The 72,089-nt window shown below is 37.3% G+C and overlaps 1 protein-coding gene across 1 annotated transcript; it reads left to right on the forward strand.

Moving 5' to 3' along the window:
- The first annotated feature begins 6,751 nt into the window (after positions 1-6,751).
- LOC147634784 (dirigent protein 20-like) lies at positions 6,752-7,350 on the forward strand. Its single transcript, XM_086803295.1, has one exon. The coding sequence runs from the start codon at positions 6,841-6,843 to the stop codon at positions 7,348-7,350; it is 510 nt and encodes a 169-aa protein (XP_086659421.1). The 5' UTR covers positions 6,752-6,840.
- The last annotated feature ends 64,739 nt before the right edge of the window (positions 7,351-72,089 follow it).

Here is a 72,089-nt window from a genome sequence, read left to right on the forward strand (position 1 = left end):
TGCAGGTCTCTTTTCATCCCTCTCTCCCTCTCTCTACCTTGCTGCTCTACAATCCCTATCACTCTCTCTCTCTCCTGGCAATCGCCCAGTACACATGCACGTCTCTCTCTTGTTTTCACATACATCAAGCCGCTAGATGCTATGAGTGTATTGGCTAGAGGTGTTGTAGCATGGCATGGTTGGTAATAGACAAATCTGCACCCTGATAGAGTAATATGAAAAATGATTACGCTCGATAAACCATTCTGCAACAACAGCATGTGTGATTCTCTCTTTGTTGTGCTCCGGCAAGGGACAAAGCGAATCAAAGAGGGAGGGATGGGAAAGGGGGCGCCAGCTGCCAAACTGCATGGCAGCGGCATCTTTCAAGCTGCAGATAAGAGGGTAGTGGTTGGTTAGAGCAGTGTGACCCACTCTTGTAAAATTCCCAAGGAAGGAGGAGGAGGAGTAAGGCACCAGAATGTGCAAGAAGGAGCCACCATTGAAGCCATACCAACCGAACCAGAGAATAAAGGTGCCCAACACTACGAGATTAATTGGAGAGGAGGGGCACATCAATAGTGGGGGTGTCGTCAACGTTGCTCGATTATTTAAGGATGATAATCTGCACCATTTTCATGTACAGTACAATTGTTGGTCTTTTCCCACTTTTTCATGATGATGGCACTCAGGTCAGGAGGAGCTCGCATGCTTATTCTCTTTCTTGTGTGCCTTGTGAGTGCACACGCTTAAGCTTGTGGGGCAACATGGCGGCTACAAGCGTTGTGTCTAGTGACATTGACCAAGGAGGAGGACACTCTATCGCTGAGAATGGTGCATTTTCTGGGGGTAATATCACACATTGTAATCTTTTTGATGGTTGGGACCATGGCTAGGGCCACCACAAGAAGCATCACCACAGCAAAAATCGCCATGGCCATAAGAAGCATCACCACAAGAAACATCACCATGGCCACAAGAGAAGACACCACATGAAACATGACTAGAAGAAACACAGTGATTAAGATGCCATCTAAATAAAGCCCCTTAAGTAATTAAGAATCAAGTGGCCTCATCTAGCCATCTAAATAAAGCCCCATCAGTACTCTGTTAAGTAATTAAGAATCAAGTGGCCTCATCTAGCTTGAAGCTAGCCATGCCATGGCGTTGTGGTGGGTGTGAATGCCCTTGCTTGGCCGCCCATTCATGTCAAAGTGGCCATCTAAATAAAGCCCCATTAGTACTCTGTTAAGTAATTAAGAATCAAGCGGCCTCATCTAGCTTGTTGATGCTAGCCATGCCATGGCGTTGTGGTGGGTGTGAATGCCCTTGCTTGGCCGCCCATTCACATCAAAGTGGCCTATCCACGGGCCTTCAATATGAGAAGTCCCCATAAGCTTACTATGACACCCATCATGTGCACCACGTCGTTGTTGGTGAAGTCCCCAGGGCTTCAGAGCCTAGCAGCAAGTGGCCGACTTTGGCGCTTGCGCTGAGCTAGCCGTCCACCACCGACCAAAGGGAATGTTTTTTAGATGCAGTTCCATGTGCATTAAGCTTGAATATGGGCTTGCTATGGTGCTCATACCCCTCTATCCCCTGATCCAGCGTGACACCACTGGGTACATGAAGCCGGTTTGGAAGGAGAAAAGGAGGTAGGCCACGAACTGCGTGCACTCTCAGCGATAGAGCCTTAATAGAAAGCGAGTTGTTCTAGTGATCTTCCTTCAAGAACTATCCTTGTGTGGCTTGAAGTGTTTAATTATACAACAAGACTTGGTGGCTTTGGAATCACGAGTATATATGACACAGAATGTCATATTTGTTGTTGAATGTCACATTCTTATTGGTCCAAAGCTTAATCCAAATCTGATACAAGCAATTAAAATGCACCCCCTTTTTTAAGATTTTTGGCCCTAATGAGAGAAGCTAATGCTAATGCATTGTGCCACCAATCTTCCTAAGCTAAGAGAGTTAGTCATGCTAGCATAGAGGTGGATTTTTGCATCTGTCAAGATTGCATGACGTGACTCCTGATTCTGTTTCCAGATAAGAGTCACGTCCAGATAGGAATGACTCTGAGTGAAAATCCCATTGATAAGGCATATCGTAACAAGAAATTTCTCAACACAAAGGAGGTATCAAATAGACGTATACAATACAGAAAATGGAGAATTGCAAGGACAAGTCACTTGTATCACTAGTTGAGAGGCTTATCCCAAAGCATAGTGTCGTATCACCCTCTCAATTGTCTTCTCTACTCTCTTCTCTATCTTGTATCTCTCATCCCTAGATAGTTCCCCTTTACATCTTCTCTCAGGTGCTACCCGTTGGGACAAGATTCAGTTTACAAGGTTGTTAGAAGAAAGAAAATTCATGTCCTGAGAGTTTGTTGCCCAACAGATATATTGGGTGGCGATGCTGGTGGCAAGGCTGGGCGCCGCAGATGGTGGATGACCCCCAACACTAAGTGCCATCAATACTCTCCTAGCATATATCTCCAACTACGCTAAATTTACAATGAAGGTGGTAACTTATCCTCGAAGAGGAGCCTCTTTTGCCTCTTTAATGATGCAAAAGGCTCTCCACATCATAATGGTTGTGGTCACTTTCACCTCTAGCATGTTCTTGTCTCCAAGGTCTACCCACCACTTAATCATCTCCTACATCCAAAATAATATTAGTCAGCACACAAATCTAATTAAACACATTAATCCTAGAAGATGATATGAATAAAAGGCACATCTTTTAAAAACAATCCCCAAAATATCCTTGATAAAATAATGGGCGTCCCCATAGAGGTTGGGACTAACAAAAGTAGAGCTATTTTCACATAAAATAATGGGTGTCTCCATAGAGTTTATGACTAATAGGAGTAGAGCTATTTCCACATAAAATGGATGAAAATAGACCTTTTATTACTTGAACTAAACTAAAATTTTCATAGATTCAGCATGATTAGGACTACTTTCTCACATAATTTTATTGCATAATCACATAAATGAATTTCTATAATTAATTTACTAATTATGTTCAACTACTTAGAGACTTTGAAGTTAGTTTTTCAAATAGAGATCTTGGAAAATCTAACTGTTAAAAATGAAATCTGTACTCTTTTTATATATCTTCAAAAACTATAATAATTATTTTTTAAAAAACTACATGCAAAAATTACTCAATAAAACAAGTTAACATCATCATTACATGCCTTTCTTGAGAGCAAAGTGGGGATGGAATTGGAGTTAAAAAACAAGGAAGTTATTATCATTTTATGATCATGATGTCAACATGTTCAAGTTTGGGGGGACATGCCATGCATGAAATTTGGTTTTTGAAAATTTTTATTTTCAATTGGACCATATGTTTAAGTGCAGGCTAACAATGTGATGCTTTATTAGAAGAGTTAAATGTCAAATTTCTTTGTCAAGTGGGTGAGATTAGCCATTTTTAGTGAAAATGACTATTTTTTTTAACTACCAAAACATATTTAAAGGTGAACCAAAGTGATTGCAATAATTACAAGTATTAGAGATTTTCAAGGTCACAAATGTTGTTATAGGTATATATTTTATCACATTTTGATAAATTCATAATCCTACAAGAATATGTTTAATTTAATTTGTGCAAGATTTAGCTTAATGGAATGTGCAAGTGAGTACAAGATTAATATATGTGCAAATGTGCAAAAAATTATTTTATGTAACAAGGCCCATTAGCAATTATATTTGGGCAAAGGTTTTTATATGCACAAACCTTAGGGATTTTGATATGCTTAGAAATATGTAAAGCAATGCCCTAAAAGTGGAAAAAGCAAGCCCAATTTGTATGCTCATCTATTCTTAGCTCCTTGGGCTATTTTTATGAATAAAATTCTCTAAATACTCACGTTGTGGAAGTGGAGCTACACATCATGGCAGGGGAGATTGCACCCAATCCTTTCTTGATGGTGATGTTATTCTATTTTCCTTGCCTTCTGTTATGCTACGTTATTGGATTTCAATTTAATTCAAGTCTTTTTTTAATTTTTGTTATATTTTATGAAGTTTTAATTATTTCTTCAAGAAGTACAAAAAGGGTCCCATGACAAATGTAGCACCATGTTAAAAAATTAGACACATTATGAAAGCACTCTTAAACTTAGTGAGACAAGAAAGCTTTCAGTCATGAATATGAAGAAAATCAAGGATTAATATGAATCATTGATACAACTTTCTACACCACAAATGACTATAGAGAAATTACATATATGATATTCACAAACATAAATATAGCTGTATGATAAAGTAGATGACAAATTAGATAAACCAAGAATATTATCTCTATCCTAGAGTGTAGGACTTCTAAACACTCTAATCAACAAGGTAACAATCCATTTATAATTGTTTTCTCACTTCTTGATTATAATGGTTACTTATAATAAAACTTTGTTATAGTGGACTACACAATAGAGGTAACTTGTATATGTAACATCACACCAACACTAGCTAAATCTACATGAGACTTTTGGATAAAAGTATTACAATTTTGAAAGCTCCATGAATTTTTAATTGATTACCATGCTACCTAGCAATTAAAGATTCACATGGAAGTGATTCACCAATTGTTTTTTTCTACATAAAAAGTTCTTAAAGATTATTTTTACTAATGATGATGCTCAAACCATAACCATAACCATAACCAATCTCAAACTTTCACATCAATATATAGCTAGTATTTTTCAATATGTTTATATGAATGGTCATTTAATCTTATTAAGTTTTAACATTTGAAATAGCAACTTTTGAGCCTTTATGGTTATAATTATCTCATTTTACGACATGTACGTCCCTTGATTAAAAGACCCCCTCCCTCTTTGTGTACTAACTTGCTATGTTATGTGCATATAAAGTGATCCCCTCTCTGATAATCCACCTCATTAGTATCATCAGGTACCTAAACAATGAAAGGTATGAATTGATTATATTATTCAACATGTTTGTAAACCCTTATGATATATTCAATGTATTTACAATGGATTTGATGTGAACATTCCACATTTATTCTATCATTAGAGCACACAATAGTTCTTAAAATCTTGAATAATCACAAGTACATGTGATTCTCATAATCACAAATATTAATCAAATTAAGTGCATAATGATTGCTGCCTTCTTACCCTATTTGAAGCCCCACCAACGACTCTCTACCCTACCAATGTGCTGCACAAGCACATTGGTCAAGCCTTTATACCATCATCTTCTCTCAAAGGTCTTTATGAGCACCTTTCTCCATCTCCTCTTGGAGGCTTCTTTTAGAGGTGCTCAAAGACTGAGGCAAGAAAGATGGAAAATCATGTGAAGGTAGATGTGCAATCAACAACTCATTTTATGAATATGTTTTTCATAGTGCTTCAAATCATAATGCTCCTATTTACTTTTTCTCCTTAAAAGTGTACTTATGGTGGTCATGGGACGAGTGTGGGTCTAATAATAGCATAGGCTTCATTCATGGGAGAGCAAAGAAACAAAAAAAGATCACTTTGCTTATAGGAGTAGATAAGGATCCTTCTACGAGAAATGAAGATGGGCCAAAAAAAATTGATGTGCAAGATTGTATGGTTTTTTTGGCTAAGTTAAAGTGGGTTGAAAAAGTAACACTATGGCCTCGCTAAATTAAAGTGGGTATGCTTATCTTCTCTATATACATTACATGAAAGAAGACTTTCATGAAATTGGCAAGAATTTGGAGGTTCGATGCAGGTTACAGGAGCACGGTAGAAATTTAAAAATGTCAATCCACGAGTTATTATTATGATTTACTAAGGGGCATTGACAAATGACAAACATATAATCATCAAGCGAGGGAGAAACTTGCAAAGCAAAGAAGCTTTTGTCTTCACTAATGTGTGAAATTGGGAATTGCTAAGACATATCGACAAACGGCAAACATGTTATCAGAGATAATTGGTTTGTGCATTTTACTCGTGAGTGGTAACTCCTAGTCTCCGAGTAGGTAGGTAAAATCATGATTCATGATTCATCCTATATTCATAATATTGCTCAATGCTACATGAGATCAGTGATTGACCAAGCATGAAAAGTAAACGACGTTGAAAAGTTAAACTCACGCATGGTTAGAAAAGTCAACACCAGCAGGTAGCAGTTTAGAAAAGTTAACACCAGCAGGGAGCCAGGGACCACCAGTGGTCCACGACAGGTCAGAGGTTTTAGCGTTTACATAAGGAAAAAAGCAATGGCGCGAGCCTACGTGAGCCTACGTGGCTGTTGGCTGCCAACCTTAACGTGACGAAGTGAAGCCCGTCATAATATTCGTCCTATATTCATAATATTACTACATGAGATCAGTGATTGACCAAACATGAAAAGTAAACGACGTTGAAAAGTTAAATTCACGCATGGTTGGAAAAGGCAACACCAGCAGGTTAGAAAAGTTAACACCACAGGTCAGACGTTTTAGCGTTTACATGAAGGGAAAAAGCAATGGCGTGAGCGAATCATAACGTAGATAGCTGACTGGGGCTGCCAACCTTAACGTGACGACGAGAAGTCCGGCCGCCGCCCGTCCCCGGCCGGTTACTGCCGGCGAATGTTCAAGGTATCAATTTTCAAAGCTCTTGAAGGACCACCCACTGAGTGGCTGGTGGGTGGTCCTTCAAGAGCTTTGAAAATTGATACCTTGAACATTCGCCAGGCTTGCTCAAACCGAACGCCTAGGAATCTGCGTCTCTTATAAAAGGCTGCCAGCGACGGAACTATGGAATCCAGCAGAAGCTCCTAGCTGCCTACCTAGGACGTAGAGAAGCCACTCTTTTTCATCTTTCATCTATCAGAAGCCAGCACCTTACAAGTGTCTGAATCGAACATGGCCACAGTATTGATTCTCAAGCGTCACCAGATGCTCACGATCGGGCTTGCGCTGATGGTGGCCTGCTGCTGCTCTAGCCTTCATCCAGTTGCCGCCGCCACTGCAACCAGGCCACCCACGCCCTCCTCGTTAGACTTCTACATGTACATCGCCGTGCAGAACAACAGCAACATGAACAACCCGCCGACCGCCGCCAACTACACGGCCGTGCAGTCGGCACAGCCCGCCCAGGCGCAGCCCAACTCTTTCGGCATCATCCACACCTTCGACAACCCGCTAACGTCCGCGGCCTCGCTGAGCTCGACTCGGCTGGGCCACGTGCAGGGATGGTACGGCGACGTGGGCCAGGACAGTCTCACGCTCTTCCTGGTGCAGACCTTCACCTTCTCCACTCATAACCTCAACGGCACCTTCAGCCTTATCGGCGTCGACGTCGCTACTGACGCCGTCAAGTACGCCCCTATCGTCGGTGGCACTGGCGACTTCGCTTACGCCCGCGGGACTTAAAAAGTGAACTAATGAGAAGCGAGCTTTGTCCGAGAAAGGAAAGAAGAATATGTGGCCGTCGTCTCCAAGGTTCACGTGATGTTCATGAAGGAAGAGGAGGAAAAATGTGCATATTGAGAAAAACAAGATGAAGGTGGAGCTCAAACATCGACACGACTCCTTGTAATACCCATGGTGGGCTGACCAAAAGCTTCACTGTGGCCCTCCACTTGCTTGAATGTAGAATCAAAAGAAGAAGATGATATGATGGTGACAATGGGCCTGAGCATTCGCCCTTGCCATCCTCCAAACAGAGCCTTCGTCATGCCCCTACTTTCTTCATGCCACCACACGGGAGATACGCTTCTCCAATGATGCATATCATTGACGATGTGATGGTCCTAAGTGATAGCTTATATAACACCACCAGCAACCACACAAGAAGAAAATAAAATAAAATAAATATTAGGGAACACAAAAAGTAAAACTATCACTTTGTTGATTCTTACAATTATCCTCCCAAGATAGATCTATCCTCCTACACCTTTAATACATCATTCTAACCCTTCAACTAATCTCCGTTTAATACACAACTGACCTATGAACCTTCAATTGATACTGACTTCCCAAACTTTAGATTAACACTCTTACATGCTCCATCTCCAAAAACTCAATCAAAACACCAAAATATAACACTATATCATAAACACTCATCAAATCACATGAGACTCAAGCCGAAACACTTCTTTATACAGATGAATTATACTAAACCTCAACAACCCTAAGACATGGAGAATTCAAACAAAAGAAAAGAAACATATATAAATTGGGGAAACCATCACAAGTAAACCCTAGCATGAGGTTTTTAAGTTTGTATCCTCATCTTCATAGCTTCAATCTTCACTGAAACTACTGCCACCATTTGCAACCTTCTTCAAACACACACACTGCTTCAAGCAACCAATCACCGTTGAACTAGAATTGAGTTGAACCATGTCTCTAAAAGAGATGCATACATACAAATTCTAGGGAAATCATGTCTCTAAAAGAGATGCCTACATAGAGATTCTAGGGAAACCACATCCTACATAGAGATTCTAGGGTAACCACATGTCTAAAAGAGATGCTACACAAATATTCTAGGGAAACCACATCCTAGATGATCTCGTGTCTCCTAGCACACCCTTTGGTCTAGCCAAACCAAACCCACTCACATTGTACTGATATTCTCTCTGTAATCAAATAATGTTGGATCTCCATCATGCATAATTCTTTTCAAAATAAATAAATCTTTCTCCATAAGTTTTGATATTCTCCCTGTAATCAAATTATGTTGGATCTCCATCATGCATACTTCTTTTCAAAATAAATAAATCTTTCTCCATAAGTTTTTGCCATCCCCCATCCCTCTCGTGAGGAGACTTTTGCCGCCTGGTTCTTTCAAATTTCCCATGCTCCTCCTTTTTCCTTCATCACTTCTCGTTTTCTTCTAGATTCCACGTGTCTCTCACAATAAACATCTCCTTTCTAGCAAAAAAAGCACTCCCCAAATGTCCTAGCCATTTGGTTTCACGGAAAATGAACATACCTTTGCCACCAAAAAAGAATTTCACACTATTACACATACCTATACATCATGTTTAGATTGGTGGTCCACTTAGAATTTTTGATGGTTGTTCATACACATGAGGATATTAATGTAATGTTTAGTAATTTTATAAGAAATTGAGGCCTATCTAAACATTCGCCTTCCCACATTTAATGAAAATATTCAAGGATAGTGAAGTATCTCCTTTTTAGCAAAAAAAAAGCACTCCCCAAATATCCTAGTCATTTGGATTCACGCAAAGGGACACACCTTTGCCACCGAAAAAGCATTTCACACTATCACACATACTTATACATCATGTTTGGATTGGTCCATTTAGGCTTTTTTATGGTTGGTCATACGCATAAGGATATTAGTGTAATTATTATTAATTTTCTAAGAAATTCAGGCCTAGTCAAACACTCACCTTCCCACATTTAATGAAAATATTCAAGGATATCCACCAAGTATCTACTCTAACCCATTTTTGATTGATAAATGCGCCAGACTTCAAGGCATTCATTGTTATGGGTACTTGTCTAATGTAGAAGATAAGCTAGTGGGGCACTCTAGACCATTACAGTTTAGATTTTTCATCCAAGAAGGGTTCTAGTAATGCAATATAAAATCCATTAAATGGTTGCAAAGGATGGTGGTATTGAATTATGGAAGAAGGATAGTGATTACTACTATCGATAGGAGGTTCCATTTGTTGTTCCAATGTTTGAGTACATGAAAGATCACTTAGAGGTGGTAAAAGGAATTAAGGATTACATAAAATATTGGAAAAGATGGGCTGATGAGCTTTCACCTTGTACATCCGCCTAGTGTCCAAGATGGAGGCTACTAACACAAATTCGAGCCGAGAACTTTGCACACATGTGGATGATATAATTGTTGATATTGATGAATGAATTCTTAGGATTGGAGGAATTTGATCACTATTGTAGACTAAAAAGTAAAAGGCTAAAGCAAGGCTTTTAGCCCACGGTTGATGCTAGAAAGGGAGACTTTGCTCTTACTTAACTACATCAAAATGAATATATCATATATGGTTGGGTGTAGCTTAGAGTAACATAGATGTGGATAGATTATCTAAAATACACCCTTGCAATGGAAGACCTAGAGGTGTCAAATACAAAAGAGAAGAATGAGCTTGCAATGGAAGACCTAGAGGTGTCAAATACAAAAGAGAAGAATGAGCTTGCAAAATTTTTGGAGGGCATCAAGAAATTTAGAACAAGCACTAGACTTAGCACTTCATTTTTCCTATTATGTGGAGATAAGGAAGAAGAAAAGGATGGGTTGAAGAGCCATGACTGGCATAGATGATATGATGGTGACAATGGGCCCGAGCATTCGCCCTTGCTATCCTCCAACATAGCCTTCACCATGCCCCTACTTTCGTCATGCCACCACATGGGTGTTACGCTTCTCCAATGGTATGATGGTCCTGAGTGATAGCCTATATAACACCACCATCAACCACACAAGAAGAAAATATCATGACATTAGTATTAGGAAACACCAAAAGTAAAACTTCAAGACACCTAATCACTCTATTGATTCTTCTAATTTTTCTCCCAGGATAGATCTAACCTCACACTTTTAATACACCACTCTAACCCCTTAACTGACCTTTGTTTGATACACAACTGATAGCCAGCTGACCTATGAACCTTCAATTGATACTGATTGAGTCAGCTTTGACTCAACACTCACTTCCCAAACTTCAACTTAACACTCACAAACTCTCCATCTCCACAAACTCAATCAAAACAACATAAATATAACACTATAGCATGTAAAAACGTATCAAACCACATGAGACTCAAGCCTACACACTTCTGCATATAGATGAATTAGACATGTCTCAACAATCTGAGACATGGATAGTTCAAAAAAAAGAGAAGAAATACCTATAAATTGGGTAAACCTTCACAAGTAAAGCCCAGCATCAAGTTTTCAAGTTTGCATCCTCATCTTCATAGCTTCAATCTTTGCTGAAACTGCAACCACCATCAGTAACCTTCTTCAAATACACAAACTTCTTCAAGCAACAATCACAATTGAACTAGAATTGAGTTCAATCACGTCTCTAAAAAGAGATTCCTACACAGAGATTCTAGGGAAACGATGTCTCTAAAAGAGATACCTACACAGAGATTCTAAGGAAACCACATCCTAGTTGATCTCTTGTCTCATGGCACACCCTCTGGTCTAGCCAAATCAAACCCAATCACAATGTATTGCTCTTCTCTCTATAATCAAATAATGTTGGATCTCCATTATGTATACTTCTTTTCAAAACAAATAAATATTTCTCCAGACGTTTTTGTCATCCCCCTTCCCTCTTCGAGGAGACTGTTGCTGCCTGGTTATTTCAAAGTGCCCATGCTCCTTGTTTTTCCTTCATCACTACATGTTTTCTTCTAGATTCCACATGTCTCTCATAATAAATATCTCCTTTTTAGAAAAAAAAGCACTTCCTAAATTTTCGAGCCATTTGGCTTCAAGGAAAGGGACACACCTTTGCCACCAAAAAATAACATTTCGCACTATCACACATACCTGTACATCATGTTGGGATTGGGTGTGAGATTTCTCTCACATATTGTCCATATCCATTGGGTGAAAGAATTTTAAGTGTTTCACATTCTCCTTTGTGCTCTAAATAACATTTCTTTCAAAAACACGCTCATGCAACTGCAATAACAACACAACCACCACCATCCAGCATCCACCTAGATCAAATGGGTAAAATAGCATTCTACAAATCCTTTTAGCTGATTGATCCACCGACCTAGGTCAACATACCTCTAAACAACCTAAAAAACATGCCACAATTCTTTTATCCTATCAAAGGGTTGCACACTCTAAACATACTTTCTATTATCCCTCTTGTCAATCCCTCTGTTTTTTGCAGACATCCTCGACTCACCATAGGACGTAGAATTCCCTTCAACTTTGTGTGCCACCATTTGACCTTCATCCCACTTCCCTAAAGTCCATAATCCCTTAGAATTAACAACTGCAAGCTACAACCATGAAATATCTCCACCTATATCCTACTTTATACTACATAAAGCATTATCCTCTTTCCCAAAAAACACTACTACCATAAGAGTAGATTTGTCCATATAGATCATCTTGAGGATCCTTGTGCACATACATACCATTAAAAAAATCCTTATGGAAAAAATGATCATCTCCTAGCATAAAGCTATAGGTCTTCTCAAACCATTCATCTTCCTACAAAACATAATCTTCATAGACACCATCATCATGCCCACTTCTCACACCAAATGTTATCCACATATTCCTTATGAAAATCATTAGCACTCTTCATATCATCTAAGTCTTGAATCTCTTTCAAACATTTTACGTCATATAGGCCACAATCCTCTTCAACCACATCTTCTCAGTCATCTGACTTGATATCCTCATCACCTATCTCCAAAGGCTCAACATTAAATGGATCAACATCCTAATCATCCACTTCTAGGCAAGTAATATCAATAGCATCAAGGAAAGTACCAACAAAGTATATAGAAGAATCTTCCAACTCAGCCTAATCAAACACATCATCCACTTCCACTAAATTTCATGTCACCTGTAGCACACATTTAGATTTTTCTACAATTCCAACTTGCTCTGGACAAATCATTATCCAAACCTTTGTTGGCTTTCTTAATATGCATCTCAACATTCAGCTCCAAAGTTCCATTAGTATCATCACATAGGTCCTCTACCTCTGCTTCCAATAGACTCTAATCTAGATCTACTTCCTCATGTGATCCATCAAAGGACTCTTTATCTCCCATTATAGCTCAAATCATATTGAGATTGCCAAACTGACCCTAGAGTTACTCTCTTGATTCCAATTAAATTTAAGAGTCCCCATCGCAGCAAGATTCAAACTCTCAACCCCCTCCACAAATCCTGAGGACTATCTGTTGGAATTAGGGTTGCAGGAAAGCACACAAAGCTTGGAGAAGAAGAAGCAAGAATGCACACAACACAAAGTGTATTAGATTGTGTCAATGTACAAAAGATAAGTTAGCCCTAGAATGAAGGGCGTATATACAAGCCGGGGGAAAAAACCTCCTAAAGAGGGAAAAAGTGCCCCGGCGGTCCTAAGTGTGTTCACACACATCACTGCCTATGTATATGGCAACAAATCCCCCCTGGGAGTGATGGTGTGAACGAGAGCTGGCACTCATGTATAGGGGAGTGCCATGCCCGAAGTAGATCAATCCACAAAGGGAAGCAAGCCCAAAGCTTTGCGGAAAGCTTCGAACTTCTCACGAGGAAGTGCCTTTGTGAAAAGATCGGCGAGGTTGTCCTGTGTTGGCACATAGGCCAAGCTGATCTCTCTTGCTGAGAGTCTCTCCCTGACATAGTGATAATGCACCTCAATGTGCTTTGTGCGAGCATGAAAAACTGGGTTTTTCGCAATTGCCAATGCGCTCTGACTGTCAATGAAGATAGAGGTGGCAGACTCCTGTCCAACACCCAAGTCAGCCATAAGCCGTCTGAGCCACACACACTCAACCGTAGCTGTGAAAGCTGCCCTGTACTCAGCTTCACAACTAGAAGTGGCCACAGTAGGTTGCTTCTTGCTCAACCAAGATATGCATGAGCTACCAAGCATGAAACAAAAACCACTTGTGGACACTCTTGTGTCATAGCAACCAGCCCAATCTGAGTCCGAAAAAGCATGTAAATCTGGCGGCAACGATCCCCCCTTGGGATAAAACAACCCAAGATGTATGGTGCCACTCAAGTAGCGAAAGATACGTTTAACTGCCTTCCAATGCTGAGACCCTGGGCTATGCATAAACCTGCTCACCTGTGAGACTGCAAACTGAATGTCCGGCCTCGTAATGCATACATAAATGAGGCAACCAACAGCTGTCTGATAGAGTGTGACATCAAAGTGATCTCCAGCATCATGAAGACTCAACTTCAAACCTGTCTCCATTGGAGTAGCAATAGGCTTGCAGTCTTCAAGGCCAAATCTCCGCAACAATGTCTCAATATACTTTGTCTGACACAAAGCAATACCTCCATCACACTGCTTAAATTGTATCCCCAAATAATGATGCAAATGCCCCAAATCTGACATCTCAAAAGAGGCATTCAAGTCAGCCTTAAAATCAGCAATATGACTCTCATTTGGTCCTGTGAGCAGCATGTCATCGACATAGAGAGCAATGATTAGATGTACACCATCCACACGTTTAACATACAAAGTGCTTTCTGTTGGACTATTTTGAAAACTATGTGCAGTCAAATATGCATGTATCTTTTCATACCATGCTCGTGGAGCTTGCTTTAAACCATATAAAGCCTTTTTCAACCTGCACACTTTGTTTTCCTGCCCTCTTTGAACAAAACCACGAGGCTGCGATACATACACCTCCTCATGCAAATCTCCATTCAAGAATGCAGTCTTGATGTCCAACTGATGTACATTCCAACCATTATGAGCTGCCAATGCACAAATGCTACGAATGGTAGTCATACGACAAGTGGGAGCAAAGGTCTCATCAAAATCAATGCCCTTTTCTTGAGCATAACCCTTTGCAACAAGTCTAGCCTTATAGCGATCAACACTGCCATCTAGCTTTCGTTTCAACTTAAAAACCCACTTACATCCCAATGGCCTTTTTACCAATAGGCAAATCACACAAAGACCATGTACCATTCTTCATTATAGCATCATATTCACTTTACATTGCAGCCAATCAATTTTCTGAATTTTGTGCCTCATCAAATGAAAGAGGTTCTTCCTCTTCACACATACTAGACACAGCCAAAGCATAACAATCTGATGCATAAGAGGCATGCTGAAAACCTGAATGAGTACGACTAGATATAGGTGCATCAATTTTACTATCACGCAAGGTTTGCACTAGCCATTTAGGCATATTTCTAGCCTGCTCATTTTCAGCCCTATCTTCATGAATTATATCCTGTATATCTGCATCAGAAATAGGCTGATCTATGATGTCGTTTGAAATCTGCATAGGCTGAATATTTGCCTCATTAGGACTTACATTTGAATTCCCACCTGTAAATAGAGGCAACAATGTATCAAATACATCCCGTGAGCTCACACCTGTCTCTTTGGTACATGATAACAAAGGCTGCACAGCATCTTCCACAAAAACAACATCTCGACTAATCAAGATACGCTTTGACTGCGGATGATACAATCTGTAACCCTTGCTCTCAGCACTGTAACCAACAAAAATGCATTTGATAGCCTTATCATCCAGTTTTTTGCGTTGTTGCACAGGCACTAAAGCATAGGCCAAGCAACCAAAGACACGCAAGTGACCAATAGAAGGCTTCCTACCATGCCAAGCTTCATATGGAGTAATAGACTACAAGGCCTTAGTGGGACACCTGTTGAGTACATATGCAGCACACATGACAGCCTCAAGCCAAAACGCATGTGGCAAAGCTTGGCTCTTGACCATACATCGTGCCATCTCCATAAGTGACCTGTTTTTCCTCTCAGCAACACCATTTTGCTGAGGGGTATATGGCATTGTACATTGGTGTTTTATCCCACGACTAGCCAGAAATGCATCAAACTCTTTAGACAAGTACTCCCCCCCTCGATCAGAACGAAGGGTGCCCACAGTACAATTGGATACATTTTCAACCATAAGAAAAAACTGTTTGAAGCACAAAAACACTTCGGACTTTACCTTCAGTGGATATATCCATGTATGCCTTGAGTAATCATCAATGAAAGTCACGAAGTACAAGTGTTTACCAAATGACGGAGTTTGCATAGGCCCACATACATCACTATGTACAAGTTGCAATTTGCGAGTGGCCCGCACAAAACCATCCTTTGGAAACGCAGAACGCTGCATTTTACCCAAAATACAGCCTTCACAAACATGTTTCAATGGTCCCTGAAGAGGGGGCAATGAAGCAACCATATCAAATTTCTGCAAACGCAGCAAACTAGCAAAGTTCAGATGACCAAAACGAGCATGCCATAGTTTTGCATCTGAAACTGCCTTTTCATCAGAAACTGCATTTGCTGAATCTTCCACACACTTGTCATAAGAATTGAGCCTATACAGCCCACGAAACAAGGTGCCAGATACAATAATCGTATCACCAGAAGTCAAATCATGAACAGTACATCTGTCATCCACAAATTTGACTACAAGTCCAAGTCTAGCAAGCGCAGAGACAGACAATAGATTCTTCTTTATCCCTGGCACATACAAAGCATCTGAAAGTGTGAAAGCGCTGCCATTTGCAGCAGTAAGCATAATTTTACCAACGCCCTTCACTGGGTAAGAAGCATTATTGGCACATGTGACAGTATTCCCATTAGGGACAGCCTCAAGAGAAGTGAACATATCACGATGCGAGGTAATGTGCTTTGTAGCACCACTGTCAAAATACCAAACATGAGAGTCAACAGAAACTGCCAAACATGCATCATGTACAGATGGGTCATACTGGCAATACACGCTAAACGCCCATTCTGTATCCTGCACAACATTTGCAGAATCTGCATTTGTAGAAGCATCCGCTATTGTGGCTGCATTTGACTCTTTCTTCTTTGCCTCTTTAGCCTTTAGCTTAGGGCAATTCTTAATGACATGATCATTTGCCTTACAATAGTTGCACCTGGTCTTTTTCTTGCCTTTATCAAGAGCCTTCTCATACTTATTGTTGCTACCTGTGGAAGGAGAAGAAGTTGCAGACCTACTAATAGGAGAAGAAACAGTGGAAGGGGCTGCCTTACCACTTCTTCTCTGCTGCTGGGCAGCAATAAATGCTTGATCAACTGCACGCTGCCTGGCCCTGTTTTGCCTGGACTGCGCTTCTTGCAAGAGCTTGTTGACTAAAGTATCATACTTGACAGCATCAGGTCTGTCCTCATTAAGAAGTCTCCATGTGGAAGCAAAAGTCTGATATGTCTCAGGTAAAGCATCAAGAACAGTCTGCACAAGAGAATGATCAGGAATAATCTCACCTGCAGAAATCAACTTTTCTTTGAGATCTTTAATCTCAGCAAGAAAAACATTCATGTCATCATCTTCTTGCATAATCTTCAATTCTAGCTCTTTATGCAGGTAAGCGATTTTTGCCTCGTTACGACCTGCATACAAACCAGCTAGAATATCCCAAGCCTGTTTTGCTGTTTTAGCTGAACGAATATGTGGGGTGATGTTACGTTTGACAGAAAGTGCAATCAAGGCATGAGCCTGCGCATCTTTACCATCCCAACGAGCTTGTTCAGCAGTGGGTAAAACAGCACCAACAGTAGAGCTGCTAGAACCTGCAACATCCTCAACAGATCCTACATCCACAGAACCTGGACGTACATCCATACCCTACACAATGTTCCACACTCCTTTTGCAACCAAAACATGCTGCATCATGTATGCCCAAAGTGGGTAGTTGCTGTCTCCATCCACAGCAGACAACATGCGAAATACATCATTGCTGTTATCAGCCATGGCCACTGACTGAAACTGATGCAAAAGTTGTCTGTAATGAAGCAAAGACTGAATAGAAAACAACTCGTGCTATGTAGCACGGTCCACAATAGAGTACGTATGCCTGTTTTACAGAAAACCGCACTGTCGAAATTTCTGCAGAAAATGACGAAAACACCTGTGCAGAACTTGAAATGCAAAAACGGAGCCCGAAACGACCTCAGATGCAAATTCTGAGAACCTGCAAGCGCTCGTGAAAACTGCAGAGTATAGGGACCTGCAACAAGCGCTCGTGAAAACTCACCTCAATCGGAGAACGTGAGTCGGAGGGTGCTGGCGGCGTAGCCCTGGGAGCCGATGCCTGCTCTGATACCAATTGTTGGAATTAGGGTTGTAGGAAAGCACACAAAGCTTGGAGAAGAAGAAGCAAGAATGCACACAACACAAAGTGTATTAGATTGTGTCAATGTACAAAAGATAAGTTAGCCCTAGAATAAAGGGCGTATATACAAGCCAGGGGAAAAAACCTCCTAAAGAGGGAAAAAGTGCCCCGGCGGTCCTAAGTGTGTTCACATGTTGTGACATCACTGCCTATGTATATGGCAACACTATCGAATTTCCCATACCTTCACTTCAAATCTCTTCTCAATCTGTCCTTCCTCTTTCACCATCTAAAGGCACATCCTCATACCACTGTATGTCTTCTTTTTCCAACAACAAATCCACCATCCTCAACTTATACGCATCCCCATCACTATTGTTGTTCAAAGCCATCATCTCAATCCTCCTCAGAAATTGAGTGACATCTTCTCCCTTCTCTCCTCTAAACACTTTATATCTCAATCCAACCATTGGGGTCTTGAGTTGGTCAACAAGTGGATCCCAACCTATTGGTTAAATTTCTCATTAAAAACTCTCTATTCCTCAATGGGGGCACCAAAACATGTGATAGTCCTGAGTGACGGTATTTTGAGCTTAATGGAGTCATGACATAGACAAGTCTAGAGGAGGGAAAGGTAGGTTATAGAGAGATATGATGTACATATGCGGGTCTAGAACATAGTGTGTAGTTGATGTAGTATGAAAAGGATAAATAGGAAGGCCATGCAATGACTAGAAGGGGAGACTATGGATGAAGATACAGGGAGATCCAAGAGACCTAGATGATGAAAAGGATAAATAGGAAGGCCATGCAATGACTAGCAGGGGAGACTATGGATGAAGATACAGGGAGATCCAAGAGACCTAGATGATGAAAGAAATTTGCATGGGGAGCTCAAAGGCAATGTGTGGTAGTTAGGAAGATAAGAGAAGTAGTGTGTTTGTTTTCTATAAAAGGGGCTGTTGACTAAAGGTCTAAGGTTTTTTTGGGAAGCCTTCCGAGAGCTCCTTTGGAGGGAAAGAAAAGTAGAGAGTGGAATCTTTTTGCTGAGAGTTAGAGAAACATAGAGCAACCCATTTTAGAGGTTTTTGAAGCAGTGTGAGGGAAATCTCAAGGCCAAACCAAACAGCATGTAAAGGTAGATGGAGTGTATATAAGTTGGTGTGTGATGGATTAAAAAATGATGCATGTGTAGCCAAGTGTAGAGGCATATTCATGAAAACAAAATAGAAATAGTATGGGAAATCAAGGGAAGCCAGCTGCATAACATTCTAGAGAAAAACGAAGGTAGCGGCCTTATGGGGGGAATTGGGAAAAATTTTCAATAAACCACATGGAGAGAGAGGTGGTGGGTGTGTCTTGCCAAGAAAGACTCTCCAAGAGAAGGTGGCTAGAGAAACCACCGAGAGAGAGACAAAGAGGGAGAGAGAGCGAGAGAGAGAGAGAGAGAGAGAGAGAGAGAGAGAGAGAGAGAGAGAGAGAGAGGACTATAGTAGAGAGAGAGAGAGGGACTATAGTAGAGAGAGGTCTTACATGTCTGTTTGACTTGTGGAAGGTTCCAAGCTAGAGTTCTTGCATATTTTGAAGATTATAGATAAGAGGTCAGTGCACTGTGAGAGAGATTGAATGGATCAAGCAGAGGAAGTGCTGGAGTCCATAGAATTGGCTAGAAGGTGTGTCCCCTAGGATCTTTGTGCAACAGCTCTGTTAGATACTTGGTCTAGACTAGGTCTTTCTCAACTATAGATTCTGAGTGTCAGCTTACTGATTTCTATAAATTTTTCAATCCCATGACTTCATAGAAATCAGCTACATGCTGATTTCTATGAAGGCTTAAGTCATGGATGAAGAGGTTGTTGTGAAGAGCTATTGTAAAGGTCTATGAGTGGAGGTCCGAGGACCCCAAAGTTTTATATCTTTTCTTATTTTTTCTTTGATCCCCAAGTCTTAGGGATTATGAGACTGTCGGGTTTTGTTTTAATGATGAACAATGCATGGAGTTTGAGTTGTGTGTGAATTAATAAGATTTTGTGCTATGGTGCTATATGTCTTCTATTGTGATGATTGAGATTATAGATGAGGAACACTTGTGAGTGCAAGTCTATAGACTATTGTGTCAGAATTGAGTCAATTGCCCCATTAGTTAAGAGGCTATAGAGTTATACTGAGTGAGTTAGCCATCAGATCTTATCAGGTTTGTGTATAGAAAGTGAGAACTAGTCTTATAGGTTGAGAGGAACCTATTTGGGGTTTGGTCTAATAGTCAGAGGACGGTCAGTTTTGAGTTATGGGCTGAAGGCGTCTCAGAGACAGTAGTCAGTTTTGAGCTGTGGGCTGAAGTCATCTCAGAGACAGTAGTCAGTTTTGAGCTGTGGGCTGAAGTTGTCTCAGAGTCAGCAAGTTAGTTTTGAGTTGTGAGCTGAAGGCATATCAGAGTCAATATAGCAAGATGTCGGTTGTTGTAAGATGTGGGTTTGTTATGTTGGGTCTTGGTGAGTTTTGAGGTTTCTGAGAGTATATAGGTTGCTATAAGATGTGGGTTTGTTGTGTTGGGTCTTGGTGAGTTCTGAGGTTTTTGAGAGTATACAGGTTTCGGATGACACCTAATGGCCAAAAAAAAGATAAATCCTACACAAGAGTATAAAAAAATACTAAGGAAAGCAACCTTGCTCCTCGACAATGATGCCAATGGAATGCCCAAATACACAACTTTCATTACGAAGAAGCTAACCAAGTGAAGAGTACTCACCTTTCGCGTGTCTTGGGGAACTTAATAGCTTACCTGTCATCTCATGGAAGAGGCAACCACACGAATGCAAGATAGCACTTGAGAAGACCCACGTCCTTTTTTCACCACAAAAGTTGTCTATGTAGAGCTTGCACTCCTTATCTATACTCCATCGCACAAAGACAATAGCTCACTTTCACTCTTTCACTAGCAAGACATGGCAAGACCAAGAGGGGAGAACTATCACACACACTCACTCTCACATAAGCACTACCAAGAGAATAAGAGGATAAAGTAAAGAGCTAGAGAACAAGGAGCAAGAGAACACTCTCAATCAACATATCCCTTTCTCATTTGTGAAGTCCCTTATGTACATTCCGCTTGTTGGCCATGGACGTTCATACTCAATCAAGTTGGGCACCCAACACTTAAAAAGTGAACTAACGAGAAGTGAGCTTTGTTCGAGAAAGGAAAGAAGAATATGTGGCCGTTGTCTCTAAGGTTCACAAGATGTTCATGAGGAAGAGGAGGAAAAATTAGAATATTGAGAAAAAGAAGATGAAGGTGGAGCTCAAACATCAGCACGGCTCCTTTTGTAATACCCATGGTGGGCTTACCAAAAGCTTCACTATGGCCCTCCACTTGCTTGAATGAAGAATCAAAAGAAGAAGATGATATGATGGTGACAATGGGCCTGAGCATTCGCCCTTGCCATCCTCCAACAAAGCCTTCGCGTCATGTCCCTAATTTCTTCATGGGAGATACGCTTCTCCAATGATGCATATCATTGACGATGCGATGGTCCTCCGTGATAGCTTATATAACACCACCAGTAACCACACAAGAAGAAAATATAATAAAATCAATATTAGGGAACACAAAAAGTAAAACTCTAAGACACCTATCACTTTGTTGATACTAAACCTCAACAACCCTGAGACATGGCGAGTTCAAACAAAAGAGAAGAAACACATATAAGTCGGGGAAACCTTCACACAAGTAGAGCCTAGCATCAGGTTTTCAAGTCTATATCATCATCTCCATAGCTTTAATCTTCTCACTGAAACTACTACCACCATTTGCAAACTTCTTCAAACACACAAACTTCTTCAAGCAGCCAATCACAATTGAACTAGAATTGAGTTGAGCCATGTCTCTAAAAGAGATGCATACACAGAGATTCTATGGAGACCATGTCTCTAAAAGAGATGCCTACACAGAGATTCTAGGGGAACCACATCCTACACGGAGATTCTAGGGTAACCACATCTCTAAAACAAATGCCTTCACAAATATTCTAGGGAAACCACATCCTATCTGATCTCATGTCTCTCGGCACACACTTTGGTCTGGCCAAACAAATATTCTAGGGAAACCACATCCTATCTGATCTCATGTCTCTCGGCACACACTTTGGTCTGGCCAAACAAAAACCCACTCACATTGTACTGATAGTCTCTCTGTAATCAAATAATTATGGATCTCCATCATGCATACTTCTTTTCAAAATAAATAAATCTTTCTCCAAAAGTTTTTCCATCCCCCTTCCCTCCCGAAGAGACTTTTGCTGCTTGGTTCAAATTGCACACGCTCATCCTTTTTCCTTCATCATTGCACGTTTTCTTCTAGATTCCACGTGTCTCTCACAATACATATCTCCTTTTTAGCAAAAAAAGCATTCCCCAAATGTCCCAGCCATTTTGCTTCAAGCAAAGGAACATACCTTTGCCACCAAAAAAGAATTTCACACTATTACACATACCTATACATCATGTTTGGATTGGTGGCCCACTTAGGATTTTTGATGGTTGTGCATACATAATGTAATGTTTAGTAATTTTATACGAAATTGAGGCCTATCTAAACATTCACCTTCCCACATTTAATGAAAATATTCAAGGATAGCCAAGTATCTCCTTTTTAGCAAAAAAAAGCACTCCCCAAATATCCTAGCCATTTGGATTCAGGCAAAGGGACACACCTTCGAAAAAGCATTTTACACTATCACACATACATTACACATTTATGCATCATGTTTGGATTGGTCCACTTAGGATTTTTTATGGTTGGTCATACACATGAGGATATTAATGTAATGATTATTAATTTTCTAAGAAATTGAGGCCTAGCCAAACATTCACCTTCCCACATTTAATGAAAATATTTAAGGATAGCCAAGTGTCTACTCTAACCCATTCTTGATTGATAAATATCCCAAACTTCAAGGGATTCATTGTGATGGGTACTTGTCTAATGCAAAAGATGAGCTAGTGGGGCGCTCAACACCATTACAATTTAGATTCTTCATCCAAGAAGGGTTCAAGTCATTGAATATAAAATCCATTAAATGGTTACAAAGGATGGTGGTATTCAATTATGGAAGAAGGATAATGATTACTACCGATAGGAGGTTCCATATGTTGTTCCAACATTTGAGTACATTAAAAATCACTTAGAGGTGGTAAAAGGAATTAAGGACTACATAAAATATTGGAAAAGATGGGTTGATGAGCTTTCACCTTGTACATCTGCCTAGTGATTGAGTATTGGGAGATGATGGTTCAGGCACTAGAGAGAGACCAAGTGTCCAATATAGCGGCTACTAACACAACTTTTAGCCGAGAACTTTACACACATGTGGATGATATACTGTTGATATTGATGATGAATTCTTAGGATTGGCGGAATTTGATCACTATTGCAGACTACAAAGTAAAAGGCTAGAGCAAGCTTTTTGGCCCATGGTTGATGCTAGAAGGGGATACTTTGCACTTACTTGACTACATCAAAATCAATACATCATATATGGATGGGTGTAGATTAGAGTAATATAGATTATCTAAAAACTATAAGAGGATTTTAATACAATATTGGGTGTGCAAAAAGAGATATTGGTGATGCTGAGGTTTATAGAGATTGTTGGCATAAATTCTAGCTGTGTAATAGAAGGATCCTATGCATTGAGAATTTTCAGACATGATAGTTTTTATGTGGGTCACTATGGGGAGAAAAGTGCCACAAAAGATTAAGATTCTAGAAAATGTGTGTGCTAAGGCAAAGGAGAGTTTGGCAACATCGAAGGACTGTGATGATGAAGGCAAATGAGTTTAGATTATTAGAGTACAAGTTGGATCTATGTTGGTAGCTTTTGTTTATGAGTGAGTGCATGTTGGTTCTATGTTGGTAGCGTCTGTTTATGAGTTAGTGCATGTTAGTCCCCTACTAATTAGAATTTGATTACAAAGGTTTCTGAAGAAGTGCTAAGTTGCAAGGGTATGCAAGTGAAGATTTCTCGTTAACTTCATGACCAAATCAACAAATTTATGATGTAGAATACACTACAAGGGATCGGCCTCATACCCGCGCTCCTTGCCACGAAAAATGACTTGTGGAAAAAAAGTAACGGCGGGCCCGTGTATCAGCGCGTGTGTCATCGTGGCCAGAGACATGCGTGTAAAAGCGCATGTATAGAAGCAGTCAGACGCACTGATACGAGGGCGTATACACGCGTTTTGTCAGTTTAGCTGCACTTATACACATGCTTTCATAGAATATCCGCATATATACATGCGACTTTTAAAGAGTTGACGCATCTATACACGCGAACAGAGAGCAAAAAAAAAAATCCAGAGAGTGCTATTTGGTACCTGAATGCTGTTCCAGCATGCCAGCACCTAATAGCACTCTCTGGATTTTTTTTTTGGTGCATTGCACCATCCATGAGGAAGATTTAGTGCATTGTCATTACACAATTCAAGAACAACATGAATGCATACATTGTCAATACACGATTCAAGACAGACATGAATGCAATACTATCAATTCACGATTCAATATTACTATCAAAATTTTATGTGTACACATATACAAGGGAGTCCATATGTCGAAGTAGCCCATGGCTTTAGTTACAAAAATATATATACAACCACATCCTCAATATGGGATGTGATACTATAAGTTTGAGTACTACTCAAACCCAAATGATGACTCGCTGCTCCCTCCATGATCAGATGAGCTCAAATCGGTATACATGTCCGATGAGTAGTGCTCACATCCAATAGGAGCAGTGGCGGCAGGTGGATCATCAGTGGCAGGATCATCAGCAGTGGCAGGATCATCAGCTTGTGCCTGTTCAAGTAATATATAGTATATAAGTATATATATATGTAATTCAATAAACCAAAATCATTCGTTTAGAGTTTTTGAGTACCTGTCGACCGTATGGTCTCATGGCCATCTCAAACTACGCATCCGTAATACGTCCCTCGGCTTTGAAGAGGACCCACGTGTCACGTCTGCTATGCCAGCGAGCATACCCAGTATCGTGGGCTATGGGCTTCCTCTCCATAACCCGTCGCTATATCATAATCAATACAATTTGTAAGATTAAAACAATCATAGAATCAATGAATTAAGTAAACAATCAAATAAAGTGGCAAGATATGAACTCTACCTCCCATGACTCGACGTCGCCAGATCCGAAATGCAAAGATCCAATGGTCTCTATCTGGATCCGTCGTGCCTCCACATGCTGCCTGCTCTTCACGCCACCCTCGGCTCATTTCTTTGCCTCTTTCCACTCGCGTTTGTGCGTAGTGGCAGGTTTCTCGGCAGGATAGCCACCCGCAGCTACATTTAGCCCATCATCGTACGCGAGTTTCTTAAGGTGAGATCTTTTATTACTTAACACTAGTTTGGTACCAAAACAGGACACTTGAGTGTCCTTTTTTGGGGGTTGCGAAAAAAAATCAAACTCCTAATGTAGGCTTTAAAAACCAAAATGCTTCATTGGGCATGTAGAACATAACCCTATGCTTATGTAAAAAATGCTAAACATATAAAATGCCTTTTTATTTGGAAGTACATAAGCAACAAAGTAGCATATGTCTTGAAAATGAACATTTTTCAGGATTTTTCAGGATTTTTCCAAATATGCAAGCATCATTCTCTCAAAAAAAAAATCCAATGATATCAATAGCATTTTTCCCAAGATATTTTGATAGCATACATCAGTCCAAGGAGGTAGAAGTTCACCAAAAAAATCATTTTCCTTTCCTAAAATTTTTTCCAAAAAAGTTGTAGAAAATCAGCAAAAGTAACGCGTATTATCAAAACTCAATCACGCCACTAAAAAAAATTGTAGCCCTATCAATGAGAATGTTCATTATTGGTTTTCATGCTTGAGATGAGATAAATAAACCATAATTTGATGTGTATGATACTAACTTAGCCTCCACTTAAGTAGGTTCTTATCGCCTAGTTCTAAAAAAACTATAAAAAACAAAAATACAAAATTTGATCATCTTTTTTCAAAAACTAATCATAACTATGCTTGCACAAGTAGTCTACACCTATAGTTACAACAAATAATGCACTTACATAGCTTTCCCCTTTGATGAAAATCAAAATTAGGCTCATAATTAGATATTTTACGTATTAAAAACAGGTTGCGCAAAAGGCCATGTATGAGAAGAGGCCCAAAAAGTGGCTCTAAAGTTTTGGAAAATTCAAAACAAAGTAGTATTTACCCTATATAACATGGGTGCACCTCAAGTTTTACATTATTAGCTTGCATATGGAAGGAGAAAAATTCATGCTCCACCTGTATAAAAAACATCATTTGAATATTAGCGAGTCAAAAATTTATCCAATAATTATCGTTTGATGATTCCAAGATTTAGTTTACATCATGGGCTTTCCATCAAGCCAAGTTTCATGATCAAACTATGTCCCTTCTAAAAGTTATGTACAAATTACTACTATTTTGAAAACAGCAAAAATCATGCGTTTTATCAGCATGCGTCTAAGAAAATTAAAATATTACCTTGTAAAAGCTAAGAAAAATGCAATTTAAAAAATCTCAAATTTTTTTTGGGTCTTGAGGAACATCTATGGATGTTAAGCATTTCAAAACTCTTAATAGATTGCCCACAAAAATTCAAGAAAAATGCTAACTTTCAGGACACTTTAGTGTCCTCAGGACACTTTAGTGTCCAATTACAGAACTAGTGTTAAGATCTCCCTTATTTGCGTCCTTCCCCATACATCCGAGAATGTCGCATGTGGGGGATTGGGGTACCGACTATGTACAACATCTATCACCTCCCCAACTAATCGGCTATTTTGATCTTTCAATCTAATAAAATAATTTTTGTACAAGTTTGAAACTACCCCATGCATGTACTCCATTACCTCTTTCCCCCTCGCATCCATCACTACCCCGCCCCTATCCGTCACATCATTGCAGATCACTCCCTCCACCTCTCTCACCTCCTCCTCCTCTCACTGTCTCCTCTAACTCTTCTCCCTCTATCTCCTCTCTCACCGCGTGCCCTACTACCTCCCCCACCAAAGCACGCGTCGCATCCTCCACTCCCACTCTTCCTACTGCGGCGTTTGCTCTCCTCTGTACTGCGGGTGGAGTCACGACTGGGGGATTGTCTACGTGACTGTGGCTATGAGGGAGTACGTGATGGTGGCTGTGAGCCCTGACGTGATGGTGGCTGTGAGCCCTGACGTGACGGTGCCTGGGAGGGTGTGCGTGAGTGTGTTTGGGACAGGGTATGTCTCCTTGGTGGGCGTGGAAGAGGAGAAGCTGCATGCCGTCTGGCCGGACTTGCAGGCATAGACGGCAGTGGAGTGACATGGATACTCGAGAGCGGGGTATAGATACCAGGCAATCCAGGAGGGGGATGGGCATACATGTACTCTGTAAGCTCAACTGGACTAGGATGGCGTCCAAAATGATTTAGCATCTCCATCATCCAAGTGCCGTACGCAAATGGATCGGATGAAGAACCTGGATCCATGAAGAATCTGCAAAAATAAAAGTATATACATGAAGGATCCATGAAGGGAAACACTCTATGTATCAAAGCACAGTCGCCATGAAGGGAATCACTCTATGTGTATCAAAGCACAAATGCAAGCTAGCACATATGATTTTGTGAAGGCAAGCCATATGCAGATGGGATCATCTCTCTCTTGAGTTGGATCGCAAGCATGGGTGAAACACAGTCGCGTGTAAAAACCCGTCTAAAAACGCGTGTATATGCGCGTGAATAGTCTATGCAAACAGGGTATACGCAGACATATACGCATTCCTACACGCGGCTTGCGCAAATTTTTTTCGAAAACGACCGACCATCGACAAATCTTTCTTATAAAAAAACCCCAGAATGTCACAATCGTTCACAAAAGTACTGAAGCAGGCATGACCAAAGAAGGACAAAGACAATCGCATAAGGAAAAGAGACAATCACATAAAGAAATGGAAGGAAAGAGACAGGACAAAGGACAAACTGACTCACCTCTAAAAAAGTGAGTCTTCTTTTTGGCTGGTTTCCTTCACCCGTATTTGCTCCTTGCACCCATGGCAGCTTCTTGAAAATGGTTTTTTGGAGAAGGCGGCGGGTTATTTTAGGTATAGATAGGTGGTCGCATGTAGGAGCGCGTGTATTTTCGCGTGTATAATAAAATAGTCACGTTTATACACGTGATTTTAAGGATGTAGACGCGCTATTACACGCGATTTAAAACAGTGAGATGCGCTTTTACACGTAATTAACACAAGATACATTCGCGTTTATACATGCAATTTTAAGGATATAGAAGCGCTGTTACACGCGATTAACACAAGATATAGAAACTTTTTATACTTTCATTAAAAATTGATTATGATTATGTGTTTGCTCTTTTGTACATAGAATGTCATCAACCTCCTCAAGCAGTTCTGGTGAGGATGAGACAATGTGTCATCGTAATCGCGATGTGTGGTTGGGACAAAGGATCAAGTGTATGTGTAATCAATGTCAAGGATGCATTGTACGAGCGCGTCGAATTACCTTGAATCACATCTCCATGTATGGAGAATGGAATCAAACATGTAAGATTCCTCCCCAGCCTCTCAAGATATCCAGCATCTTTCCCTGTAATTAATCCCCTCTTCAAAAATATAAAAAGATCTTGTCTCTGCCTGTTTTGACTTAGAGAGAGAATATTCAGATTTTGAATATTGTTAGGTAGAAAAATTTCTCATATTATTAAAATAAGTTCCCCTGAAACAGAAGTTCAAAAAGATTTTCAGAAGGTGCATTGGAAATTAAGTATAATCGGTTCAAGAGGCATTATCCTAGGGGTGAAGATTTTTTCAAAAATTTAAATTAAGGTTCCTATGGACCAATAAGATGCATCCAAATGTAAGGAGGAGATAAATGAAGAAATAAAAGAAAAATCTCCAAAAAATGAGTAAATACTCACATAAGATGAAGAGTTGACTAAGGACAAGGCTAATAGTTAAAAAGGGGAGATATTTAGAAGTAAATACTCACACATAAGATGAAGAGTTGACTAAGGACAAGGCTAATAGTTAAAAAGGGGAGATATTTAGAAGTAAATACTCACATAAGATGAAGAGTTGACTAAGGACAAGGCTAATAGTTAAAAAGGGGAGATATTTAGAAGTAATGATGCATTTTTGACACCTCTACATGGGGATTTTTCCCTCATGAGTGAGGCGCCTACTTCACATGTGCAATTGAGTTTTAAATCTTCAAAAATTATGATATTTTTATCCCTCCTCTCTCTTGAACCAAACCAAATCAAAATGGAACCAAATCGAATAAAAAAAGAACCAAACTAGGTCCAAATGTGGTCCAAATTCAACCAAACTGAAATCTAGAAAATTCTAGAAATCAGTTAGCTTTGGTTAGAGTCTCCCTCTCCTATAAATAGAACATGAGTCCTTTGAAAAAAAATAGGAGAATTTTACTATACTAGAATTATGCTGAAATAATGCTAATTTTTACTATTCTCTAAAATTCTCTCCAAATTGAAGAAATTGGAGCTTCCCTCTTTCTTCAATTCCCATTGGTGGCTCCATCAACGTACTAAACCAATTGATTGGTTGGGGGCCTCTACCATGAACAAAGAATTAAGCAATTCGTAAGGTAAATGGTGAATTTTGATCTTTTCTATAATTTCTCAATGCTTCTCTCTTCTCAACCCCTCTCAAGCTTGAGAAGCCTAATTGGAATGGTGTTTTAATGCTATTGAAGTTAATTGATGAATGGTAGTAAAGAATTACATAGATTGATGAATGCTATTGAAGTTAATTGATGAATGATAATAAAGAATTACATAAATTTTTATTTATGCTTAATTCTAATGGTTTTTATGTAATTTATCTCTCTCACTCAAGAAATGGTCATTCTCATGACCTATTCTCAATCCAAATGAAGCTTTTCATAAAGCTTTTCCTTAATCCAAGATTAATCTATGCTTGAGACCAAATTAATGGCTTTTTTCTATGCTTTTAGTTTATGTATTTCATGAATATTGATGATTCAATCCATGATGGGTTAATGATGCAATTAGGGATCATTCTAATAATTCCCTTAAAGATGAGCTTTATCTTTTAAAATAATTTAGATTTATCAGTCATAGCAGCGGAGCTATGGCAAAATTTTGTAAAAATTAACACATAAAATAATTTCATTCAAAGCATGAAAAGAGAACTTCCTACCATATTCTAGGAATTATCATCCTAGATTAATTGAAAGAATTTCATTATAATCATGGAGAAATTGAATTTTTATATTATGCATAATTGATGAATTAAGAAAAATAGGAATTCTAGTAATTAAATTTTTTGTTAAAAAGAGTAATCCCCATCGTATGAGTATTCTTAAAGGGTTATTTTCATTCTAGACTTAGAAAATGTATACTAGAAATATTTATTTATAAAAGTATTACTTTTTATCATATTTGATTTTCATGCATAGAGGTATGCATAAAAGATTATTATTTTATTGTAAAAGTGTTACTTTTATCATAATTGATTTTCATGCATAGAGGTATGCATAAAAGATTATTATTTTATTGTAAAAGTGTTACTTTTATCATAATTGATTTTCATGCATAGAGGTATGCATAAAAGATTATTATTTTATTGTAAAAGTGTTACTTTGATCATAATTGATTTTCATGCATAGAGTTATAAATAAAATATTATTATTTTATTGTAAAAGCGTTACTTTTATCATAATTGATTTTCATGCATAGAGGTATGCATAAAAGATTATTATTTTATTGTAAAAGTGTTACTTTTATCATAATTGATTTTCATGCATAGAGGTATGCATAAAAGATTATTATTCTACTGTAAAAGTGTTACTTTTATCATAATTGATTTTCATGCATAGAGGTATGCATAAAAGATTATTATTTTATTGTAAAAGTGTTACTTTTATCATATTTGATTTTATGCATAAATAGGATGCATAAGAGAAATACTTTTATTCTAAAAGTGTAATTCCTGCTAAATTGGATTTAAGCATGGATAGATGCATAATGAATTTATACATAGGAAGATGCATAAAAGATTGATTTTTATTTCGAAATTATTATTCTCCTTAAGATGGAATTTATGCTTAAATAGATGCGTAAAGAAATCTTATATCAAATATAAGAATTCTCTTAAAATAGATATTAGGATGTGATAAGATGCGTATGGGAAGTGATAGGATGTGATAAGAGGTGTGTGAGATGTGATAGGATGTAATAAGATGTGTATGAGATGTGATAGGATGTGATAAGAGGTATATGAGATGTGATAGGATGTGCTAAGATGAGTTAGGATGTGATAAGATGTGTATGGGATGAGGTAAGAAGTGTATCTGATGGGATAAGATGTATATGGGTTTTGATAGGGCGAGAATGGATGTGATGTGGATGTATGAATGTGGATGTGTATGTATGGATGTGAATGTGGATGTATGGATGTAGATACGGATGTGGATGTATGTATGTGGATGTGTATGTATGAATGTGAATGTGAATGTAGATGTGATGTGGATGCATGAAGGTAGATGTGGATGTGGATGTGTATGTATGGATGTGAATGTGGATGTATAGATGTAGATACGGATGTGGATGTATGTATGTGGATGTGTATGTATGAATGTGAATGTGAATGTGGATGTGGATGTGGATGTATGGATGTAGATACGGGTGTGGATGTATGTATGTGGATGCAGATGTATGAATGAGGATGTGAAAATGGATGTATGCATGTAGATGTGGATGTATGGATGTGAATGTGGATGTGGATGTACGAACATGGATGTGTATGTAGAATAATGAATGTGAATGTGTATGTGAGATAATGTGTCATCGATATGAGTGAATGGATGAGAATGAGTACACATATGAATGGAATGTGGAATAAGTAATGTGGATCGAGGAGGGATAATGTGGAAAGACAAGAGTTCGATATAGAAACTGTATTTTGTGAACTGTTTATAAATGACTGTTTTATGTCAAGAATGCTGGGGAAGCATTTTGGCCGTCTTGTGGATTAAGGTCATGGAGACCTAACTGATAAAGTTGCAACTGTTGACGGAGAGTCAATGGAGGACGTCTCGCGTAGCAAGGTCGAACGAGGTCTTGACCAGCCTCGGTTCGATTTAAATGGTGAGCTTCCGGTACAGTGGATGAGGGACCAAGGAAGCAGCCTATGAGTGAAGCGCTAGGTCACCTGCGAGCGAAGGATCCTAGAGAGTGCTGACCATACGATGCTCGGGCTCTGGGTCGCCGAAGATACTCACATGTGTGTTGTGGAAGATATTAGAACAAGGAATAAAAGTTGTTTTCTGAAACCGGTGGATCTGGTTTATTGACCTTGCTGGTCCTCAACGGAGATTCCATCTTGATTTTTATATGTGAAAATATTGTCGGGTACTATGAGCTAGGAACTATTAAAAAGCCCCCTGAGTGAACAGGTGGTGAGCGTTCTGGTTGCCAATGATGCCATAAGTGCGCCGATGAATGTATGATTGAAAATATGGATTCAACCAGAGATTTTGAGGATTGTAATCAGTGACATAATGGTTTCATTACAGGATTGTTTTAAAGATAGCTGATGTATGAGAAAAAGGCGATTTCATATTGGGTGTGTAAGTGGTGTGACTAGTTTTATGTTTGCATGAACTTTCGGCTAGGGGACCTGGGAACTCTTTTCCCTGGTACCCGGGACAAAACCTAACCAATTTCCTAATTGGATCCCATCATTAAAGTGGTTGGGCAGTTGGCTAACCCATGGGACTGGATGGGGTTAGGTTGGACTGATGGATCCATAAATCGAAACTCAATTTCTGTTATTACGATAGATGAAGTAAATCCCGGATAGAAATTGTTCTATGGATAGGAATCAACGGCTGTGCCTCTTGATGGGAAAAAAAGCATTGATCCCAATGATCCAAGTGTAAGTTTCTTCCTTGATCTGACCGAGTATCTTCATAGGTACAGTCAGATCAGTTTGATCAGTAATGGTCTTGACTACGTTAGAGTAAAAAGTTATCCTGGTGGAATTGCCCGTGCTTTCCGGATAAAGGAAGTTTTTTCGGGTTCGTTTTTAGAAAAATCGACGGATTAGTCTCTTGTCCGGATATCCGTGGACGAAGCCCCGAGTGTGGGACTCTGCCCCGCGCAAGAAGTGCTACTTCCGTTGCTAGTATCCCGAATCAGTTACGCAATGGAAACAGGGATCTCACAGTTGGTATCAGAGCGAATTGGCTAATAAAAAGATCAACTGAGAAGCCAAATATGTCAAAAATTTATCAAGAAGCACGAAAGGTTGTAATTGTGTGATATAATTCATACAATTTGATATTCAAACTCAAAAATTTTAAATTAGTAATTGGGTCTTCAGATGGAAGTACCGCAATTCTATGGAACCCTGACTTGCTTGAGGCCTAGACATGATGGTATTTACCTTATAGTTCTAAGTATCATGACTACCCGTATATCCCGAGGGTATAACTGCAGCTCTTTATCGGCAGTATATATGAGTAAATCTAAGACTTGAAATTATAAGCATTAATGCTATCCAGATAATGATTTTGAATGTGGTTGATATGATTTTTAATTCTATTTGAGAACTGATGAGTTGATTTGGATTCTGAATTGAAAAATGATCCTTGAAAATTGGTTGAAATGTAATAAGCTGAGCAAAACCACAATGAGGATGAATGGGACAAGTCCCTGTGTGATGATATTCATAACTAGAATGAGGATAATGATTTCAGCAAATCACTATGAGATTAGTGGATTGTGCTGTCAAATTGCTACTGTTAACACTTGACACGGTAGATCAAGTTAAGGGATGACTAATTAAGAACTTGCTTGACTGAAATTCCCGTGTAGGAATGTTCAGAAAAAAAAAATCGGTCTAATGGACCATTATCATGTTAAAGATATGAATGATATGATATGAATGAATTGTTATTTAATGATAAGTTCTATATCCCTTATATAGAACTTATCATGTTAAAGATATGAATGATGTGATATGAATGAATTGTTATTTAATGATAAGTTCTATATAAGGGATATTTATCCCAGTATTCTGTTCAGTTGACCAGAATATAAGGAACCCTAGAATAAATTGGATCTTAAGAAAAAGAGTTGTCCTCTACTTTGCGAGATGAGGACATCTCGCATTTTCTTTAAGTGGGGTAGAATGTAAGATTCCTCCCCCAGCCTTCGAGCTATACAGAAGTAAGAACCTCCCTTTCTGATCTTATAATTATTCCCTCTCTAAAATTAAAAGAAAGATTCTGTTTAAGAAGGAAAACCCTTTCCCCAGAATACTTTCTCAAGAGCCCCACCTGTTTTAAGGATTCAGAACGATGATGAGTTCAAAAGTGAGAACCGGTGTTTTGGATGATGCCAAGGTTTTGGTCCTTAGTTAAAAGACTGCCCGACTTCTGCGTCTCGGACAAGATTGCTTAACTCCATTAGCTAGATCCGACCCATTGATTAGGGTCGAGATGTCCAAATGCTTGACGACATGGAGCAGCAGATGCAGGCAATTCATAAAGATATAAAAGCTGCCAAGGATCGACAGAAGCAGTATGCAGATAAGAAGAGACAGTCAGAGAATTCAAAGAAGCAGATATGGTCTTCCTTCGAGTACGGCCCAAAAGAAGTTCTATATCTCTTGGGAAGTATAAGAAGTTGGGACCCCAGATATTGTGGACCATATCTGATTTCAAAGAAAGTAGGTGACTTAGCCTACGAGCTTCTTTTACCTCCTCTTCTCAAAGTTCATAATGTATTTCATGTAAGCCTTCTAAAGAAATATGTGGCAAACCCAAATCATGGAATGACGGTAAAACTTCAATGGTAAGATTTACCGTTGGCTTCTAGGTTACGCTAGTTCCTTCTTTTATATAAGTCGTAACTCTTACTTATCGCTCGCAGTAATCTTACTTTCATCGATCTCCTTTCTTTCTTAATCTCCTTTATGGCTTGGCAACATGACTTGGTTTTATCCATGATGATTTCTCACCTTCAAGATGCAAGAGAGTCTGTGAAGAAGGATTTTATAGAACTGTATGAGCGCTTACTTTTCCCTCACTTGGGAACTTCTGTAGCTCAGACCAAATGGCGGACCTATCGAGACATAACTAGGGTAACACCGTGGTCAACATTACTTTCGTAACAATGTCCGCTTGGCTATGGTTATTGAAGCCTTGGGTTTGGGTCCCCGATACTATTGCGTGATGAGATCAAGGCATGGTGGGTTTTCTAAGCGGGTCTTCTTACTTGCGTGTTTTCTGAGCGGGTCTTCTTACTTGCGTGTTTTCTTCCTCACCAGAAGATATGCCTTTATCCCATTTTCGGCTTACCTCTTAGAGGTCCTTTTATTAGGTCACCTCATACCAATGAGGTAGGTGCTACAATAACTAGCCGAATTATTTCCATAGATGAGTTACCTTATACGTGTGCTGCTTGTGAGTGCTGCTTTTATGACCATATGATGGACGGGCTTATGGAATTGTAAAAAGTTCTTCTATCTTGCTATATATGTTCCAAGAGTGAATAAAGTTGAAATCTTTGTTCTTGTCTTGAGTCTTGCTCTCTTTGAGACTTTTCTTGGTGGTTACTCTTAATTGAAATTTCTCTTAGTCTCATATTCGTGCATCTTGTGGAATTACCCCCAAATTGCGAGATGAGGGCATCTCGCATTTTTCAAGTGGGAGAGAATGTAAGATTCCTCCCCAGTCTCTCAAGATATCCAGCATCTTCCCCTGTAATCAATCCCCTCTTCAGAAATATAAAAAGATCTTGTCTCTGCCTGTTTTGACTTAGAGAGAGAATATTCAAATTTTGAATATTTTTAGATAGAAAAATTTCTCATATTATTAAAATAAGTTCCCCTGAAACAGAAGTTCAAAAAGATTTTGAGAAGGTGCATTGGAAATTAAGTATAATCGGTTCAAGAGGCATTATCCTAGGGGTGAAGATTTTTTCGAAAATTTAAATTAAGGTTCCTATAGACCAATAAGATTCATCCAAATGTAAGGAGGAGAAAAATGAAGAAATAAAAGAAAAATCTCCCAAAAATGAGTAAATACTCACATAAGATGAAGAGTTGACTAAGGACAAGGCTAATAGTTAAAAAGGGGGGATATTTAGAAGTAAATACTCATATAAGATGAAGAGTTGACTAAGGACAAGGCTAATATTTAAAAAGGAGAGATATTTAGAATTAAATACTCACATAAGATGAAGAGTTGACTAAGGACAAGGCTAATAGTTAAAAAGGGGAGATATTTAGAAGTAATGATACATTTTTGACACCTCTGCATGGGGATTTTTCCCTCATGAATGAGGTGCCTACTTCACATGTGCAATTGAGTTTTAAATGTTTAAAAATTGTGATATTTTTATCTCTCCTCTCTCTTGAACCAAACCAAATCAAAATGGAACCAAATTGAATAAAAAAGGAACCAAACTAGGTCCAAATGTGGTCCAAATTCAACCAAACTGAAATCTAAAAAATTCTAAAAATCAGTTAGCTTTGTTTAGAGCCTCCCTCTCCTATAAATAGAACATGAGTCCTTTGAAAAAAAATAGGAGAATTTTACTATACTAGAATTATGCTGAAATAATGCTAATTTTTACTATTCTCTAAAATTCTCTCCAAATTGAAGAAATTGGAGCTTCCCTCTTTCTTCAATTCCCACTCCATCAACATACTAAACCAATTGATTGGTTGGGGGCCTCTACCGTGAACAAAGAATCAAGCAATTTGTAAGGTAAATGGTGAATTTTGATCTTTTCTATAATTTCTCAATGTTTCTCTCTTCTCAACCCCTCTCAAGCTTGAGAAGCTTAATTGGAATGGTTTTTGAATGCTATTGAAGTTAATTGATGAATGGTAGTAAAGAATTACATAGATTGATGAATGCTATTGAAGTTAATTGATGAATGATAGTAAAGAATTACATAAATTTCCATTTATGCTTAATTCTAATGGTTTTTATGTAATTTCTCTCTCTCACTCAAGAAATGGTCATACTCATGACCTATTCTCAATCCAAATGAAGCTTTTCATAAAGCTTTTCTTTAATCCAAGATTAATCTATGCTTGAGGCCAAATTAATGGCTTTTTTCTATGCTTTTAGTTTATGTATTTCATGAATATTGATGATTCAATCCATTATGGGTTAATGATGCAATTAGGGATCATTCTAATAATTCCCTTAAAGATGAGCTTTATCTTTTAAAACAATTTAGATTTATCAGTCATAGCAGCGGAGCTATGGTAAAATTTGTAAAAATTAACACATAAAATAATTTCATTCAAAGCATGAAAAGAGAACTTCCTACCATATTCTAGGAATTATCATCCTAGATTAATTGAAATAATTTCATTATAATCATGGACAAATTGAATTTTTATATTATGCATAATTGATGAATTAAGAAAAAGAGAAATTCTAATAATTAAATTTTATGTTAAAAAGAGTAATCCCCATCGTATGAGTATTCCTAAAGGGTTATTTTCATTCTAGACTTAGAAAATGTATATTAGAAATATTTATTTATAAAAGTGTTACTTTTTACCATATTTGATTTTCATGCATAGAGGTATGCATAAAAGATTATTATTTTATTGTAAAAGTGTTACTTTTATCATAATTGATTTTCATGCATAGAGGTATGCATAAAAGATTATTATTTTATTGTAAAAGTGTTACTTTTATCATAATTGATTTTCATGCATAGAGGTATGCATAAAAGATTATTATTTTATTGTAAAAGTGTTACTTTGATCATAATTGATTTTCATGCAGAGGTATGCATAAAAGATTATTATTTTATTGTAAAAGTGTTACTTTTATCATAATTGATTTTCATGCATAGAGGTATGCATAAAAGATTATTATTTTATTGTAAAAGTGTTACTTTTATCATAATTGATTTTCATGCATAGAGGTATGCATAAAAGATTATTATTTTATTGTAAAAGTGTTACTTTTATCATATTTGATTTTATGCATAAATAGGATGCATAAGAGAAATTCTTTTATTCTAAAAGTGTAATTCCTACTAAATTGGATTTATGCATGGATAGATGCATAATGAATTTATGCATAGGAAGATGCATAAAAGATTGATTTTTATTTTGAAAGTTTTATTCTCCTTAAAACGGAATTTATGTATAAATAGATGCGTAAAGAAATCTTTTATCAAATATAAGAATTCTCTTAAAAAAGAAATTAGAATGTGATAAGATGTGTATGGAAAGTGATAGGATGTGATAAGAGGTGTATGAGATGTGATAGGATGTGATAAGATGTGTATGAGATGTGATAGGATGTGATAAGAGGTATATGAGATGTGATAGGATGTGCTAAGATGAGTTAGGATGTGATAAGATGTGTATGGGATGAGGTAACAAGTGTATCTGATGGGATAAGATGTATATGGGTTGTGATAGGGCGAGAATGGATGTGATGTGGATGTATGAATGTAGATGTGGATGTGGATGTATGAATGTGGATGTGTATGTATGGATATATGGATGTAGATACAGATGTGGATGTATGTATGTGGATGTGTATGTATGAATGTGAATGTGAATGTAGATGTGATGTGGATGTATGAAGGTAGATGTGGATGTGGATGTATGAATGTGGATGTGTATGTATGGATGTGAATGTGGATGTATAGATGTAGATACGGATGTGGATGTATGTATGTGGATGTGTATGTATGTATGTGGATGTATAGATGTAGATACGAATGTGGATGTGTATGTATGAATGTGAATGTGAATGTGGATGTGGATGTATGGATGTAGATATGGGTGTGGATGTATGTATGTGGATGCAGATGTATGAATGAGGATGTGAAAATGGATGTATGCATGTAGATGTGGATGTATGGATGTGAATGTGGATGTGGATTGGATGTATGATGTGGATGTACGAACATGGATGTGTATGTAGAATAATGAATGTGAATGTGTATGTGAGATAATGTGTCGTCGATATGACTGAATGGATGAGAATGAGTACACATATGAATGGAATGTGGAATAAGTAATGTGGACCGAGGAGGGATAATGTGGAAAGACGAGAGTTCGATATAGAAACTGTATTTTGTGAACTGTTTGTAAATGACTGTTTTATGTCAAGAATGCTGGGGAAGCATTTTGACCGTCTTGTGGATTAAGGTCATGGAGACCTAACTGATAAAGTTGCAACTACTGACGGAGAGTCAATGGAGGACGTCTCGCGTAGCAAGGTCGACTGAGGTCTTGACCAGCCTCGGTTTGATTTAAATGGTGAGCTTCCGGTACGGTGGATGAGGGACCAAGGAAGCGGCCTATGAGTGAAGCGCTAGGTCACCTGCGAAGGATCCTAGAGAGTGCTGACCATACGGTGCTCGGGCTCTGGGTCACCGAAGACACCCACACGTGCGTCGTGGAAGATATTGGAACAAGGAGTAAAAGTTGTTTTCTGAAACCGGACATGGATCTGGTTGATTGACCTTGCTGGTCCTCAACGGAGATTCCATCTTGATTTTTATATGTGAAAATATTGTCAGGTAGTATGAGCTAGGAACTATTAAAAAGGCCCCTGAGTGAACAGGTGGTGAGCGTTCTGGTTGCCAATGATGCCATAAGTGCACCGATGAATGTATGATTGAAAATATGGATTCAACCAGAGATTTTGAGGATTGTCATCAGTGACATAATGGTTTCATTAAAGGATTGTTTTAAAGATAGCTGATGTATGAGAAAAAGGCGATTTCATATTGGGTGTGTAAGTGGTGTGACTAGTTTTATGTTTGCATGAACTTCCGGCTAGGGGACCTGGGAACTCTTTTCCCTGGTACCCGGGACAAAACCTAACCAATTTCCTAATTGGATCCCATCATTAAAGTGGTTGGGCGGTTGGCTAACCCATGGGACTGGATGGGGTTAGGTTGGACTGATGGATCCGTAAATTGAGACTCTCAAATTGGATCCATCTCATGATAAAGATGCTCGTTGGTATATCTTATCTGCTCTTCATGATTCTCTTATGCTAGATATATTCAATCTTCCTACTTCTCATGATATATCTTATATGCTCTTCATGATTCTCTTATGCTGGATATATTCAATCTTCCTACTTCTCATGATATATGGCAATATCTTCTTACTACTTTTGAGAAGAAATCTATTACAGAAACTCTTTATCTTGGTAATCTACTGAACAATTTACAATACAAAATTGGTACTCCTATGACTTCGCATATTGAATCCTTCAAAGACATCGTCAAAATCAACTTGCTACTGCTAGTGCTCGTATTGCACGAAATCAGTTGGTTACACATCTTCTTCATAGGTCAAGGATCCTTCATATGATAATATTGTCACTATTTTTTCTAACAAGGATGGCATTGATGACATTGCTTGTATTTCTCTCGTTGAATATTCTCAATGACATGAACGTCGTAACAAAGAATTTTGACACTGTTTTGAATACACAAGAAGCTGCAGATTCCTAAACGGCTTGTATTTCTCGTAAGCATTCCTTTTTGCATTGTACTTGTGGTGGTCGCTCTTATCAAGGTGGAAATTCTTCTCCACTTTCCTCTCCCAATAAACATTGTTCCTATTGTGAGGATAAGAATGGTCATAGTGTCTTTGATTAATGGGCACATCAATATGATGAGGAACATGGCATTACCACCAAAGCAACCTTGTTTGAATTCCTCCAAAAATCATACTCCTTGTTTGAGCATTGTGGTTGTACAGATCATCGATCTCATCGTTTTTTCAAAAAATGATATGATCAAGATCGCAATCGTGCATATGATGCTCAACATACAAGTAGTGATGAACATAATCATCAGGAGAGGTAACTTGTGTTCATCATGATATTTCTCCTGGAAGAGTACTTCTTGTTCGAGATGGTTCTCTTTTTAATGTTGATTCTGGTGCTACTGATAATATGACTTACCAATCTCATTGGCTTCATAATTATCATGCTCTTCTAATTAAGAAATTCATATATCTTGCTGATGACACTACTTGTCAAGTTATGGGTGTTGGTGATCTATATCTTGGCACCCTTTCCTTTACCAGAATGAGGAGTTTTTCATGTTCTAGATCCTCAAAGGATTCTTCTTTCTGTTGCCTAGCTTGTTGATCTTGGTCCTTTTTTTTTGTTTTGATCATACAAAGGATTCTTCTTTCTGTTGCCGAGCTTGTTGATCTTGGTCTTTTTTTTGGTTTTGATCATACAAAGTGTTCAATTGAGAAGGATGGGCATACTATCGCAGTAGCTCCTCGGCGTGGTAATCTGTTTGATCCCTTTTTTTGATGATGGTGCAAATGTTGTTATTGCTTCGAGAGATCTTGATTGCAAGTTATGGCATCATCCATTTGTTATTGCTTCGAGAGATCTTGATTGCAAGTTATGGCATCATCCATTTGTCCATTCATAGCATTGTAAAGGTCCTATTCTCAGAATTGAGTTTATTTCCTTGCCCTTCCACTATACCGTGGTTTGAAACACAGGTACTGGCGTGTTATTATGTAGGTCATAGTATTCTGGCGTGACCTCAACCATGTCCTCATAGTATTCCCCGCTGAGTTCTATTTCTCGCACCATGTCAAAACATCTTCTGATGGCTCTTCAAGCACTACTTGTTGATTGATCTTCGCATGTGGTGGTTGTGTCGGTAGAATTGGTGGTGGTAAGGGCGAAGCGTCTTGTACTCGGAACATTCCCCTAGGTAAGTAAGAAGAATTGGGTTGTCCCCAGTAGTGGTAGTGATCTGCATAGGTGGTGCCGGCAAAGCCAATGGGGCTCTATTTCTTCCTAGTAGCTTTGCCACATTTTGAAACCTTGGATATCTACACATTCGTGTCATGATTTCCCAATTTTACACAGTGAGCACAATAAAGTAATGGACTTGCCCTTAACTGTGGACATTCAGTGGTGGTATGATTTAATCTACACATGGAGCACCACACCAATTCCCTGCGGGGGTAAAGGTGACTATGCCCATGACCAGATGTCTCTCTTCCCTCTTTGACCTTTAGCTTTTCTAATATGGCATTGCTCAGTTCATCTACAGTCATGTTTTCGACTTGCTTACTTCGAGCTCCAATTTCTTGGTGACTCGGGACACGTGAAGTTGTGGTTGCTATAGAGATTATAACATCTTCAGGTTGTGGCATTTCTAACATATTATCTTCATATTCAATTGCCAATTTTCAGCATGCATCAAGAGTAGCTGGCCAGGCTAGTACCAGGTAATCATGCATTTTATGTTCTCTAACCCTCCGAAAACAAGGCAACAATTGATAATCTGTCAACCTTTCCCAAAGTTTGCACCTTGAACTTAAGTGCTTCAGACGAAAGACATAATCTCTCATCGACTCATCTTCCTTTTGTTTGATGTTATTTAGTTGTGCCACAGGGCTCCATCTCTCGCGCCACTACAGGCAAAACTAGGCATAAAAACATTCTTTAACCTTGTGAAGTTAACCTTATCCTCATGCTTAAGGGTTGAGAACCTCTGATGATCTCTTCCCTCTAAGGTCAGCGAGAAGGCATGTATCATGGTCACATCACTGACCGGTCCATAGGTTTCACATGTGGATTCAAAAAGCTCTACATGTTGGATAGGATCCCCATCCCAGGAGGCGTGAAATAGCAGAGAATGTCGTGAAACTATAGGAAATGGTTCACATTGTGAATGGTTTTCCTGCACTTTCACGTGCTCAAACATTTTCCTCAAGATTAAATTCCTCCCTTTAGTCAAATTCCCTTTCCTTAGCCGACCTCTACAGCCTTGGTATTGTCAATCCGTTGGTTTGGCCTACACGTAAATCTGCAAGATTTATTTCACGTCGTGAAACAGTAAGTGTTTCACGCCGTGAATGGCTTCAAAAATGGCTCACGCCCTGAATAAAAATTGACGAGCATCGCCATAGATTGTGTCACATAGCCACGCTAATAGTGACGCGAGAATCATCTAATCAAGACATTATAAGTTCCCATTAAAAGAACAAAGCGAAAAATTTCTCTTTTGCCTGCATTTTGTTGCCTCTTCCTTTTCTGCATTACATTGCCTCCTCCTTGCGTGCTCCTTCCTTTCTCCTTTTATCTCCCTTGCGTCCTATCTCGGTTTGTTCTTGCATGCAAGCATGGAGGGGAACAAGCACCTCCTCATCATATGCGGGATGCTATGAACTAAATTGGGATTGATGCCAGTCATTGGTTAAACCTATAAAATGATTATGATTAGCAATATAGAAGCATCACACCTCTCTTTTGAAGCTTCTTATGCATCGGTAGCACCCTACGCATGCTGGTAGCTTCCTATGCATAAGAGTTTTAAGTATTTATGTTTTATCTTGGATATATGGCAAATAACTTGACGCGTGATGTCACACATGAAGGAGGAGTCAATATCTTGACAATATTTATAAGTATATAGTAGCCTCACATTGTATCTTATCTTTTAATTAAAGAAGGTTATCTTAAATAACAACTTTCTAAAATGTTCACTTGTTTGTACAACTACAGCTTGAAGCAGTGGACCACCCCCCTACCCAAGAGGAATATGATTTTGCAATACAATGGGTTTGGAAGCTCAATTTGATAGGGTGCAAGATAAAAGATAGATTGTTATTACTTGAGGAGATGCTTGGCAAGCATGGCAAGTAAGTACATTCCAAAACCCTAAACCTCTTTGTTTTTGCAGAACTGATTCCCACTTGTGTTAGTTTTATTATATTTTAGGATCATATAACTCAAAACGGTGGTGCAAACATAGCTATCGATAGCAATGGAAATGTGATAAGCGAAAGGGCTGGGGCCACAACAAGGAATAATACCAATCGCATAGTATGAGATCTAGATAGCCCCTAGCTCCATATGTTTTTATTATGCTTTATCTTGTATATGAGTTTTTTGGAAACATACGCTTATGTAATTCGCTAAGTATTGTAATTGAATTTTGACATTCCTAAAACCATGGTTTGCAAATGTCTTTTATTTTTGGTATTTGCATTACACTTGTTCATGATGATGTGAAGATATGTTAGTTTTACACTGTCTACATTAGAAAAAAAAGACCTGGGCCAAACTGGGGAGTTTTGTAAAGACTCCCCAGTTTACCCTAGCTTTTTTTTAGTCTGAGTACATTCATTGCTCACAGTAGTGAAAAAGCACTGCTAGTTTTGCTGCTGAGCAGTGAACCCGTTTGCAGCAAAAATAGTAGCATGTTTAGCAACGATATAGGCCCGACATCTCCGTACCCTTCTAGTTATAAAAGCGTTGCTATTTTCATTGCTAAACCCTCATTCTGTTAGTGTTTCAGTGTGAGTGTAGTGAGGAAGGATTAGCTTTTCTATGATGTACATCATGGCGTCCTAGAACCCTAAGTTCAAGGAGTGGCAAGTGGCCATGAACATGTACTCAAATACCAAAAATTGGGAATAGGAATCCATCCCATCCTACATCTAGCCATAGCTAGATTACTCTTACAAGAAAGCATGGCAGTCAAAGAATACAAAAACATACAATTTCCTAAACCTAAACTATACTCTAATACCATGTGTAAGGTATTTGCCCTAGGTGGGGCAAGGGGATCCTTTTGATAGGAACAGTGAAGTCCCTTGGTCTCCAATTGAAGACACCTAGATTTATTGAAAATACAAGGCTGCACTCAAATGGACAGACCTAGCTCTATCTTGTAGAGGAAACACAATTATTTTAACACAAATCTATTCCTCCGATCGAATGACACTCATGTGCATGATCAATGGAACAAGTCCGCACTTCCTTCATAGAAGCCAATGCCTTTTTTCCCTTTTTCTTTACAAGGCATGGCCACTGGTTTGATCCCCTAAAATGTAACTCGTGTGGAACCCTATTTTTACCATTGATCATAATACTTAAATCTGTTGGAAAGTTACCCAACTCATTGAGTTCACCTATCCATAGGATAGTGCCATCAAGGAATCCATCCACCCACTCATCTGATTCATTTTTGTTATCTAATTAGGTCCTACCACACTCTGAAATACATAAAAAACAACAATGTTCTTTGAAGCAACCTTTACATAGTACACAATTTGGAAGCAATAATATTTACATAAAAATAATAATTGTAACTTTAAATTGAGCCCCCTCAACAAAAGGGCGAGTGTTTCCCTAAACATTTCTCTATAACCTTTTAGTTGAGGGGAATGTTCATCAAAGACTACTTAGTGATATCTTCTTTAGACCCCCACAAATTTCATTTACTAATATCTTCTCTAAACAGCCCCCACAAGTTCGCTCTAAATAATGCATTCTAAAAAAAGTCATCTCTCAAGTTAGGAAAGTTGATGTCTCTTCTCAATAAGAAGATTTGTTGGAGATACCCTTTATAGAAGAGGAATTTATGGCAATGATAAAGCTTCTGACAAATAGAAACATTCATGGCATTGGTGCTCTTGCTACTAGAGTTTTTTAAGGTTTTTGGTTCTCAAACTCTAATATAAGATATTATGAAATTGTGGGAGTTTCTTAATCAACATGAGACCCTCTTGCACAACCCCAATTCAATGAATATAATCCATAGGAGCCATGAGCTACTGCTATCCTTTACCAATTGCAGACCACTACTCATGCCCAACATAATTTATTTAAAAAAATCAAAGCCTTAGATAAAATATTTACCTGCCACATGCACAAAGGGTTTACTAAAGATATATTTATTTTAGATGCCATTGTTTTTATGTAGGAGAGCATAAAGTATACCAAAGAATCCATTCACAAATCTTCTTCCTTAGAAAAGAATTTACAAAGACATGATAAATTTGAATGACTTTCTATTATTCAATCACTTCATGATATTGGTTTGGAGTAACCCTGCATTGAAAATCTCTTTTGGCATACCGCTAATAGAGTATTGATAATGTTGGAAAATCGATAATTTGATAGTTCATCTTATACAGATCTATTAGACATGGTCATGTCCTCTTGTGCCTCTATTATTTACAATTGGAGCACTAGATGGTTTGACATGTTGGAAATATAAAATTTAATAGTTTCATCTTATATACAAATCCATCAAACAAGGTCACGTAATTATAGCATTAGATGGTTTGACATGTTGGAAATCTATAATTTGATAGTTTCATCTTATATACAAATCTACCAAACAAGGTCACATCCCCTTATGCTCTACTATTTATAATTAGAGCACTAAATGGTTTGACATGACTTGTCTAAATGCCAGACTAACCAAAAATACTAATCTTTGTGATAATAGAGCTTAGTATAATAGTTTGCTAATGGCATGAATGTATTAATAAATAATAATGCTTAAACCATAGCCTACATTTGGAAATGCCTAAACTTCTTATAAAGGCATATGGATCATTTGTAAATCAAAATGAAATAGGTGTGATGACTTAGATTAGGGCTCTTCTAGACTTTGTCTTTAACTATTGATTCCCCCCTCTTCCCTTATGGGGAGTTCATGAAAAATATGTAAGATAATGCATTTATTTGACATTAGGGTTTTATTTTTTTAGAGTTACAAAAAGATTATGTTACATAAGGGGTTTTAAAATTTGAAAGATGAAAATTTCCATAGGATACTTTACCATCTCAAAATATATAAGTGGAATATATAATTGGGGTCTATCTAATTCATGAAAATTAGTTGTTGGTAGGGGTATTTTAACGTCTGTAACACCTTAAATGCACATACTATATGGGGTTTATGCATGAAAACATCACCCCCCCAATCAGCTGGGGATGGTGGTAAGGGCTCCAAGGAGTTTCCATCTGATTTGAAATCACTTATTAGCATTAAAGATGCTCTATGGGTTTCAAAGAGAATCAGATAGAATATGAAAGGGGATACAATAGAACATTGTGGAGGGGAGAATCTTGGTTTTGAGGCATTCGTTAATCCTATAATAATCTATTTCGTCTCATGCTAAAGGCCCTCCCATGAAGATTCAAAATCTATAACAGCTTTTTATTTCTTTTTAAATCATTTGTCTAATATGCATGTTTTTCTATAATTATGTTAGGTAAATGCTCATTCCCCTTATGCTAGGGTTGTCGGCCTTCACTTCGAGTGGATATTAGAATTACTCATCTTGTACTACCTTATTCAAATACAAGATATACAATCTCAACTCTTTTTCTTGAGTTTCCTTAATAATAATTAGCCTCATTGAAAACTGAAAGTTATCTGAATTTTTCACTGATATATTTTATAGTTAAGTAAAATGTAAATGCTAACAAATTTCTTGAAGCAACAAGAGTTCTTTTCTGTGAGATCCCTCTGCCCCCTCGGACTCCCGGTAGTAGCTGACAGCAGAGCGGAAGCAGCCCCCTCATGCGCGGGGCAGGGTTTCTCACTCGGGGCCTCGCCCACGAATGCCCGAGCACGAGACTAGGCTGGTGGTCACTCCAAAAACCAAAACCGGGAAAAATTCCCATGCCCAGAAAGCGGGGACGATTCCACCTTTTTGAATTTTTCTTAACGAGTTTTCTAACGAGATCAGATTCTAAACTATCCTCCACTTGAATAAACTAGATAGAAGGAAACTTTCACTGCTATAATTTGATCATTTGAGCAATTCAACGCTTTTTTCGTAATCAAGATTAGGCACAGCCGTTGATCCACTCAATCGAGAATTTTATCAGGGAATTAACTATCTACTCGAATCCTAGGGTAATCCTAAGATTTTTCAGTTTGATTATTAAAACTCCACTGATTCGAGCCTAACCCCATCCGGCCCATGGGTTAGCCACCACCCTGCCACCACTGGAATCGGTAGATCCAAACAAGAACTCACCCACCCATAATTGAAATGCTTTTCTTAACTTTAGCTTTAGAAAATAGATACGCACACACTCCTCTTTAAAACTTTAATATAAAAAAAATCCATTGACAAACAATTTACTGGCTACACATGTCATACTTCAAAATTTCCATTGAGTCTTTGATTCTCACAAAACAGTATCACTCTGGACCCGTTGAGACCAGCGAGTCAACAACGAGATCCAGTGATAGATTACAATAACATTGGTCTGTCATACAATATCTTCCTCGACATACGTATGGGTGTCCTCGGCACCGCGAGCCCATGCATCGCCTGGTCAGAACCCTCCAGGATCCTCCTTAGGTGTCTTGCTACTTCACTCAGAGACCGCTTCGTCGGCCCTCGCCCATCATACCGGAAGTGAACCATTTTAACCATATCGAGGCTGGTCAAGACCTCGGCAAGCTTTGCCACGTGAGCTGTCCCTGGAACCCTCCCTGCCAGCTGTTGCAACCAAACTTCCCTTAGATAAACATAAATGCCAAATGCTCCCTCCACCAGCATTCTGGCATAAGACAGTCTTTTAAGAAAACAGGGTTTCTATGCAAGTTTATAGTTTTGATTTTGTTTGAATACCATGAATAAATCTTAAATCCGTATCCCAATACTTCTAGAACCAGGTCTGAATTCCAAATAGAATTCCTCGAATTCTGTTAACTTGATCCTCAGATCAAAATCAAAAGTCTTAACTTAGTTTTAGATTCGGTGAGTGATTTGAGTACATTTTCCTTGAACTGGGCACATCGTCATTGGTTGAATTTGACGAAGGAATTAGGTCTTGGTCAATAGTCTGAATCAGAGTTTGGGTCTTGAAAGGTTCTTTCTAAACTATCTTTCTCAAAAGTACTATTTCAATTTCTCTTTTTCTAAATTTCGCGAATATTTGCTTACAGGTTTCTAAAACATGAATTTCTTATGAGGAATAAAATAATCATTTATCTCAATCTCCGACTTCGATAGTTTAATTGAATTTTCTCATTACCATCTTAGAGAATATGAAACGATAGCATTTCTTCTCACAGATTATCTACTTGTTCATTTTTCTAATTTTTGCAAAAATTAAACAGAGGATTAAGGAGAACCCTTATTTAATTATAAAGATTCTATATGCATCTAATTATGCGTAAAATCCAATTATGATGAAAGTCACACTTTTTTCATCATAAAAAAATCATTTATGGTGAAAATCACTCTTTTAATAAAAAATATCTTTTATGCACCCATTTATGCATAAAAACCATTTATGATGTAAATCACACTTTTAATATAAAAAAGTATCTTTCATGCACCCATTTATGCATAAAAACTATTTATGATGAAAATCAAACTTTTAATATAAAAACAATATCTTTAATGCACCCATTTATGCATAAAAACCCTTTATGAATCACACTTTTAATATAAAAAAATATCTTTTATGCATAGTTCTATGCATGAAAATCAAATATGATAAAAGTAACACTTTTATAATAAAAAAATAATCTTTTATGCATACTTCTATGCATGAAAATCAAATATGATAAAAGTAACACTTTTAATGATAAAAGTAACACTTTTATAATAAAAATAATCTTTTATGCATACTTCTATGCATGAAAGTCAAATATGATAAAAGTAACACTTTTATAATAAAAAATTAATCTTTTATGCATACTTTTATGCATGAAAATTAATAATGATAAAAGTAACACTTTTATAATAAAAAATAATCTTTTATGCATAAAAATCCATTTTGATGAAAGTAACACTTTCATAATAAAAGAAAATTATTTCTTTATGCATAAAATTCTATTTTGATGAAAGTAACACTTTCATAATAAAAAGAAAATTATTCCTTTATGCATAAAAATCTATTTTGATGAAAGTAACACTTTCATAATAAAAAGATTATTCTTTTTTGCATAAAAATAATAATAATCATCATGCATCTTCTATGCATGAAAATACACTTTTAGAGTATAGAATTGATAGGAATTACTCTTTTAGTATAATAAAAGATAATTCTTATTTCTAAAAATTTTGCCATAACCTCCTTTGTATGGCTGACCATTTTTCAATTTTTCTTACTTAATTTTGTTTTAAAGATTAACTCTAATTGATTTAAAGTAATCTATACTAATCAAAATTCACTTAAAAAAGAGAAAACATTATAAAAAGCTTAATTCTAATAACTATCACTTAACTAGGATAAGGAAGGATTGATTCTAAGAAGAGAGAGGGAAAAAGCCTTTCGATCAAGGCATATCATCCATTTATCACTTCAAACAATCATAAACATTAGAAAAACATAAAATCAATAAAGAAAATTACAAGAATCTCTACTTACATAATTTCTTGGAGCTTTCCTTTGGCTTGATGGTTTGAGGGTTCAACTCTTGTTTGTAACAAGAGTGGCCACCAATCTTCTAGAAGAAGGAAGGTCAAAAACTAATGAATTATGAATACAATTCACTGTTTTGGCACTTGGGAGAGACAGGGTAACAGTGCAAAACGCTATTGAGTTTCAACAAAGGGGAGGGCTTCTATTTATAGGAAAAAGTGAGCTTCTAACCAAGCCAACTGATTCTAGAATTTTCTAGATCAGTTTGGTCAAATTTTGACCATTTTTAGGTCAGTTTTGCTCACTTTTTGGATATAGTTGAAACAGGAGAGAGGAGAGATAAAAATATCTCATTATTTGGGAGTTTAAAACTCATTCAAGCATGTGAAATAGGTGCCTCCTTCATGAGGGGAATTTTCCCATGCAGAGGTATCAAAATGCATCATTTCACCTAAATATCTCTCTTTTTTAACTATTAACCTTGTCCTTAGTCAACTCTTCATCTTATGTGAGTATTTACTCATTTTTGGGAGATTTTTCTTTTATTCTTCTATTTATCTCCTCCCTACATTTGGATGAATCTTATTGGTCCATAGGAACCTTAATTTAAAATTTCAAAAAAATCTTCACCTCTCTTGTACAAATATCCCAGTGCAAGGATTTCTACAAGAGTGTGCCAAAAACTAGCTTTGCCCCTCAAAAGCCGCTTGCCATTTCGGATTCCGTCAGCCTCGGGAGCATCAATATTAGTGATGCAGACCTTGCGGATCATGATGATGCCACTGAGGTAGTACACCCAATTGCTTCCCTCTTAATTTGTAATTTTTTGAAGTCAACTCATTCTTCTATCTAATTTGTAGACGGCAAGAGAAATGGTCTGGTTTACAAGCCGAAAGGGTGGAGCACGAAAGGAGGTGGAGGGGAAAGATGCTGCGCTATGGCACTACATCCCGCGCTGCAATGTTGAGATGCTTCGCGTGATTCACAACGACTTTTCAAATGATGCGCAAGCCGAATTTTTGAAGTGCAGAGCCCATAAGCGCCATCCTGTCTGAAGCCCCTATAGCCCAAAATGCCCATAAATGTATTCTTGTAAATAGGGAAGCAACTATCTATAGCTTTGGTGATAAAAGTGCGGGGTCTTTCCTAGGATTTTGTGGCCTTAGCCTTGGACAAGGCATCACTGATGCCAAAGAGATAGCCGAACGCATTGGTGACAAACCATCGGTAAAGACTCTCACCCACGAGGCTTTCACCAAGCTCATCAAGATCCAATGTACTCATTTGCCTTTTGTGGAAATCAAACAATTAATGACACAAGATGTTTGTTGAGCTGATTTTAAGTTTTAATTATCTTTTTGATGTGTTTATATGTTGTTGTCATGTTGTGTCATGATGTTTCAATCAATTTTTGTGATCGCTCGTCTGCTGCCACCCGTCCGACTTTGGCTCCACTCGACGGGCCGATTTCTCCTGCGTATGGCCCCAAAAGGGTAGATCTGATGTGCGGGGTGCGCTAGGGCCGACCGAGGGGGCCGGTGGTCGCGTCGTAGACCCTGTGCACCACGGAGCGACTTTTGCCTGTTTGACCTCGTAGATATGATGTGTGGGGTGCGCCGGGGCCGACGGGGGGGGGCCGGTGGTCGCGCCGTGGACCTAATAAAATTTTATAGTTGCACTGTGTAGCACATCCTCAACCATGCTAAACCAAGGAGTCTAAGCTTCAAGTGTACACATAAAAGAAAAAAAATGTATTTGTGGATAGTGAAGAAGAGGATGCCTCGCCTACCTTCTCAGGGAAAGGTACATCAGCTAGTGATGGTGTAGCAAACAATGATTACGAGGAACCATAACTATGCCATTATAAGCTATAAGTTTAGAAAATAGCTTCTTTTTATAGTTGTATCATTTTTTTAATTGAATTACAATGGAAATAATAAACATTATCGCTATTTTGGCATGTTTTTTGAAAATGTATTGTTAGATTTTCAATTATAATCTCAAAAAGTAAGTAAAACGAAGTCTTTTTTTTCATGTCAATTTTTGTAGAAAATGTGTAAAGTGCCCAAAATAGTATCGTTTTCTGGTAGTGTTGTATGCATGCATATACCACTTTTTTGATGGAATCTTTGAAAGATGCCAAATGTTTCTCATTTTTCAGAAAATATTACCTATTTTGTCCACAACAATGTTTAAAGCTACTTGGTAAATAAACATATGTTTCTTTGCATCAAGCCGCAAATATGTGAGGTAGATAAAATAAAGGTGTTTGCATGGCACATATCTTTCTCCAGAGCGTGCCCTTCTTACAAAGTCCTCACAATTGTATGATGGAAAAAAAGACACCACGGACTTGTTCCTGTGATCTCTTTTTACGCGACCTAATGGTTGAGAGAGGGAGCTCCACATGCTCCTTCTCCACCACCAGGTTGACATGATGCACGTCACACTCCAAGCCTATGGATGAGTTGATCATTGTGTGAGGCTTCATAATTTCGTACAAATATTTTTTGGAAATTCATGTTGTAGGAATTGTGTAGAATGCTTTGTTAGGACATCTAACGTGTTTTTGACAAAATTATGTGTTGTAGTAATTTTTTTGGTTTTGGTCATTTCAGGTAGTTACCATTTTCATGGGTGAGTTTTGATTATGTTAGAGGTAGAATTAGAAGAAGTTTTGTATGAGAGAGTTTTTTCATTTTGCACATGGAACAACTTTGCTTGAGTGATGTGATTTGCATTATTTCACATCCGTTTGGTGACTCCAAAGTGGTGTTTGAGTGGTTTGTGCTAAAAATGTGCCTAGGTTTTCATGTGGAGACATTGCAGGTCCTAAACGGAGGTCAAGGACAAAGATTTAGCCTCGGATGAATAAATACAAAGTCGAAGAGGAGGATGGAATGTTCAAGATAAGCTATTGAGCATCCTCTTTGGGTCACCGAGGCTCGAGTGGCTCACCATGAAAAGGGGTTGTTTTCCCAGTGTTAAAAAAAAACATAATCTCATGGGAATGATGACCGTGTGTGAAGAATACTTCCCGAACATGCTTTTTCCAAAAATGGGCTACATTGCCAAAAATATGGCATGCAGTTTGAGAAATCTCAAGAAAGGGCTACTTTTGGCTTTTGGTGTGAAGAAGAGGAATTCATAGAAAATCGAAGAAGAAGAAGATTGTGAGTGCGAGTGGGAGTGCGTGTGTCAGTGTGAGTGTGAGTTTTTCATGACTGAGAGTGCGAGTGAGATAGCTCGGTGGTTTGTTCTTAATTTCTTAAGCCTAAGACAAATTCTATCATGGGTTAGTTGATCTGTTTGTTTTGGTGGATTTTATTGGATGTTTTCCAAATATTTATATGGACTCATCAAGTTCTGCATAGATCACTTGTGTCTAGGGGTTTTTTATTGAGTGCTACACACATGTGTTTCACTTGCTTATTTTGGAGTTTTGCTTGAGCGACACCACGTTCATATACTCCGGATTGATGAGTTGGCCACCAATTTTAATGCTTCTTTTGCATGATTAATGTCCATTAGATGGTATGCATTTATTTTTACGATCAACTATAGTTTTCATGGATTCAAGGAGCTTCTATGCTTTTATCCATGGTTTTATATGGATCTTTTGATCTTTTGGATAATTTCATGTGCTTTGAAGGTAGCATTTGCCTTCGTTTTTTGCACTTAATTTTGGAGTATATTTCTTGTACTCTTGTACATATTCCAACTCGGATACCTAGTTGCTTATATATCTAGGTGAGTTATTTTTATACCCCAACTTTATTGTGTTTTGGTGGGTAGTTATCATTAGAAAGGCACCAATAATTCAAAATTCTTTTCTAATGATGTACTCGGAAAGAGTTATTCCTTGATGTAGCCCAGGTAAATAAAGATAAATTTTAGTATCTGAAAGTCTGATATGGCCATTTTATTCCTTTTATACAGGATTTTATTCATATTTCCTAGACAGCATACTAGGTAGTTTTCAAATTGTTAAGGTATGTATGGGTGGTATCATGGTGGTATGGGACGCTAGTGATCCCTCACATATATTATCTTATGGGATAATTTGGGCTCAAGATTGTTGCTTTGCTTACATCACTTAGCATGTAGACCTAAACATTCAAAGACAATCTCATTTTCTAAATTCACTAGAAGTTATAGTGTGGGCATTCTCTAGATAAACTTCTTTCATCTATAGCCTGCATGTATTGATGAGTGTAATCTCGTTAGCATTTTCACTTTTTGAAATCTCTTTCTTTAAAGTTCAAAGAGATTATCTTATTGTTTTCGAATTAAGGAAATTTGGATTTTTCCTATATTGGCATTTCTTTCTGTAGTTCCGTACTTTAGGTGATTTATACAATCAACGAGATGGTTTACGGATAGACATATGTGACTCATTGAGACGCTAATGACTCTCTATGTTGATATGGGTAACTCGGGACATCGAGCATTCCATGTGCAGATGTGGGTACGTCGAGGCGCCTGGTTCCTGCTGTTATAATGCCATGTTTTCCTACTTTACTCTGAATGGTTTACAATGAGGAAATTACTTTGAGTATGAATTCCTCTGATCATCTTGTAGTCTGATCAGAAAATAGAGTGTATGAATCGGATTGTAGAGGATATGCTTCATGCATATGTCTCTGGAAAAGCATCAAACTGGAAAAAATATCTTCCAATGATGGAATTTGCCTATAATAGTTTTAAACATACGCCTATTGGTTTTAGTTCGTTCATGCTTATGTATGGGTATCAACCCAGGGCACCTATTAATGTCGGTCATAAGGTTAAAAATATTAAATTCTCGAGAAAAAGAATTATCATGATTTCTTCCTAATTTTTCCTAATTTTATAGGGCCTCAAAATACAATAATTTTGAATTCCACCAAACCTATCTTATGGCATTCCAAACCTATATTTTCCAAAAAAAATTCAGCAAATAGATTTGCTAAAATACCATTGATATTTTAAAAAATACCAATTTCTAGGATTTCTAAAAATAGAAGAGAAGCACGCTCACAAATATGGCCTTGTGGCCTTATTTGAGATTCTTGAAGCAGAAGGAGAGACCATCAATTGGGAGGCATTACCATAATGTAAGTCCTCTAAACTATTAGAAGGCGAGAAGAGAAGTACGCTTGAAGCAGAAGGAGAGACCATCAATTGGGAGGCATTACCATAATGTAAGTCCTTTAAACTATTGGTATATGATCAAAATATTCATGAGTAATGTTTCTTGTTTATCTGAAAAATAAAAAAACGAGCACGGTTGTCTTTTGTGCTCTATTTTGGACAGAATGGTGCTGTCTGTTTACTGCTATTGAGTCCTGTTGACTACAGGCAGCCTGGCAACACCATTCTGTCCAAAAAAAATTACTGTTGTGGTCGTCAGTATATCCGTCGATATAAGCGTCGGTATATCCGCCGGTATATCTGTCGGTATGCATGCTAGTATATTCGTTGGTATAAGTGCCGATATATCCGCCAGTATAAGCGCTGGTATATTCACCAGTATGAGCGTCGGTATGCGCGCCGGTATGAGGGCCGGATGCAAATATCGACGTCGTGGTTTCGACGCAGATACCGAGGTTTATACTGATGATGGGGCTTGTTTAGACCCCGGTTAATGATGTCGGTATAAGCGCCGGTATTAGGCTATCATCTAGTAGTGTGAGTGAACCCCACGAAACGGCTATGCACACAGTTATGCTCGCGGCTATATGCTTGGTTATACCCATGGCTATATACACGGATGTAATGGCTATGTGCTTAGCCATGGAAAATAAATTTAAAACTCCAAAATTCCTTTCTTGAAGCATGGTTATGGACATGACTATGCCCTCATCGTCTTGTAGTGGTAGCATCCATTTGGTAGCATCCATTCTAATAAAAAGGGGAAGAAAGCTTTAACAAGAATGAAGAATCTTGTAAACTTAGAGTTTACAAACTCATTCAACCCTTGGAAGAAACAAGATTTGGGTTCCAAGTAATACAAAACTCATTCAAGCCTTGGAAGGAACATATGTGAGATTGAAGGAGGAGTTTATGGTTGCACACCCTATCCTTCAATTGAATTATGATGTAATGAAGGACAAAATGAAGCTTCCCTTGCTGAATAGAAGAGTAGAAATCAAAAGGTGTGTACTAAAAAATAATGATAAACCACCGCACTTCTCTAAGAATTTGAATAAGCATAAACACCACACTACTCGCGCAGAAAGAATAAGGATAAACAATCACACTTCTCAAAGAAAGAATTAGGATAAACAAAAAAAATCATAAACATTCGTAGTGATTGATTGATTGAGAGAGAGAGAGAGAGAGAGAGAGAGAGAGAGAGAGAGAGAAGGTGTGCATTAGAGTTTTTTAAAAACATCACATATGCACTTATGAAAAAAGTAAGACATTGTCCTGATTGTATTATATATATTAGAGTTCAATTTTTAGCCATTACAAAATGAACTCCAAGCTAATGGCCAATAAAATAAAGTAAGAGGAAATAGTTATTACTAAACAATACAAGCCAACAAAAAGGGCTCAAAGGATGGGAGATAAATAATCAACAGCTTCATCATTCACTATTAACTAGGTCTTCATCCAATCTTCTTTCCCTTCATCATTATCGCCCTCATTTGCACAATCTATATCCACCACGTCCTTAGGTATCAAATCACCGTACATACACCAAATATAATTAAGTGATGTAAATTAATATAACACAAAAATTACATAAATGGGCTTATATTAACTAGGTCTTCATCCAAATTTTTTTCCCTTCATCATTATCGCCCTCATTTGCACAATCTATATCCACCACGTCCTTAGATATCAAATCACTGTACATACACCAAATATAATTAAGTGATGTAAATTAATATAACACAAAAATTACATAAATGGGCTTATATTATATTTTTATTATGTACTTAATAATCAAGGAGACCACTTACATTCTTATTATTAACATAGAACTCAACTCCATGAGCATGTAACCAATCACAAGTGCTCTCCATTTTGTGCCCGTAGCCATAGTCGTACTCCTCCTTTTTGGAGGAGTAATGAATATCCTCTTTCTAGAAGAATTAAAAATTTATTTATCAACATTTAAATTAGCATACATATCTAAGATATAAAGGAAAACAAGATAAATTTAGGTAGCTTACAAATCACGCTTAAAAGTAGTTCTTGCTTCATAACGTTGTATGTGAGGGTCCATGCTTCTTAGGGGAGAGACACTACCACTTGTTGTTGCTTATACTTGTTTGGGAATCACATCCCCTCGCTCTTAGCATGCTCCTAATCTTTCTTAGAGAATTGTGAATGTTTATGCTTATTTTTGTTTATCCTTATTCTTTCTTTGAGAAGTGTGATTGTTTATCCTTATTCTTTCTGCGAGAAGTGTGGTGGTTTATTCAAATTCTTAGAGAAGTGCGGTGGTTTATCATTATTTTTGAGTACACACCTTTTGATTTCTGCTCTTCTATTGAACAAGAGAAGCTTCATTTGCTCCTTCATTACATCATTAAATTAAAGGATAGGGTGTGCAACCGTAAACTACTCCTTCAATCTATCACATATGTTCCTTCCAAGGCTTGAATGAGTTTGTAAACTCCAAGTTTATAAGATTCTTCATTCCTCACATATGTATTGCTTGGAACCAGAATCTTGTTTCTTCCAAGGGTTGAATGAGTTTGTAAACTCTAAGTTTACAAGATTCTTCATTCTTGTAATATCTTGCTTCCCCTTTTTATTAGAATGGATGCTACCACTACAAGACCATGAGGGCATAGTCGTGTCCATAACCATGCTTCAATAAAGGAATTTTGGAGTTTTAAATTTATTTCCATGGCTAAGCACATAGCCCGGGGGTTCACTATAAGTAAACAATAATATGATTGTTTACTTCTGATTGTGAATATGATTGTCTTGCACCTTCACTTGCTTATACTTGCACATGCACAATAATATTTTGTTAATCGGTGAAATACAAACTTATTTAAAGAATGTTGGGAACAGACTGGGAATTCATCACACGAACCCCCATAGCCCTTTTTAAAAGAAAACAGAAGAGATAGTAACATAGTAAAGCTTGAAAACATAAATAATATTACAAGTGGGTGAAATTTTAATGTATTTTTTTGACAGAAATGAATATGTAAAAAATCTCCAAAAGCGTCGATATTTAACCATCGATATTTGCATCGAAATACACGTGCAAATACGCCTCAAAATACGTGTCATTAAAAAAAGTTAAATTAAAGAGATCTTGTTTTTTTTATGACATTGTTTTCGACGCTTTTATTGCAACACTCTTTTCGATGCCAACACCAACTCTTATTTCGACTGTCATTTCGATGCTTACAATGATGTGTATTTTGACGGATGCATGTTTTATTTATTTTTTGAATAACGGTACACCCAGGTGCAGTCTTACACCTGAATGTACCAATATACAAGTTTTAAAGAGTAATTCCCTGTTCTGTACACTCAAAGGTCATAAAACTTAAATTTTTATTAAGTAGAAGAAGTAGTAGAAGTTAAATAGTTCATGGAGCCGATAAAAATATATACACAATATATGTTTATACGTAGAGCTGACAAAAATGTATTTGGAGGCCTGACTCCTATACATAGTGCCTTGGACATAAGGCTGACCTAATCATCATCGCTCTCATTGTTTGGCACTGGTCCTTACAATAGAGTATTCATAAGGAAAAAACTTAGAAATGACAAGTGAAGAAAAAACTATTTGATGGGTGGAGAATGTAGAGGTTTACCATATTCACTACATCTGTCTAGTTCACATTGATGCCCTCTCGCTCAACCTACTTGAGGAGGGCATGCGTGTTGTGCATTGGGGTGTACCTTTCCTTAAGCATCACTCATTACACGACCGACCATCTTTGCTGGAACCATGAATACTGTAAGATTCCTCCCCAGCCTCTCAAGATGTCCAGTATCCTCCCTTGTAATCAATCCCCTCTTCAGAAATATAAAAGATCTTGATTCTACCTATTTTGACCTAGAGAGAGAAAATTCTCTAGAGAGAGGTTATTCAGATTTTGAATATTTTTGGATGGAAAAATATCTCTTCTTATTAAAATAAGCTCCCCCGAAACAAAAAGATTTTCAGAAGGTGCATTAGAAATCAAGTATAATCTTGAACCAATCAGGGATCAAACTATGAGAGTGGATGCCTCAATCTCTTCCATGATGACACTTGGCACATCTAGAGGTTTGCAAATCTCAGAAGTAGACATTAAGGTACTAGGTTGTACAATATCATCACTTGCTTGGTTTTTGGTTCAAGCTCGTCTTGTGTTTTTGTAATAAATCACTAAATTCTTGGAGTTGCTCAATCTCCTTCTGAGGGTTAGGATGAGAGCCAAGTTTTATCATATGTGATCTAGTTTCAAGAATTATAGGTTCCCATGGAGTCCCATTCCCCATGCTCTTGGTTTTGGAGGGTATTTTCCTACCTTGTTTAGAATCAACCCTTATGTCCAAGGAGCCCGAGTCCTCATCAAGGTCCCTAATGAAGACTCACTTACTGAGCTGTCCCAAAATGTGTGGAGAAGATAAATAGAATAAATAAAGAAAATCCCCCCATAAATGAGTAAATACTCACATAAGATGAAGAGTGGACTAAGGACCCAAGGAATTACTAAAAAAATGGATTTTTGATACCTCACAATGGGAATTCCCCCCTCATGAAGGAGGCGCCTACTTCACATGTGTGGTGGAGTTTAAAATTGTCAAAAATTGATATATTTCATCTCTCCTCTCTCCTAATTCACGTCTAGTTCCAAAAAGTAAGCTAAACTGACCTAAAAATGGTCAAAAATTGATCAAACTGATCTAGAAAATTCTAAAATCAATTTGCTTGGTTAGAAGCTCACTTTTTCCCTTAAATAGAAGCCTCCTCCTTTGTTGAAGCTTAATAGTGTTTTATGCACTGTTACTCTACTTCTCCCAAGAGCCAAGAACTATGAATTTCTTAATAATTCACTAGTTTTTGACCATTCCCTCTTCTAAAGAATTGGTGGCCACTCTTGTTGCAAATAAGAGAGTAGAACCCTCAAACCATCAAGCCAAAGGAAAGCTCCCAAAATTTCATGTAAGTAAGAAATCTTACTTTTTCTTATTCTTTTAATGGTTTTCTGAATTGTTTGTTATCTTAAAATGATAAATAGATGGTATGCCTTATTGGAAAGGCTTTCCCCCTCTCTCATTAAAATCAGTCCTTCTTTATCCTAGTTAAGTGATCTAATTGTTCGAATTAAACTTTTCATATTGTTTCTCTCTTAAAAGTGAAAATTGATTAGTTTAGAATGTTTTAAACCAATTGGGGATAATTCCTAAATGGATTAAGGTTAGAAAAATTAAAAAATGGTCACAATCATACAAAGGAGGTTATGGTAAAATTTTCTAAAAATTTGTGAAATAAATTTCATCTTTTATTAATCAAAAAGAGTAATCCCCATCGTTTGTGTATTCTAAAAGTGTCATTTTCATTCATGCATAGAAAGATGCATATTGATTATTATTTTTATTATAAAAGAGTGATTTTTAATTGAATTAAATTCTATGCATAGAAAGATGCATATTGATTATTATTTTATTAATATAAAAGAGTGATTTTTAATAGAATTAAATTCTATGCATAGAAAGATGCATATTGATTATTATTTTTATTATAAAAGAGTGCCTTTTAATAGAATTAAATTCTATGCATAGAAAGATGCATATTGATTATTTTTATTATTATAAAAGAGTGATTTTTAATAGAATCAAATTCTATGCATAGAAAAATGCATATTGATTATTTTTTTAATGATAAAAGAGTGATTTTTAATAGAATTAAGTTCTATGCATAGAAAGATGCATATTGATTATTTTTTTATTATAAAAGAGTGATTTTCAATAGAATCAAATTCTATGCATAGAAAGATGCATATTGATTATTATTTTTATTACAAAAGTGTTAATTTCATCAAAATGGATGCTATGCATAAATAGATGCATAAAAGAATATATTTTTTTAATTATAAAAAAGTTACGTTCATCAAAATGGATTTTATGCATAAATAGATGCATAAAAGAATATATTTTTATTACTATAAAAGTGTTACTTTCATCAAAATGGATTTTTATGCATAGATAGATGCATAAAAGAATATTTTTATTATAAAAGTGTTACTTTCATTAAAATGGATTTTTATGCATAAAATGATGCATAAAAGATTTTTTTTAATTGTAAAAGTGTTACTTTCACTAATATTGATTTTTATGCATAGAATGATGCATAAAAGAATTTTTTTATTACAAAAGTGTTGCTTTTACCAATATTGATTTTTATGCATAAAATGTTACATAAAAGAGTTTTTTTAAGCAAAATAAGAGTTCACTTTAATCCTATGTTTAAATGCCATGTATATTGGAAAAATGAATAAGTAAATACTCAATGAAGGAAAATTATACCATTTTATATTCTCTAGGATGGTAATGAGAAAATTCAAAAAAACTTTCGAAGTCAAAATTTGAGATAAATGACTAATTTATTCCTCATAGGAATTCGTGTTTAGTTTTGAATTCAGTAAAGTAGTAATTAAAATATTACCTTCGAGAAAGATAGTTCAGGCAGAACCTTTCCAGACTCAAACTCTGAATCAGACTATGACCAAGACGTAACTCCTTCGTCAGTTTCAAGAAATGACGATGTGACCAGTTCAGTAATCTACACTCAAATCACCCACGGAATCTGAAACTAAGTTGAGATCTTTGATTTTGATCTGAGGATCAAGAGTTCAGAATTTGAGGAATTTGGCTTGGGAATCCAGACCTGTGATCTAGAAGTCTTGGGATACAGAATTAAGATATACTCATTGTATTCAAAAGAGAATCAAAATTGAAAACTTGCATAGAAATCATGTTTTCTTAAAGGACTGTCTTACGGCAGAATGCTGGTGGAGAGAGCATTTGGTATATGTGTGTTCTAAGGGAAGTCAAAGGACGGCTCACGTGGCAAAGCCTCGGTATGGTTAAAATGGTGCGCTTTCGGTACGATGGACGAGGGCCGATGAAGTGTTCCCTGAGTGAAGTGCCAAGACACCTAAGGAGGATCGTGGAGGGTTTTGACTAGGCAATGCACGGGCTTGCGGTGCCGAGGACACCCATGCGTATGTCGTGGAAGATATATATGTATGATGACGAGAAACTTATTGTAATCTGTTATTGGATCTCGTTGTTGACCTGCTGGTCTCAATGGAAAGTCCAAAGTGATACTGTTTTGTGAGAAACAAGGATTGAATGAAAATTTTGAGTTATGACATCTGTACCCAGTAATTGTTTGTCAATGGATTATTTTATAAATTAAAGTTTAAAGAGGAGTGTGTGAGTATCTGTATTCTAAAGCAAAATACCACCCTGAGACCGATGGTCAAACTGAAAGGGTGAACCAAGTAATCGAAGATATACTTCGGTCATGCTATGGCAGGGAACCCAAGAAGTGGCTAAGCTATCTGCACCTAGTCGAGTTTACCTACAATGCTTCTTATCTCACAAAAGTATTGGGATGAGTCCTCTCAAAGCTCTGTATGGACAAGATTACTTAACTCCATTAACTTGGTCCGATCCATTGATTAGAGTCGAGATGTCCAGACAGATGCTTAATGACATGGAGCAGCACATGCAAGCAATTCGCAAATATATAAAAGCTGCCCAGGATAGACAGAAGCAGTATGTAAATAAGAAGAGAACAGACAGAAAATTTGAAGAAGTAGATATGGTCTTCATTCGAGTACGCCCCAAAAGAAGTTCTCTATCTCCTCTTGGGAAGTACAAGAAGTTATCCCCCAGATATTGTGGGCCATATCTGATCACAAAGAAAGTAGGTGACTTAGCCTACGAGCTTCTTTTGCTTCCTCATCTCAAAGTACACAATGTATTTCATGTCAGCCTTCTTAAAAAAGTATGTACCAAGCCCAAATCATGTACTTGATGATGAAATCTTAACTTCTTCAACCCAAGGGCAGATGGAACTTCAACCTGGAGAAATCCTTGATGTTCGAGAAAAGGTTCTCAGGAATAGAATTCTGAGAGAATTATTGGTTAAATGGAAGTTCTATCCTTTTGAAGATGCCACCTGGGAGAAAGAAGCCGAACTGTTGCGGGACTACCCCCAGTTTGCGAGATGAGGACATCTCGCATTTTTCAAGTGGGAGCAAATGTAAGATTCCTCTCAGCCTCTCAAGATGTCCAATATCTTCCCCTGTAATCAATCCCCTCTTCAGAAATATAAAAGATCTTGTTTCTACCTGTTTTAGCCTAGAGAGAGAAAATATTCTAGAGAGAGGTTATTCAGATTTTGAATATTTTTGGATAGAAAAATATATCTTCTTATTAAAATAAGTTCCCCTGACCCAAGGGTAGATGGAACTCCAACCTGAAGAAATCCTTGATGTTCGAGAAAAGGTTCTCAGGAATAGAATTCTGAGAGAATTATTGGTCAAATGGAAGTTCTATCCTTTTGAAGATGCCACCTGAGAGAAAGAAGCCGAACTGTTGCGGGACTACCCCCAGTTTGCGAGATGAGGACATCTCGCATTTTTCAAGTGTGGGAGAGAATGTAAGATTCCTTCCTAGCCTCTCAAGATGTCCAGTATCTTCCCTTGTAATCAATCCCCTCTTTAGAAATATAAAAGATCTTGTTTCTACCTATTTTGGCCTAGAGAGAGAAAATATTCTAGAGAGAGGTTATTCAGATTTTGAATATTTTTGGATGGAAAAATCTTATTAAAATAAGTTTCTCCGAAACAGAAGTTCAAAAAGATTTTCAGAAGGTGCATTAGAAATCAAGTATAATCTGTTCAAGAGGCCTTATCCTAGGGGTCCAGATTTTTGAAAAATTTTAAATTAAGGTTTTGAGGGGCCAATCAGATTCACCCAAATGTGTGGAGAAGATAAATAGAAGAAATAAAGAAAATCCCTCCATAAATGGGTAAATACTCACATAAGATGAAGAGTGGACTAAGGACCAAAGGAATTACTAAAAAAATAGATTTTTGACACCTCACAATGGCAATTCCCCCCTCATAAAGGAGGTGCCTACTTCAATGTGTGGTGGAGTTTAAAATTATCAAAAATTGAGATATTTCGTCTCTCCTCTCTCCTAACTCAAGTCTAGTTCCAAAAAGTAGCCTAAACTGACCTAAAAATGGTCAAAAATTGATCAAACTGATCTGGAAAATTTTAGAATCAGCTTGCTTGGTTAGAAGCTCACTTTTTTCCTTAAATAGAAGCCTTCCCATTTGTTGAAGCTTAATAGTGTTTTATGCACTGTTACTCTACTCCTCCTAAGAGCCAAGAACTCTGAATTTCTTAATAATTCACTAGTTTTTGACCATTCCCTCTTCTAAAGAATTGGTGGCCACTCTTGTTGCAAACAATAGTAGAACCCTCAAACCATCAAGCCAAAGGAAAGCTCCCAGAATTTCATGTAAGTAAGAAATCTTACTTTTTCTCATTCTTTTAATGGTTTTCTAAATTGTTTGTTATCTTAAAATGATAAACAGATGCTATGCCTTCTTGGAAAGGCTTTCCCCCTCTCTCATTCTTAAAATGAGCCCTTCTTTATCCTAGTTAAGTGATCTAATTGTTGAAATTAAACTTTTCATATTGTTTCTCTCTTAGAAGTGAAAATTGATTAGTTTAGAATATTTTAAACCAATTGGGGATATTTCCTAAGTAGATTAAGGTTAGAAAAATTAAAAAATGATCAGTCAGACAAAGGAGGTTATGGCAAAATTTTCTAAAAATTTGTGAAATAAATTTCATCTTTTATTAATCAAAGAGAGTAATCCCCATCGTTTGTGTATTCTAAAAGTGTCATTTTCGTTCATGCATAGAAAGATGCATATTGATTATTTTTTTAATTATAAAAAGTGATTTTTTATTGAATTAAATTCTATGCATAGAAAGATGCATATTGATTATTTTTTTATTATAAAAGAGTGATTTTTAAAAGAATTAAATTCTATGCATGGAAAGATGCATATTGATTATTTTTTAATTATAAAAGAGTGATTTTTAAAAGAATTAAGTTCTATGCATAGAAAGATGCATATTGATTTTTTTTATTTTATAAAAGAGTGATTTTTAATAGAATTAAATTCTATGCATAGAAAGATGCATATTGATTATTATTATTTATTTATAAAAGAGTGATTTTCAATAGAATTAAGTTCTATGCATATAAAAATGCATATTGATTATTATTTTTATTATAAAAGAGTGATCTTCTATAGAAATAAATTCTATGCATAGAAAGATGCATATTGATTATTTTTTTTATTACAAAAGTGGTAATTTTATCAAAATGGATTTTATGCATAAATAGATGCATAAAAGAATAATTTTTTTACTATAAAAGTGTTACTTTCATCAAAATGGATTTTATGCATAAATAGATGCATAAAAGAATATATTTTTATTATAATAAAAGTGTTACTTTCATCAAAATGGATTTTTATGCATAGATAGATGCATAAAAGAATATTTTTATTATAAAAGTGTTACTTTTATTAAAATGGATTTTTATGCATAAAATGATGCATAAAAGAAAAATTTTAAATTTTAAAAGTGTTACTTTCACTTATATTGATTTTTATGCATAGAATGATGCATAAAAGAAATTTTTTATTACAAAAGTGTTGCTTTCACCAATATTGATTTTTATGCATAAAATGATGCATAAAAGAATTTTTTTAATCAAAATAAGAGTTCACTTTAATCGTATGTTTAAATGCCATGAATATTGGAAAAATGAATAAATAAATACTTAGTGAAGGAAAATTATACCGTTTTATATTCTCTAGGATGGTAATGGGAAAATTCAGAAAAACTATCGAAGTCGGAATTTTAGATGAATGACTAATTTATTCCTCATAGGAATTCATGTTTAGTTTTGAACTTAGTAAAGTAGTAATTAAAATATTATCTTCGAGAAAGATAGTTCAAGGAGAACCTTTCTAGACTCAAACCCTGAATTAGACTATGACCAAGACGTAAATCCTTCGTCAGTTTCAAGAAATGATGATGTGACCAGTTCAGTAATCTACACTCAAATCACCCATCGAATCTGAAACTAAATTAAGACCTTTGATTTCGATCTGAGGATCAAGAATTCACAATTCAAGGAATTCTGCTTGGGAATCCAAACTTGTAATCTAGAAGTCGAGATATGGAATTAAGATATACTCATTGTATTCAAAAGCAAATCAAAATTGAAAACTTGCATAGAAACCCTGTTTTCTTAAAGGATTGTCTTACGCTAGAATGTTGGAGGAGGGAGCATTTGGTGTTCTAAGGGAAGTTTGGTTGCAACAGCTTCTGGCGGGGAGTGTTCAAGGACGGCTCACGCGGCAAAGCCTGACCAGCCTCAGTATGGTTAAAATGGTGCACTTTCGGTACGATGGACGAGGGCCGACGAAGCGGTCCCTGAGTGAAGTGCGAGGACATCTACGGAGGATCCTGGAGGATTCTGACCAAGCGATGCACGGGCTCACGGTGCTAAGGACACCCATGCATATGTCGTGGAAGATATATATGTATGATGATGAGAAACTTATTGTAATCTGTTACTGGATCTTATTGTTGACGTGCTGGTCTCAAAGGAGAGTCCAGAGTGATACTTTTTGTGAGAAACAAGGATTGAATGGAAATTTTGAGTTGTGACATCTATACCCAGTAATTGTTTGTCAATGGATTGTTTTATAAATTAAAGTTTAAAGAGGAGTGTGTGAGTATCTGTATTCTAAAGCAAAAGTTAAGAAAGGCTTTCAATTATGGGTGGGTGAGTACTTGTTTAGTTCTACTATTCCAGTGGTTGGGCAGGTGCTAACCTATGTGTCGCAGGGTGGAATCAGTAGAGTTTTAATAATAAAATTTATTAATAAGATTACGCTTAGAACTCGAATAGTTAAATAATAACCTGAAGACTTCTCAAATGAATAGATCAACGGCTATGCCTAATTCAATTAGGAAAAAAGCATTGATTTCTCAAGTTAAGTCTGTTATAGTTTTCCTTCTATATGGTTTATTCAGATGAAGGTTAGATCAATCTTGACTTCGTTAGAAAAATTCGTTAAGAAATTCAGAATGGTGGAATCGTCCCCGCTTTCTGAGCATGGGAAATTTTCCCGGTTTCGGTTTTGGGAATGACCACCAGCTTAGTCTCGTGCCCGGACATTCGAGGGCGAGGCCCCGAGTGAGAAACCCCTTCCCCACGTAAGAGGAAGCTACTTCCGCTGCTACCATCCAGGAATCCAGTACGCAGAGGGGGCAGTGGGATCTCACAAATACATATTAATAAAATGAAATGCCCATTATGCCCAAAAAGTGAGTGATGTCAGAACTAATACTTACAAAGCACATGTGGAAAGCATCCTGGCCACTGCTTCCAAGATTGGAGTTCCCTATTCTCTCCATTCGCTTCACTGCATCCTTGTCCTGCTCCTTATACCTTTGGGATTTGCATTGTGCTTTTTGCACTCCTCTTCCCAATTCTCTTGTGTATAATTCCAAGGATTTTGTCTCCCTATCTTCACCTTGCGTGTGATGTCGTTGTGCCAGTGCTTCACCATGTTCACCATGTGATCTTTAATCCATCTAGGATGGACCTCTTCACTACCTGGTGTTGGCATAAACTCACTCTTGATTTCATTGAAGACTTGTTCTTTCTTTGCACTATCAAGTTTATGCCATGTAGTCATGAAGTCGTTGGCAAAGGCTATATTCTCGTTGCCAACATCATCCACGAGACCACATGTCCGTCCACTACTTGGTATCAAGAATGAGAAGGATTGGGGGTAGAGGGGTTTGTGTTGAAGCGACAGGATGAGTGCGAGTGTGGTGTCCCCTTACAACTGGTAATGGGTGGGTGCTCGCGGTAGTGAGGGGGAGAAGCATTTGTGCAGTTACCGCTGTTGGAGTCATATATATCACATCCTAACTTGACTTAGATCTCACCTATATATACAAACTCATAATCAATATGAACTATATGCTTTTGGGAGTGTACATGGTATAACTCTCTTCAACACCATATTGGGGAATATGGGAATTTCCCATAAGTTTGGGACATGTGGTCAAATATTTGGATTAATCATAACTTAAACACCGTTACTCCAAATTGAGTGCTCTATAGATCACTAGATTCCATTTTCTAAGCGCTTTCCAACAATAGGTCACATGATATGGTTTTGAAAAACTTATAGGCATGTTATCCAGGTCCCACCTTTTTAGTATTCAAAAAATGGGAGTTGGGAAATTCCCAAACTCACGAATATAGTGTTCTTCCTCCTCCTCTCTCTTTGAGCCACTCTATCCCTATCTCTTCGTGTTCGTGTACGTCCAACATGGTATCAGAGCATCATCGATCTTGCTATTGTGAAAAGAAGAGAAAGGAAGTATCAATTGTGTTAATTCCATTCATGTGCATGTTCTATGTTTCGTTCAATCTCTTATTCATGTTTTGTAGAATTCTAGTGATTAATCACTATTAACAAATTTATGCATGTCCTTGGATAGTCGATCTGAACCACCCTATCTTATCCTAATTAGAATTGTATTATAGAAACATAATTATTTTTGGTGTGTGCACCACGTCGCAAGTTTTCTATAGAGTCAAATTGTTTGTCAATCTGATATTCCTATAAAAAATTATGTCGTTTCAGATAAACAACACTTAAAATTGCAAAACAAGCAATGTGCAGCTCGTGCGTTAAATTCTGAGTATTTGCTCGGCTTCATCGGAGTTCGGAGTTGAAAGTTAAGGTGTTTTTTGTGTAATAAACTTTTGCTCATTTTTCGTGTGCTACACACTTTTCATGTTTTAATCCAAAAATAGCCAATTTTTGGGCTTGTCCACGTCTCAAAATAGCAGTGCTCCAACTAATTTTGGAGTTACTCTCTTATTGCATATCACGTTTTGTTTATTTTCGAGTACTACTTTTCATCGCCACCACTTGCTTTTCGTAACTCGTAAATCACGTTTTATATTTGACGAGTTCATTGCCACTCGCTTTTCCTACACGTATCTCATATAACTTTCAGCGTCCTCCTTGTTTATGTTCTCATTTCATGGTCTAAAAATTCTGTGATCTCATTCTCTATATATTCTTGCGATCCGAGATGGTAGCTTATATTCTCATTAATGGTTTTCCATCTGGTCAACGATATGTTCCCCTATTTCAAGGTCAAGGATTTCCCAGATGGAAGGCCAAGATGATGTTGATACTTGAAGGTGACGATCTTTCTAATATTGTTTGGTCCTATTTTTGAGCAATGGCAAACTGATTACTCGAATTGGATCCGTCATGATAAAGCTGCTCGTTGTGGTATATCTTATCTGCTCTTTGTGATTATGTTCTGCTAGATGTATTCAATCTTCCTACTTCTCATGATATATGGGAATATCTTCTTACTACTTTTGAGAAGAAATTATTACAAAAATTATTTATCTTCGTAATCTCCTGAACAATTTACAATACAAAATCTATACTCCTATGAATTTGCATATTGAATCCTTCAAAGACATCGTCAAGTAACTTGCTGTTGCTAGTGCTCCTATTGCACGAAATGAGTTGGTTACACATCTTCTTCATACGGTCAAGGATCCTTCATATGATAATATTGTCACTATTCCTCGGGGGGGGGGGGGTCACTCGTATAAATATGTAAGTATCACGTGGGTTCAACAGAAGGACATTTTAAATATTTAAAGCTTACAGAAATATATTTACAGAGGGGATGTATTTATTGTATTAAAAAAAAATTACAGATTTGAATAGGAAAGGATACATTATATTCACTAAAAAATTCACAGATAAGGGACTTTTTAAATAGGCCTTGAACGCACGTGATATAGAGGATTTACATATAGTGACCCCCCCGAGCACTATTCTGTCTAACAAGGATGGCATTTATTTTGACATTGCTTGTATTTCTCTCATTGAATATTCTCAACGACATGAATATCGTATAAAGAATTCTGACACCATTTTAAATACACAAGAAGCTTTAGATTCCTAAACGGCTTGTATTTCTCGTAAGCGTTCCTTTTCGGGTTGTACTTGTGGTGGTCGCTCTTATTAAGGTGGCAATTTTTCTTGACTTTCCTATCCCAATAAACATTCTTCCTATTGTGATAAGAATGGTCATAGTGTCTCTGATTGTTGGGCATGTCAATATGATGAGAAACATGGTATTACCCTTGTTCGCATTTCTCTAAAAATCGTACTCCTTGTGACTATTGTGGTCATACAGATCATCCATCTCATCATTGTTTCAAAAGGCGATATGATCAAGATCGCAATCGCACATATGATGTTCAACATATAAGTAGTGAGTGATGAACATAATCTTCAGAAGGTAAATTGTGTTCATCACCATGATATTTCTCCTGGAAGAGTACTTCTTGTTTGGGATGGTTCTCTTTTTATTTTTGATTTTGGTGCTACTGATAATATGACTTACCAATCTCAGTGGCTTCATAATTATCATGCTCTTCCAATTAAGAGACTGGTGTATCTTGCTGATGACACTACTTGTCAACACTACAAGGAAAAGTGATTGTAGGTGCATTTATAGACATGTTTTGACAACGTGGTTTAAAATGTTACGGGCACGTTTATAAGCGCATCTAAAATTGCGTCTACCGATAGGAGTCTATAAGCACGTCTATATGAATATAGACGCACTTATAGCCTCCATTATAGATGCTCTCTGGAATTTAAAAAAAATCCAGAGAGCTCCCTATGCAGATGTATAGCTGCATTTTCTACACATGTAGCTGTATTTTCTGCATAGGTAGCTCTTTGGTTTAAGGTTTTGCTTACTTGTAAATAGACGAATCAAGATCAGCAAAGATATCAACATAAAAACTTAAATTAAAGATAGATATGCACAAAAAGATTTGTGAACACACTTCAAATATTGATTAAAGAAGATGAGAAATTATATTTTATATCCAAAAATTTATCCATACATGATCGTAGCCACATAAGGCTTCAATAAAAACATAGATACATAGAGAAGATGAAAAATTTCATCTTATATCCAAGAAGTTGTCTATACATGATGGTAGCCACATGAGGCTTGAAAAAGAAACACAGTTGCATAAACCAAACTATACATGAAAAAAAACTAGCGAGCGACTACTCAGAGGAGTCATCACTCTCCGAGTCATCTTGTCCTCCTTCTTGTCCACCTTGTGCCTACACAAAGTGAAGATATATAGAAATAAAAATAGAAAGTATTATAAAGGTCGAAACATATTTTGTAAATAAAAATAAAAAGTATTACCTGCATTGGTGTTCTCCTTGCTCGATTGTATTGTTCATCGGAGATGATCCCTTCATCACGTGAAGGTAATCCCATGTATCTCCTCTACTATGTCGACGATGGTAGCCAGTCTCTGCTAGGGTAGGATCTCTACCCACAATGTCACGCTACATCACAATACAAACATTATAATGCAACTATAATAGAGAGAATACAAAAAAAAGACATGAAGTTGTACTATACATACAAACTCGGCCTCCCATGATGCACAACCTCCAAATCCAAAGTGCGACGATCCATATCACTCCATTTGTATTCGACGTGCTTCTCTTTGTTGCTAGTTCACTACTCCTTCTAAGACCTCCTTCTTGGCTTTCTTCCACTTGCCCTTATGAGCAGTAGATGGCTTACCGTGTCCATTTTGACCAGCATCTATTCAGGCTTTCTCCTCCTTTGCATGTCTCCTTACTAGAGACCTCTTATTCTTAAGTATGTCTTTGATTTTGTATCGCACCCATCTACTGTTAAACCTTTCATCATGAGGAATAGTGTGTAAAAACTACTTGGCACAAGTAGTTTACCACCTCCTTTCCACGAGAGTCATCAACTATGCCACCCACATCTGTAATATCATAATATGATATATCACCATGATGTGGTGTGGTGACTCTGAAGAACTATCCCCATCCCCAAAGCACTACTATAGGTATCCTCTATCTAC

Source organism: Cibotium barometz, chromosome 10 (genome assembly GCF_041138505.1).
Source record: "Cibotium barometz isolate CiBa-2024 chromosome 10, ASM4113850v1, whole genome shotgun sequence".
Lineage (NCBI taxonomy): Eukaryota > Viridiplantae > Streptophyta > Polypodiopsida > Cyatheales > Cibotiaceae > Cibotium > Cibotium barometz.

What these genes read in the sequence shown, in the direction of transcription:
- LOC147634784 (XM_086803295.1), top strand. Translation starts at nt 6,841, where the DNA reads ATGGCCACAGTATTGATTCTCAAGCGTCACCAGATGCTCACGATCGGG.